Below are 72,089 nucleotides of genomic sequence, written 5' to 3' on the forward strand. Positions count from 1 at the left end.
TTACTTCACAAAAGATTCTTTGTTCCTGGTTAGTGTGTTTATATGCTAGACTGCAGAAAATATAAAACATGCATCATGTACAACCATTGTGAACGAAAAATCCTGGAGAACTTGGGATTCTAAATAAGCCATATAATCTGGCATTACAGTTATTAGTTATAAATAAATTTATTACCTGAATTTTCAATCTAATTGTGCATGTCAGGAAATACCAGTCTGTCAACTATTTGCTGATGGCTCAATTTGCAGAATATTTGACTCTTTTATATTAATATTTGTATTATATAAGTATTTATATTACATAAAGATTATAGAAGTTTTTAAAAATTTTTTCTCAGCTGTTATATTTTCCCTTATTGTATGGGATTTCTAAAAATAATATTCAAATTCAAAACATAATTATGAATTTGAATTTATCTCACTTGATGATATTATATAAATACAATTACTCAGAAAATTATTTCTAAAATGTGAGGTGTAAATGTATGCTTAGAGACCCTGAATATCAGGCCTACAGAATCAATTACATTTGGATTAAAACTGATAAAGAAAAAAATGATTAATTGGTTCTAAAATTTTAAATGATTTTCATAGATATTACTGTCTTTTCCTAAGGGTTTAGCCTTCTGGGACATTTTGAATTAAGAGCTGGGAGTATATAAACATAGCATCTACAATAACATGTCCTTTAGACTTATTTTCCTTTCTTCTCCAAGAGATGCATTGATTAGGGCTTAGGAAGGACTCACTGCTGAGTAGTTTACATTGTGTGGCTTTGAGCTTTCTGACTAATGTACTCCAGTCTTCTCATAAAATGTATATGTGTTTTATTTCCATAACAAGTTGCTTAAAGCTTCTGGGTTTGCTATACAACATGTGTATTATACCTTTCCTCCTGACTCAGGAGGTGCAGGCTCCTTGAAGTGAAAATTTTAATCATCCTCGGGTTTCTTCCTTGCCTCAGGAACTCTTTTTGAGTCTTTTTAGTTTTATCCATGTTGAGAGTCTTCTTTTTTTTTTTTTTCTTTCCTTTCCACAGTGAACAGTCTGACATCTGTATACAAATGTGATATTGTTGCAGCGTTAGGGCTAGAATATTTTAATTGTCACATTGTTGACCTATTATAATGACTATAATGATGATTTTCATTGTTATTTCAGTACTAATGTTATATACTTAACACTGCCTATGTTTGTTGTTGTTTTTGGTTTATATGATGTAATCCTAATTCCAAAATTCTGACCTAAGATGTCTAGTGAAGAGGTGTTTGAGCCATGCCCTGAAGCACTTCTCCTAGTGAGACAGCTGTGGCTGTCACACCTGCCTGTGACCTTGAGGTACCTGCCCCTGGGCGTAGGGGACACTGAGGACCCTTAAGACAGGGGATGCTGGTACACCCTCTCTTTTTGGCTACTTTGTGGTTCTGGATGCTAAGGTCTTGGACCAAGTCATTCAGTGTGGGACATAGTTCAATCTCCCATGGTTGTAACTTTACCCCCAAATAAATTCCTTTGATCATTAAATAGACTCAGTGGATTAATCTCAATAAAGTTGATCTTATTATTATGGATCTTCTCCATCTCTCTGATTCTATAGAAACCTGAGAATATTATAGCTTCGTAATTATAATCAATACTTCCTACCTCTGTAAAAATCAAAGTCTTATTCAATTGTTAGTGACTGTCATGGATGTTTTTCTGGCATATGGGATTTTGATTTGTATCTATATAAATTTTCTCTTTTCACAATATTCTCCTCTTCTTTTCATTCCTTGGCTTCTCCCATGAAGTTTTTTGCTGAGAAATATTTACAGAAGACACTTTTTTATTATAAAAACATCTTAGTATATAGGAAGAATGCATCTTCATCTTTATAAAACATAAAATTTCGGAAGCACAAACAGCAGACCCCCTAAACAGACACCTTTCTCAACAGATGCATTACCTACAAGGAAGGCATTTTAGTTATGATTTCTATTGTTGGGATAAAACACCATGACAAAAAAGCAGCTTAGGGACTAAAGGGTTTATTCCATACTACACTTCTACATCAATGTCTATTATAGAAGTAAGTCAGAGCAATAACTCAAACAAGGCAAGAACAGGAGCGGATACAGAGGCCATAGAGGAATGCTGCTTACTGATTTTCTTTTCCTTTCTTGTTTATTCTGCTTTCCTATACACCCCAGGACCACCTGCCCAGTAGCACCTCCCACAGCAAGCTGGGAATTCTCACATCAATCATTAATCAAGAAAATACCCTCGAGCTGGAGAGATGGCTCAGAAGTTAAGAGCACTGACTGTTCTTCCAGAGTTCAATTCCCAGCAACCACATGGTGGCTCACAACCACTTGTAATGAGATCTGGCGCCCTCTTCTGGCCTGCAGGGATACATGCAGACAGAACACTGTATATAATAAATGAATAAATCTTTAAGGAAAAAGAAAGAAAGAAAGAAAGAAAGAAAGAAAGAAAGAAAGAAAGAAAGAAAGAAAGAAAGAAAGAAAGAAAGAAAGAAAGAAAGAAAGAAAGAAAGAAAGAAAGAAAGAAAATACCCTCACAAACTTATCTACAGGCTAATATAATTGGGTCATTTTCACAGACAAGATTCCCTCTTCTGAGATATGTCCAGGTGGAAGTCAAGTTGACCAAGCAGCACAGCACAGGAAGAATCCATAAAATGGTTTCATCAGTTGTAGTTTCTAAGATGAGCTGAAATATGACTCAGATGAAGACAGCAATGTGTTGTTCAGAGGAAGGATTGTATTCCTGAAGGGACAGAAGCAAGTCAGAATATGTATCTGTGAAGGAAATTGAACAAATTTCAAGGGTAGAATATAAGGTGAAGTATAGCTATAGTTTTCCTGATTACAGAACACACACTATCCTGTCTGCAAAAGAACTTAAGACATGATTTCAAGTAATGCTTTAGAACTTCAGTGGTGTTCATTTAAGACTGAAATTGGCAGGGCATATTAAAAACTCAAGTCATCTGTGGCTGTGGGTCATCATAATCTGAAAAGTATTATACAAATCATAACAAGAAATTATTTATCTCCCACTCCCTAAAGAGAATATCTACTTGCTTTTGTACTTCCCAGCTAACACTGAAAATGAAAACATAACCCAATCACATAACACATCAGGTTTTTTTTGGCATTATATCAGCATATGTGTTGCTCAGCAGTTGTAGAATGACTGGAATAAGACATTTGCTGCTGTGCCTCACATCTGGTCAAACATTTGCTTAGATTAGGACTGTGCCTTTGTAGCTGGGATCATTGCAATATTATATATCAGATCCCCAGCTATTCCCCCTACCCCTTGTTGTGATTCCTGACTGATTTATTTAGCTATTTGCTATCATTTTGTTTCAGAGAAGAGGGAGCTTCTTAGAGTTCCTTTTCATTTTCTCATTAGATTAAAAGCTCTTGTCCTTGTTCCTTAACGGTAATGGCTTTCAGACTTAACATTGAGTATAGAAGATGGCCAAGAGGTTGGGGTATATTTCACATCACAATTCTGAGAGCTATAGCCCACCTTGTCTGAGAATGCTGTTTGCTGTTTCATAGTATTTTCTTCTACCTCTGCTTTGGACCTCGTAAAAGTCCAACACAAAGACATCCAAAATAAGATTCATCACAACAACATGTACAAAATAACTTCTTTCAAATAAGTGAATGGGGCTCAATGTCTTACCTTGTTCTCTGCCCTTGGTGGCTGTGGAATGAGGCCCTGGTTATACGTCTTTATGAATCTTTTCATTTATCATTGTCCCCAATTCTCAAGCTAATACTTTTTAAAGATGTTATTTAACACTGTGTTAATTTTCTAACATTTCAATTTATCATCCTTATATAACTGAACTGTGAAAAGCACAAAATGTTTATTTGCACATTTAATACATAAAGTATACATTCATTGTTTCTTTTTCTCTTCGCCAGAAGTAAGTCTCTTATTATTTTGATGCTCAGTTGCAGCGTCATAGCCTATAAATGAAAGATGGCATGTGATTAAATGGAAACCAGAAGAAAAAAGCAAGAGGTGAATCAGAGTGTGAATTCCTACTCTCTATAATTGATTATAATTTAAGAATTGTCTAATCAACATTTATATTTAAGAGGTACACTGAATGCTAGTGGCTCTTTCTCTCTCTAGCCATTTAGCATAATTTTCAGTATTTTGGTCCTCTGATAATCTCTGAAAATAGTTTCTGATTTTCAAGATTCTTGTTTTTAACAGGAAGTCAGATGTTGTCTAGATAGCTTAGAGAAACATGTGAGAAGAAGTTTCTGCTTATGATTCCTGGTAGCAGAGCAAAGGTCCAGAGAAGGTTAAATTTTATCAGAGAAAGACAGGCCACACAACATGAAAACAGACAATAAACAGCAACATCAAAGCCCCTGAAAATACTCCAGATAGAGGGAAAGGAAAACCGTAGTGACCAGCTCAGCAACCTGTATTTTCTGCCCTATTCTGCAAAGCTTGCCCACCCTACCTTTCTACAATGCTTGAGCTTCTCTATATAACTTCAATTACATTCAACCACCAAACCCATCCAATTATACTCATCCAAGAATTTCTTCCTAGGATCCCCCCTTTTTGGGTGGTGTGCATCACTTCCTTGTTTCCCTCAATGTAGTTGGGTAGAGAAAAACAAATACTTAGTTGTACTTAATTTTGTATAGGTGTGTGATCATATGTGTGTGTTTGCGGATGTACATGTGTATGTTAGTATGCTGTATGTACACATGTGAATACATATTTGTGAAAGTTAGAAGGTCAACCTCAGGTGTTTCACCTCAGGAACTAACTAGATTTCTTCCTTCCTTCCTCCCTCCCTCCCCCTGTCTCTTTCTGTCTTTCTTTCTTTTTGACAATTTCTCAATGGCCTGGAACTTGCCAAGAAAGACAAAACAGCTTAGAATCAAGCCCTAGGTACCTGTCTCTACCTTTCCAACACTGAGTTTACAAGCCCATGTTTCCATGTTGTTTATTTTACATGGCTTCTGGAGATTGAACTCAGGTCCCCCTGCTTGCAAGGTAAACACTTCAACAACTGAGCTGTGCTCTTTGCCATAGATTTTACTTATTAAGACATATTTGATACCATAACCCCCAACAAATCCATTATGTATATACTACTTTTTTCTTTGTCTATTCCTACATTGTTAGGCACCAAATTGTTCCATATACTCTTCTGCATAGTATTGCAATAAACATAGATGTTGAATATTTTTATAATGTGAAGCTTAAAGTCTGTTCAGTAAATGTCCAATAATGGTATAGTGGGGTCACATGAAAGACCTATCACTGGTGCTTTTGAAAATCTTCATCATGAATTCTAGCGTGAATAGTCTAGTATTCCCACCAGCACTTCCTGTTTTCCTAAGGACTGAGATAAGACAAAATCGTAGCACAGTTTTGTTTTGCCTTTCTCTGAAAGCTGGTAATCATGAGCATCCCTGACACTGTGTTTATTGACTGTTTGTATTTCATCTTTCGAGATTTGTTTTTCATTTCATTAGTCCATTTATTGATTGGAGCTGATGGTGGGTGAAGGGGCAAGAGAAGGAAAGGTACAGGGTGTGGGAGAGTATGGTAAACAGATAAACATATAATATGTGCCTAACTGAAAAAATAATTTCTAAATTTTAATGAATTTAATTAAAATATTTGGTTTTGGTTTTTCAATGCAGTTATCTAATAATTTAATAATTTTGCATATTGAGCATATGGCATGGTCGATGAATATTGTTCTATTTTCCTTAAGTTTATAACTGTGATCTGTGATTGATTGAGTTTTCCAGCGAAATATAGAACTTTTCTTTTCTTTTCCATTTTAAGGGAGTAATTGGCATTGAACGCTTATCCAAAAAGAATCTTTAAATAATTCTGAAACTTGGATAAATCTCAATACCTTTTTATCTATGAGTCTAATTTATAGAAACTTGAGGTTTCTACAGGAGGCAAAAATCAGGCAGCCAAATAGCCAAATTTCAATTGAAGATATCACATAATTAAGGGGTGTGGTTCCCTTCTGTATCACATTTGCCACAGCATAGATACTGTTCTTTGACAGATTCTGAAGGACTAAGCAGATGATTTTTAATTAGACATTAATAACAAGCACCATGTCAGTATGTTTCTATCTCTGTAAAAGGGGGGTGGCTCCTCTTTCCTTGAGAGCGTCTCTTAGGTTGGCTGAGTTTTGTTGCTCTTTTATCTGTTTTCTACCGTTACCTCACAATACTGTACTTTATTCCTGAACTCAGAGTTAGACTATAATGAATTTGGTTAACTAGTTGAGTAACACTTTTAGTAGAACTTGGTGGAATGTAAATATTTTCAATTTCATACTAGGCAAGGTACTAATTTGCTCTCATACCTGCCTAGTTACTATGGTATAGAAGAGATGGTGCATTGAGCACATTCAGGATTTATGAGATCATCAATGCTGATATTAAGAAATTTATGATCAATTAGAAGTAGTTTGTGGGTGCAAGTACACAGAAAGCTTGTGCTTACTATTAAACATCCCCAGCTGACTCTTCAGACTCACCTTGTCTAGTCTTTAGTTCCTCTGATGCTCTTTTTTTTATTTATATTGGTTCTTTCTCCATCTCTGTGGGGAAGTTCCAAAGAATAGACGTATTCAAACAAAGGTTTATTTTGTTCACTGGAGCAGGAGCATAAACCGTAGTTCAGTCTAACTGTTTACTTAGCTTAAGGACTCCAAGTTCTCTGTAAACATTACTTACCAAATTAGGTTAATTTAATATGCATTTAGATGTTGTTTGATTTCAAAATTAGATCTAATCATTTGTATTTAGTGTTCATGTACTTGGTTCTGTTTTTGTTATTTTGTTACATTAACTCAGACAATTTTGAGTCCATCCAAAGTATATCTATAATACCAAGTATTAACACTCATCTTAATACAGACAAGAAACATGGTAAGATTGTTAATAAAACATCTAGTATTTTAGTTAGTTAGTGATTTCCACACTGATCACATTAGAACTTTTATCTCCTGTCCTTCTGGCCTTAGCAATAATACCCATAAATATCATACCACTTGTTACTTGTTTCTATCAGTATACACCTGTGCCTAACTTTCAGGAATATTTTCTTTAGAAAGTTCTTTGCTCAAGAATTGGGCATATGCAAACAAACAAACAAACAAACAAACAAACAAAAGTCCTACACTGAGCCTAAACCTTCCTACTTATAATGAATCTATTTCCTTAATCCACAAAGTGCTGAATGTGTGTTTGTCTCTTCTCTTCAGACTGTTTTAGGACCTCCCTAACATGGAGATAGGTTCTTATCCATTTTAACAGTTTTTTAATTAAAGGGTGCTGAAAATCATAATTTCTTCCAACATCACTCGTCCTTCTACCATTTAGGAAAAACATGGTATCTAAAATGATCAAATGTTTCCTTGGATCTGCCCTGTACCTTGGAAGTCTCTCACTATTTTCAGACTCTCAGCAAGGAGAATATTCTCCAACAACACCATTTAATGAAAGGAACAACATGGACTGTGTGGGAGGGCTTGGTAACCCAGTTTTGTTTATTACAAATCTTTATACTCACTATGCTTTCATCTTCAGGATTGAGGGCTTTCATTTCAGGTGCAAACATGCAACAATTAACATTCAGTTTTGTGCAGAAACCAGCTTTCCTTTCAACACTTTTGCACACGTGTCTGCATTTGCCTCTCTTGAGGAAGCAAAAATAGGTATCTTTCATATCAGCTTTTACTGTGAAGAGAATAAGACATCAAAGGAATCACTACATCATTTTACATACCCTATAGACCTAAATTTGGGATAAATCAATTGTTGATGTGAAAATAAATATAACATCTTGTTGTTGTGGTAGGGTTTCAGAATATATTTTTTCCTATTTTACTGAGGATAATAGCTTTGTGTTTTTTGTTTGTTTCATTGTCAGATTTCTCTCCAATCATTGCTGATAGGTTGAACCCACTAGCTGCCCATACTTACATTAAAATGTTCAGTTACACATTGCAAGATCTAGAGTGGCTTTGAGATATACACCAACAATCGCTCTGTCATTCTTTCTACTTACTTGCTTTGTTAAATCAGCTTTATTGAAGTATATTGACACACAAAGATATGGCTATATCATATATACAATTAAAAGAATAATTAAGGCTCATGCAAACATTTATGGTACCAACATCTAAAACTGTATGTGTGTGTGTACATACAATGTCTTCAAATATTTCCTCCCAATTTCAAATAAAACAAAACATATAAATGCCTTTGTCTTCCAGATACAAAGTAGGAAAATTAGTTAATAGTGATTATCTTACTGTACAACCTGAATATCATTAGAATTACTTTTATGGAAAACAAAAATAACCAACAGGCTTTGGGATAAGATGGGTTCTTTGAATATGTACAAAGATCCAAATTCTGGCTGGGGACAACGGGTTGCAAGGAGTACAAGTATTGTCATGCAAGATTACCCTTAGGGACATCATGACAAAAAGAAGTTCAATTGCTCAGCATTTCTTTTGTCTCTACCTTCAGAGTCTTCTATAAAATACTCAAATCTGCAGGATCACAACTTAATAACAACTGATAAACTCATCTACCTTAAGAGAACGAGGGTTCTACTTCACCAGGTTGAGTTTTGTTTCTGTTTTTCAGACAGTCCCATAGTGCAGTAAACTCTCCAAGTAAAATCAAGACAAGTAATGGGAAATTATCAGACATCAACTGAGAAGGTATATAACAGTTTTCATTTCCTTTCTCTTGGGATAATTCATAGCATCTAAGCAAGGTGGAAATTATGGTGCTGATAACTCAATATATGTTTTCTCTTTTCAGTGAACTTAGGTTGCAATACTATCTCTGTTACTTTGGGAAGGAAGAAGTTTTGGAAATTAAATTAAACCCATAATATTCTCTCTCTCTCTCTCTCTCTCTCTCTCTCTCTCTCTCTCTCTCTCTGTGTGTGTGTGTGTGTGTGTGTGTGTGTGTGTGCGCGCGCGCGCACGTGTGTGTGTGTGTATACTGGGGATGGAAACTAGGGCCTTGTACATGTTAGAAAAAAGTTTACTACTGAGCTACATCACCAGTCCAATAAGAAATTTTTATCATATATCTTAAACCACATGATACCATTGCTCTACTGTATAAATTAATGATGGTTCCTTATTTATATTATCTTGAGAGATGATATTTATTGCCTTTGATGCCAGGGGGAAAAGACATTATTTTGCTAGTTTAAAAAAAAATACATCTGCAAATTACACTGTCCTACATGAGGGTGTGAAGCATGTATTTTGACTTATTTGGAATTTACAAATAACAGGATGACAGCTGTCAAGCATCAGTATGAGAAAAAGAATAGCATTATTTAAGTGGGAATTATAAATTAGCATTCTTCCACCAGTAACAAAAATAACAAATAGCTTCTCTCTAGATAACAGCTACTGTTACATATTAAAATTCATTTTCATGCAACAAGAAGGAATTGCAAATTCCTCAACTTCTAGATAAAACTATCCACACACATACACTATGTCTCTCAGGGTTTTAAAAGTACTAGAAATGTCAGGGAGAACTTTATATATTTTTTCCAAAGTACTGACATACAAGACACATGTAAATCAAGATAGTAAAACTGGATTTAATATTTTATTATAAAACCCAGCTATGCTAAATGCCAGCATGTTTTCTGCCTTCTGAAACAGCTTGGCCATGATTTCTGAAGGAAACAAGGAAGAGGACGTGGGAGGGACTGAAGTGAGAGAAAGGAAGGGAGAGAATAATGCCACTTAAAAATTTAAAATACGTTTAAAATATTTTGATGGTTTGCCTTAAATTTCAGGTAATGTAATATATTACTAATTTCTGTAATTATCATTTAATATTTTTAATTTGCATTATAAAATATTCAAATTATCTGAACTACTTTTGTTGTTGTTATTCGAGATTTTATTTATTTTTTGGCTATCATGCCAAATTTTTTGGATATTGACCTGTGCTCAAGTGATCTTTCTGTCTCAGACTGTTTAAGTAGCTAGAACTGTATGTGTATCCTACTTTTTCTGACTTCAGACCCCATTACTGTTTTTGTGAAAAATAATTATGTGAGGATTTTTAATCTGCTCAAACTGGAGTTATCGATAGAAATCTTGATAATTTTTGTGCTCCTATAGAATGGACTTGAATATCAAAATCAAACAGTCAAAGACTCCTTGTGTGTTTGCTAAGCTAACTTCCTTAATTTTTAAAACTGATTGGAAGTAATTGCAGTATTTTTGAATAAACAAGAAAAATATCTGTCCTGTCTTAAGTAGTTTGAAATGCATCACAACAATCTTTTCCCTGCCCTCCATCAAAATGCTTCCCTTGGGCTGCTAATCCAAAGTCAGAGTAACAAGTTCAATGGGATAGAAAGAAAGGTCACAGTCCAAGCAAGTGAAACCCACAATGGTAAATTTCACTTTTATTTCTCTGGCGATAAACATAAAAGAAGATGCCTTTTCTATGAGATGAGATATCTGCTTTCAAGAATTTTCAATGTAATTTAAATGTAATTACAATATGAGTTTTAAATTTCATACAATTTATCCTCACTTACTACTTGAGAAGTATTATATATTCATATACCACTAATCTTTATGAAAATAATATTATATAGATACAATTAATGCACTTAACTTATAAGTGAATTAAATAAACAAATGGGTTTAAATGATAACTATATAACCAATATAGGACAGAAATCAAATCTGAATTTAGATATTAGTAACTTCTAAGATTATGCTCATTTTGTTAATGTTAATTGATTTGTTCTTGATCACTTAACTAAAACCTAAAATTTTAGTTTCACACAGTGATGTGACTCACTGGGAGGAAAGCCACAAGTTCTGTATTCATGATACACTCTGGGACTTTACCTATCTACTACCTTAGCTACTGAATCACGTCTGTGTCCCTAGTTGATATTAACAAGATTTTCCTTCCCTGAAGCTTTTGTCTTTTCAATTGGCACTTTACCTGTACACAACAGGTCCAGAAAGCAAAACAACATCAAGAGAAGAACAGGCAGCTTCATGATGAAGAGTCAGTTTCAGCAGAAGGGCTGGTATCTTTAAGTAAGAGAAAAATGGACAATTTTGCCATCTGTGTCTCTCCCTGCAGTGAAATGGATGTGGTCATTCATGTTTATCAAGTTAGCCCTCTGTTTATTGGTGCCTGGGGCAAAAGGGCTAGACATTCCTTCTCTTTCATCTTGGGAACATAAAAGTACTGTTACTGTCAGCCAATGATTTTATTTTTAAGTAAGTATTTGTCCAAGAAAGGGCAATGTCATTGAGAATATCCCACAGGATGTCTGGGGGATATATACATAACTTAATCTTGGCTTTTTCTCTTCCTTTTAAACACCAGTACATGGTATTAATCAACTGCAAAGTTTACAGAGCCAAAGAACCTTTAAAATTTTGCATCCTAATTTACTAGTCACTAGACTGTACCCTGTCCTTGTAACATGTGATTATTACTGAAAATCTTCATGATGGTGGGTGAAATAAATCACTCTTTACTGTCTGTTTGTACCATACACAATGTAGAATTCAGAGACAGTGAAATTCACGAGAACTACACAATGAGAGAGAACTATTCTCTTCCCATTGAGTTAGTAAAAAATATATGTAATATATGTATAAGACGTTAAGTACTAATACTGACAATAAGTTGTGTGTCATGATAATAAGAAAGTTAATTCCACAAATGCTCATGCAATATGCTGTTATTAATTATTGTATGTGAAAGTCCAGCAACAGATCAAACTTCCTTTTTCCTTTACTTTGTTTTGGCTGCAAATTTTGTAAAGACTGGGAAATAATACAAATTTTAGGAATGAATCTCCTAGTCTTTTAAAAAGAAGTTAAAATTAATTTGATGACTAATTCATAGGCATCAGTGTCTGCACTCAGTTAGGATGATGAAAGCTCTAATAAAAATTTAAAATGCTATGAACCCAATTATGTTTAATTGCTAAACCTGCAATCTCAAATGTTGGAAGATTATTCAATGGTTGTTTGGTTGGCAACAAATTTCTAGAGCCAGTTTGTTAAATGGATTTGTAAGAACAGGGTGTGGTAAGGTGGGTCAGGGTATTCTGAACTAACTTATTCTGTGATGTTCCTTAAAGTGGGCTCAAAACCTCGATAATTACTCAAAGCCAAGGTGAGTAGATTCTGATTAAAAGTGACCACGAGTCCTAATCGTGTTGTCAAAGTTTGGTGCTTATTCAGGCACAATACTTGGAGGACATATTCTAATTCCCAGTGCAGCAATTCTTACCAAGGCCTCCCACACCTCTGCAGGCATTTCAGAATCAAATATAAGAGGAAATCAGCGTGGAGATTTTCAAAGCTCCTTCCCACTTGGCCACATGCTTCAGACTGTTTTCTCAGAACTAGTTTCAAGCACCTTGGGAAAGTACTCCAATTCTGTTCTGTCTGGTACTAACAGTAAAAATCATCCTGATTAATTAATTTATCTAGGCTTCACCATTATTACTAAAGAACGGGGTAACTTTTTAAAGTGTTAGCATTTAAATAATTTGTTGTCCATTAGACATTGCTGTATGTCTAATGCTTGTACGTTTTATTTCCTCCTTATAGCATCCTTGGAGAAGGTGCTGAAATCACTGCTTGTTTATGGATGTTGAAACACAGCTGTTTAGATACCAAGTAATGTGCTCTATCTGATATAGCCGTTAAGTGGTCATAAAAAGTCTGATACCAGAATCCCCTGTCCTACCTCCTGTTCACTGTGTAATAAGGAGTACAGTTAAAGGGCTGTAGCTATTTTAGTAATTTTTAAATCTTTGAGAATTTCATGTAATGCATCATGATAACATTTACCCTCCATTCCAGCTCCCCATCTCCTCCATGACCTGTTTCTTCTCCCATATTTCATGTTTTTTTTCTCCAAGTACAGACTGTCTCATAGAAGTCCTGCTCCTCTCTCGATCTTACAAGCTGTCTACTCCCTCTTTGTTGATATACTCTGAGCCTTAAGTGTAGAGATTATTGCAATAGTATTACCTGGAGACAGTCAGTTGGTCCCTGCACTTTGGCCAGTTTGGCTCTCTGTTATGATTTCTCGTCTTTTACAAAAGAAGTTTCTTTGATGAGAAGGGGGAGCTCCAGTTATTTGTTGTTATAAATATAAATATTTGGAACACAGTTGGAAGTCACACTAGCTTAGGAAAGTGGCAAGAGTGGGTTCTCCTCTAGGCTCCATGGCCTTCCAAGCCACGTGTTCCATTTCCATAGATCTTCCAGGACTTTGATCAGGAGCTGAAAGTCTCTTCTGTAGTTCTCGTTCAAATTCCTAAATTTTTCATTTCCAGGATTCCATCAGTTTCTGTTTTCTTTATTGCTCTATTTCCATTTTCAGGTTTTGAACAGTTTTATTCCTTTCTGTCAACTCTTCATGTTTTCTTGAAATGTGTAAATCCATTTCCTCCAATTGTTTATGTTTCCCTGGGTTTCTTGAACAGATTTATTCATTACTTCTTTAAGGATCTCTGTCATCTTCATATAATTGGCTTTAAGGTCTTTTTCTTGTGCTTCTGCTATGTTGAAATATTCAGGACCTGCTATGGTAGGATAGATAAACTCTAGTGGAGACATATTGCCCTGGCTTTTATTCATTGTGTTTTTATGTTGGCATGTGGACATCTAGGTTTGAGATGATTATAGGTCTAGGGGATGGTTTCTTCATTTGTCTTTGTTGGGTGGGTGTTTTGTTCCTTGGTTTCTGTTTCCTCTCTGGAGTTTTGGAGACTGCGATGGCTAAGTTACCTGTTTTTCTGGTCTGCTAAGCTGGTGTTTTCCCAGTGAATGCCAGCTGATGTTGGAGCTGGGATACTGGGATGAGTTGGGGGGAAGGCAGGTTTAGGGAGCAGATCTTTATGATCAATTGGCAATGGAGTCAGAAGAAAAAAGGGAGACCACAGCAGGCTTCCTGCTACAGAGCTGGGGATGAGACTGGAGGGGATTGGATCTCAGGAGCAGTAGAAGAGGTATGGGTCAGCCTTCAGCCTACTTGTTGCCCTGGAAGGAGTAGCCCTTGAGCTAGCGGGGCCTTTTTAATTTTTAAGTTATACTTTTGTGTTATATTTTTAAAGCTATTTATTTCCTTTCTTTAACCTGCATGGTCATCTTCAGGGCAGTTTTTCCTACAGTGACCTCTATATTGTGAACAACAATCAGAACTCAGCAGTGTGTATATGGCTACAGTAGAAGAAATAGCTGGATTACTGATATCTTATTTAAACATACAGTGAAAATTAACTACTATCCAGTGGCTTTCCAAAAGGCATGTTCATGCACTTTTAATTGTGGTGAAGTCATCTATTACCCCCTCTCACCATTCTGTATCCTGACCTATATTAACCCTTTAACTTCCAGCATTTTCCCTTCTTCTTGGTCCTCGTCCCCAACTTCTGAACCTGTATGATGACACACTTTGGCTAGCCTTCCTGTTTTTAACTTGTGTGTTCTAATGAACCAAACTTGCATCTGGAGGAGGTACATATAACTCAAATTTTTCCAACACGTTTGATCCCTGACTGTCCAAATTCCCAGTCCTGACCAGCAGCTTTAGTCATGATGCTGTATTTGTGCATACTTTTATGTTAAGAAGTCAGAGCAAAACAAAATAATTCTGAAGCAGTAATTAGATTTGAAGTAAACAGGTTTGAGTACCTGGTACAATGTTCATTCAGAGTTAATGTAGCCTTTGTATTATCCAGAAAACTCTTTCTAGTGTCTGTATTTTTTTTAACCCTACTATTAAAATAATATTGGAGAATATACTTGTGTTGTCTAATTTGTACAGTGAACTTGAAATCCAGTATTAATAACAAAATGTTAGTGAACTTGACTATGGGCCTAGGTTATTTAGCTTAAATTCAGATTTCATTTAGACCTACTTCTTTTTATTCAAAATAGACTTTTTTCCTTGCATAATATGTCCTGCTTATGGTTTCTCTTCCTTCCTCTCCTTCCAGTCTCCCCACCCCCATCTCTCCCAACTGGATCTAGTCTTTCTGCTTCTAATTAGAAAACAAACATTAAGCCAGTTTTTTGTTTTATTTTATTTTTGGTTTTTTGAGACAGGGTTTCTCTGTGTTACTTTGGAGCCTGTCCTAGAACTCACTCTGTAAACCAGGCTATCCTTGAACTTACTGATATCTACCTGCTTCTGCCTCCTAAATGCTGGGATTAAAGGCACCCAGTTCTTACAGGATTAAATAATGTAAGGATTGTGTCTGTTGTGAACAATCAAACTTTGAGAGAGAAAAAAAATAGGATGGACCAATAATAATACCTAGCTTGCACTGTAAATCTGTATTTCTCCCTTTTTGTTTGTTTTTTTTAATTCAAATAAGCTTATTATGTCATTTAGACAATCAGTAAGCATCCAAATATTGACTTATAAGAATTGAAATTCTCATGTGAGCCTGGTGAAGTTGGGAAAAGCTTAACCTATATTATATAAGTTTAGGTGCTCCAAAAATCCAAAATGAAGGAAACCTGGTAAGCATGTGTTAGGACATTAGCTACAGACACACTTCTGTGTAGATCTTCAGCTTATTCTATCATATACATAACTAAGATCTGTAAAGGACAGTCATTTAGTCCTCTTTGAGGAGTTATTTCAGAGGCAGTAATCATATTCCACTAGTCCACATACACTCTTTTTCAGAAGCTTCTTAAAACAATCTCAACACACCGTCTCAATGCAGAAAATCATACTCGCTGAGAGGTAGATATCAACCTGCTGTCCAGCATCAAGGCAATGTCTCCTCTGTTGACCTTTACATCCCAGCCTATTGGAACTCAGTAAAGTTTATGTGGCTATGGTAAAGAAGTGTGTCTAAAATTACTGATCACTAGGTCAAGCATGTATCATTTTTTATTGCAGAAAATGCTATAAGTTGATGTTATCAAGTTATGAAAATATAAAAGATATGAATACATTAAATGTTTCATGATAGATACATAAAATTAAGATTCATTTTTGTCAACATATCATTAAAATTCATGCTGTATATTTCCCAGCTTGATTTAGCTTTTCCAGAGCTCCCTAATATTCCCTTGTAATTGTCTTCTGTAACTTGAAAATTACTTGATAATTTAGTTACCTTTTAGCAACCAGATTATATAAAATGTTTTAATATTTTAAAACTATGAAAAATGTTCATCATCTTTCATCATATATGTAAAACCATAGCATAATTTTGTGGGTTTTTTATGTGTATGAGTGTGTGGTGTGTGTGTATATATATATGGTTGTATGTGTGTGCACATGCCTGTGTAGCCTAAGGTTAGCACTGAATATACTCGAAGGATCCCCACCTCATATACTGAGACAGTCTCTTGATGAACCAGAACTCTCTATTTTGGCTCCTCTACCTAGACAGCTGTTTCCTGTGATTCCTGTCTCTACTTGCCATGTGTTGGATTTGTAGGTGAGCTACATCCCCATCACACATTCTGTGTTCTGTGTACTGAACATTGACTTCACTCTTGCATAGGGCAAGTGTTTTTCATGTGAAGCCATGTCCTCAGATCCACATAGCTTTCATAGAGAGGAGACTGGGTTATAAGTTGACCAGTGATATACAAAATTTATATAACAAAATGTTCTTCATTGCAGTTATAATTTTTGTATTCAATTTATATCTTGAGTATATGTTTTTAATTAAATTGTTTGTATAATTGGTCAATTATGTTATTGAAATAATTAAAAACAATGAATCTGTATTTCTTTTACATTTGGTGGATAATGGTTTTGTTTTTCATTTTTGTCACAATCTTTTTTTATTTGTAGGGGTAGATTTTAAATATGATCACTTTCTTACAAGAATATAATTTCACTTGCAAAATATAAAATTAATTTAGAAATTCATATACCCATACAAATATTATTTTGCAGGTAATATTTTACCTCTAGTGTAAGTCAATCTTACGTAAAATATTACCACTATATTCCATTTATTATATTTTCATATACATTAACTGCAGTTTCCAGACATGTTCCTAATATCATTATTCCTTATTTATTTAATAATTGTTTCTTACTACTAACTGAAAACTCAATGTCTTGAAATGGCTTTCACTATATCTTCCATACTTCTTTTTGTTCTAAAGTCCAGAGGCTCTAGCCTTCCTTTTCACTTTTATATGGTTGATGTACCTGTAGGTGATAACCACCTTTTCTGCCTCCTCCATTCCCTTTGTTTTTGTTTACACTGTTGGGGATTTATCCCAGGGCCTCCCATATATTAATGAGCCTCTATCTTTGAGTTACATGCCATAACACCACTCTCCTGATCCATTTCTATTGTCAGAGTAATACTCTTGATTTATAGATGAAAAGACTTCCAGAATGTCTGTCTACATACATTCTAGAGAGCTTTGTTGGTTTAAAACCCACTCTTCCCACTGAAGTATCATTGGTTCTTTTATTTTGTTTGTGCCTATGTACCAATTCTGCTGTTTTATATGTTCTTCACATCCTTGATGCTGGGATGAAGAATAGAGTGTATTAGTACTGGAATTCTTTGTTTTCCCTCATAAGTCAGTCTTTCATGGAAATCTCCAGTTTGGTCTGTAAATTAGGTAGAATGGTTTTCTTTTCAGTGACCAGAATCCTTAGGACGCTATATATTTATTAATTACTCTTAACAATATAGTTGTCATATAGTAATGTCTGTTTTAATGAGGATATAAATTAGTAAATGTAGTTATTTTATCATTTTGATTTATTTCATAAATAATGTTTTAATACTCATTTCTTATTTATTTACTACTGGTTTAATAGAAATATAATTGAATTTTATATAATATGAATCTTTTATTACAATTTTCATAATTCACCCTTACGTAAAATATCTTACTTCTTAAATTCTGTAGAATGTACTACCATGAGTGGACATAATACTTTTAATAGTTTAAACTTATTTGCTCTGTAGTAGTTTCTTTTGACCATCATCAGTGTGGTGAGCAGGAAATATCCTTGCCATGTTCCTAATCTTAAAAATAATGTACTCAACTCGTTCATTGAGTGTAAGAATGAGGGGAGCTGTGGTGGTTTTGTTTTGTTTGTTTGTTTGTTTGTTTTCACAAATCTGCTTTCTTGGGTTGAGAAAGATCCATTTTATTTCTAGGTACCCAAGTGGTTTTCACTTGAATGGATGTTACATTTGTTGCAAAATTTGCTTGTACTTATTGGGCTAATCATACATTTTACTTGCTTTTATTTAAACAAATATAGGAAATTTCAAATATGATTTCTCAGCATCAAGTTAAAATTTTACTTTATTATAATATGTTAAAAATTACTCATTTCTTCCTTCCTTCTTTCTTTCCTTCCTTCCTCTTTTTTTTTTTTTTTTTTTTTTTTGTTATTGTTACTGTTGTGGTTTTCAAGTCAGTATTTCTCTGTGTAGACCTGGCTGTCCTGGAACTCAAATTTGCCTGCCTTTGTTTTCCAAACGCAGGGATAAAAGTTGAGTCCTGCCACCACCCAAGTTTTCTTACATTTCTTATATTCAAAGAGAACATTAAATTGTAGATTTTCCTTTTTTCAGTTCTCTTTTGAATATTCATACAAAGTGTATAATGACCTCCTAAACTGGTTGAGATTACTTCTGTCCTTTTTGGATTTTGCAATTATGTGAGCTAATTATGAATCATTACAAATTATTTAGTAGAAGTTAACAGTGACACCATCTGTACATGACATTTTTGATAGGGAAGATTTCAAACTATAAATTATTGTTTGTATAGACCTATTCAGGTTAAGTTCCATATAAATCAAAGTTGGGTAGTTTGTGTCAACAGAAAGCTATTTTCCTTTTCCTTCATTGTTCAAATAGCAACATGGTTTTTGTCAAACTCCATTACTAACTGCTCTCTCTCTCTCTCTCTCGCTCTCTCTCTCTCTCTCTCTCTCGCTCGCTCTCTCTCTCGCTCTCGCTCTCTCGCTTTCACATTCTTCTTCCTCTTTAGTCTATGCAGAAAGATGTGACTGTCAACAATTTTTAACTTTCTTTTTTCCTCTAATTAAACTCAGTAGGACACAAGCAGAAAGTAAGTATGGCAACAAGAGAAGGCTTGCTGAGAAGCTGGTTGTCAGTGGGACACAGAGGGATGTGAAAGGGGGAAATAAGATATAACATTAATTATAATTAATTATATAAATGTGTGAGACTGTCCACAAAAAAAAGGCAAAACAAATTTTTAATTGCCTTACTAATGTTTGTTTTTATTTAATTTATCATTAATCATTACTGTTTTCTTTCTTTAGAAAAGGATGTAAAAAACATTATTAAAATGCATATTTTTTGCCAAATGGGGTTCAGTTTACATTTCTAAATTCTTTGTTTTTTGTTGTTATTATTGTGGGTTTTTTGTTTGTTTGATTGTTTTTTTGTTTTGTTTTGTTTTGTTTTTGTTTTTTTGGTTTTTTTTTGGTTTGTTTTTTTCAAGATAGGTTTCCTTCTGTGTAGCCCTGGCTGTCCTGAAACTCACTATATAAATACCAGGCTGACTTCAAATTTAAACAGATCTGCCTGCCTCTGTCTCCCAAGTGCTGGGATTAAAGGTGTGTACCACCATTGCCTGTCCCCTTCTAGATTCTTAAAATAGAAGCTTAAATTATTGATTATATAAATATGTTGTCTTGTAATTTTTTTATTGAAAGTAGATATGTAGCATGAATCTTAAAGGTACTTATTAATAAAATCAAACCTGAGGCCAGTTATTGGGGTGAATGCTGGAAGATCAGAGAAGCAGAACAAGCCACAGCTTCCTCACCTTGTCAATTCCTCAGCTGATCCTGTTTCCTCAGACTGGAAGCTTCTGTGTCCTCATCCCAATGACTCTCAGCTGAACTGCTGCTGGGAAGCCTGAAGATTAACCAGCTAGAAGCTTCTAGTTTCTGATCTTCACGCCTTATATATCTTTCTGCTTTCTGACTTACTCCCTGATATTAAAGGCCCACTTCTTGGGAAAAAGAGGTGTGTGTCACTATTCCTGGCTGTTTCCAGTGTGGCCTTGAACTCACAGAGATCCAAAGGGATTTCTGGCTCTGGAATGCTAGGATTAAAGGTGTATGCTACCACTGCCTATTCTCTATGTTTAATATTGTGGTTGTTCTTTCTCTCACCCCAGATAAGTTTATTAGAGTGCACTATATTTCGGGAACACAATACCACTACATAGATGTTTTTCCTACAAAATATTCTGATTATGGTTTCCCCTCCTCCAACTTCTCTCAGACCCTCCATACCTCTCCAACCATCCAACCCACCCAGCTCTCATCTTTGTGCTCTCTTTCACTAGAAAACAGATGTATAATGTTAATAATAATAATAGTATAAAAGATAAAATAAAAACAAATAAATCTGAATAAAACAAAAGAAAGGAACAAAAATAGAGAAAAAGAACAAAAAATTTATAGACACAGAGACAGACACATTCTTAAGGTACACACAAAAGCCCCATAAAGACACAAAACTAGAAACCATAATATGAACAAGACTTGTAGGGTAAAAATATAAAATAAAAATTCCCAGATAAAGCATTATGAGACAATAAAAACTTCCCGAAATACTACTGAGCTCGTTTTGTGTTGATCATCTACTGCTGGGCACAGGGCCTGCTTTTATAAGTGATTTGTATACTTCGTTGGAGAAAACTCATTTTCCTTTGCAAGAGATTTTCAATTAGAGACAGCTTCTGTATCAGAGATGGCAGCATGTGCCCACGTTCCCTTTCAGTAGGTGCTGGGGCTCATCTGGTTTACACCTGTACAGTTCCTGTCCATGCTGCCACAGTCTCTGTGAGTTTTCAAATGTGTCAGTCCTGCTGTGTCTAGATGGCCTTGTCTCCTTGGTGTCCTCCATCTCCTCCAGCTTCCACTATCTTTCTGTCTCCTCTTCTACAGAGGCCCTTGCTCCCAGAGGGGAGAAAATTGGTGGAAACATCCCATTTATGACTGAGGGTTTCAAGGTCTCTCACTCTCTGTTCTTTGGTTGTGGGTCTCTGTATTTGTTTCCATCTACTGCAGGAGGAAGATTCTCTGAATACTGTAATTTTTTTCAAAAATTGTGTCTTACAATTTTGAAGTCTGTCTGTCTGTCTCTCTCTCACTCTCTCTACACACACACACACACACACACACACACACACACACACACACATTTTTAGGAAGGAGGGAAAGTTATATATTGTGATATCCTATAGAGATATTTAAAACATATTTTAAAATTCTTCCAATTTTCATAAAAAGAAAAAAACTGTCAAAATCACAATTTTATCAGTTTGATTTTATTCAGTTTATGAAGATAAAATTTCAAACATTTCCTTTTGAGACAATATCTCTCAAAACACCTCTCTAAGGATTTTTTCCTGTGCCATTTTCTTACATTCTGGCACAGGTATGACCTTGGCATTTTCCACTGTATCTCCTATTCTGTATTGTTTGGTTTCTTCTTCTTACAGTTACCTTATTATTTGATTGACTATGTGTAGTCTGATGCCTAAGAGTCATGAAATTATTAAATGGCAGCATAAGCCCTGGTGGAGTGATTAGTGATGCCTCCAACTGTTTGTGGGAGGCTTCTGAATAAAACAAGTAAGAAAGCACGGTACAGTGGGAAATCTTCCAACTTCTGGATGAACCACTCTCATTTGTATGTTTCTTTCATATTTCCTTTACCCAGCATTGAAATCACTGGTCATCATAGTGCAATCTAAAAAGTCAGAAGCATGTCACATGACATAAAGTAAAAATCCATTTTTATTAGTAATTAGTACAATGTCCATTATGTATTAGATTTACAATTCACAATTTAAGTTGTAGCCTTGGGACTAGTCAAGAATCCCACTATTGGCTTTTGGAATTCACACACCACATAGCGGTGCTCAATGTCACAGTAATTGTAGACATACTCCCAAGAATTACATTCAGACTTGCATGAACAATGGACCAAATAACACTTATGTGTTCTTTCTGCAGTTTGTCTTGTTTTCATCCAAGGAGCTGAAAGAAAACATAAAAAAACTATTAATCCACACTTATTCCAGACAGGCAGACAAACTGATGGATGGGTACACTTGTTTGTTTCATAGAATTCCATGTGTGTGTGTGTGTGTGTGTGTGTGTGTGTGTGTGTGTGTGTGTGATCATACCTAAACAACATTAATGAACCTTTTCTCTTTCAAGTTATTTGTCCAACAATATTTTCCTTTGCTTTTAGCAGTCCCCTTTTCAAGATATATTACAAATATTTACTTTCAGTATAACCTCTCGAAAGAGAAAAGATGATGAGAAAAAATAATTTACTGGTCTTCGGTAGAAATAACCATCCCCTCTCTTCCCCCCTCTTATTTCTGAGCTAATGGCAAAAACTTAATTTGTCAGCTAATGAAATTACATTTAAAAGAAACAGGATTCCTTCTAATAACAAATAGTCTCATCACGCAATTTAACACAATCACCAGGTCTAATGCTGCATCTTTAGACAAATATTCTCATTATTTCTTAACTATTTGTTCTCGTTTTGTTTTTTTTTTTTCAAACAATAAAATGAGTATCCACTGAACAGCTGAAGAGGAGTCTCAAAACAATATTTCCAACAAAATAAATAAATAAATAAAGTAATAAATAAATAAATAAATAGTGCAATAAATAAATAAAGCAATGAATGAATGAATAAACAAATAAATAAAGCAATATTTCCCTTCACATTCTTCCCATATTCCAAACATTACTGAAAGGACCACAAGACAGTGAAGATAACAATAAGGAATATGCAAAATATCTTCATTGCTGATTTCATTCCTCAAGTGTATTTAGGATAAAGCTCAAAGACCTTTTCTTTTGAAAAAGGAAGACGTTCTCAGCCATTACAATTCTGATTAATTATGCCTTTCTGAATTAAGCAAAATTTGCAAAAGTCTTGTGGAATAGTAAATACCTATAATATAGGACTTTTTGCTCTGATGCCTCAACGAGCCAGACATAAATTCATTTTCTGTGGGACAAGAGAAAAAAATGGATTGAAAGTACCCTTGGCAAATAGTTGAACCTAAATGCTAAACTAAATAAACTAGGCTCAGAAAAAGAAAAGATGATAGTTCCTTCATATGTGGAAGACAGATTACACATACATACGTACATACATAATACAGGCATACATATATATGGCATGAGAGCAGAAACATTTAAGGACAAACATGAAAAGAGTGAAAGGGGTAGGGTTGAACAAGAGTATATTATTCATTGTAAACAAAGTACAAGGAGACACATATTTGATAAAGTCATAATGAGATTCATTATTTTGTGCACTAAAAGCTTAGAAAAATGAAGGAAATAAAAAACAGAGAGTCTATCATTACATTTTTAGTCATATGCTTTCTCAAACATGCTTTACTGTCTGGACACTGACCTAAGCATGTATAACATATGTTTGTACTGTTTTGTAGTGCAGGGATTGGACCAAAGACTCACACAAGCTGGGCTAGTGCTTGATCCATTTTACTTATGAGTGATATCCCAGCCCTTGTTCTATATATTTGTACATATTAAGCAGATTAATCCTCGTGGTAATCCTTCAATAGAAACCTCTTTCTAACTGAGGAAGCTGTGGCATATCATTGCCTCCTAATGACTTGTGTCATTGTTGGCAGAGTTAAGATGAACTCTCAGCTACTGTGCTAACTGGGCATGTTTTCTCAACCTCCCCACCTATGGCTTCCTCATATCTGAGGAGAACATTTCTGCATCTGTACACATGACCTGGTTCAGATATTGTTCCTGGAATTTAATTTTATATAAACAGAAAATATACCTTTATAAATACCTTAAATTGTTACATTAAAGTTGTCTTACTTGTTAAATAGACAATGTTGTGCTTTTCACAACATATAACTATTCCATCTTGAAACAATGTAATTTATAGTAGAACACAGCGTGTCAAGAGTCTGAAGAACACTATATTTAGGGAAAGAATATCTTGCAATCTGACACTTTCATGTATGAACACATGAACTGTACATTTAAAAGAAGTGTTCATCAGGCTATTAGGATCTATTGAAAAATGGATTGGTAAGGCTAGTATTTTATACTTAGAGTATAGTGGAAAGTACCAAACAAATACCACTTGTGAAATCTTACCTAATTGACACATGAACATTAAAAGTTTTGGTCATGCTTAGATTAATAATGAACTCCAAAATGATACATCCCTCAAATGACCAACTTATGTTCTAGCTCCTTCTGTTGTAGAGAAATAAAAAAAGTACAAATGAAACACAATTAAAATGGTAAATATCAGCATTAATTTAGTATTTAATTAAATAAAATATGACCTACCACCAATGTCTGCTGCAGTGGAGCCCAAACCCATTTTATTGTCTACATTAAGCCACAAAGATCAATGTAGTGCATCAGCTGGGCCCTGTAAATAAGACTTTACCATATTTGATTGACAGTAGTTTAGCATCACATAAAAAAGACAAGGTTTTTATAATAAAGAAGATGCACATAAAGCCCAAATAAGAAAAAATAATGTCTTACTGCCTCTGCTCAGAATCCTTCAGAGAAGGGTGGGAGAAATTCACATTTTATTCTTCTGTCAACAAAAGCCTCATTTTGTGGCCTGTTTTAAAGAAAAATGGAAAAAGTGGATTGAGAGTGGGAAAGGGCAATGATTTATAAAGAAGAACCAAAGATGTAGAGATTTTTAAATAAAATAGACTACTCTCCTTAAGTACATGAACCCAAAGGTAAGATGGATGAAGCATCATGCTTTTATACAATTCAATGAAAATTCTGACAGTTGAGCTGGGCTTCTGAGCATGTGGCTATAATCACAGCAGTGGAGAGACTTCAGAAGAGTCTTGAGATCAAGATCAGCCTGGGTTACATAGAAAGACCTGTGGAGTTTGAGGTTAAAAAAAAAAAATGGATGTTTCCATTTTCTTCTTATTCAGAAAAAAAGCATAGGAGAGGAAAGTTTTTAGGAGAAGAGAGTGTGATTGAGTTTCACGAGACTGCTATGGAAAAACAACCACATAGGAAATTTTCTAGAACAAAGCACAGGTGTTGAAAACACAAGCAAAGAACACCATGCTGAGAAGTAAGATGGCCAGAACCGAAAGCAATTGAAATGCTGTTCTGTTTAACTTCGATATGCCTACATTTCTAGTAAACCTTTTGTTTGATGGACAGCCTTTGAATCTTAGTTTCTCATCCAGGAATAACAACCAAAGATAAGTATTAGGTTCCTTGGTATTTCAAAGCCATGTTGTTCTTCCTATTTTTTTTTTTTTTAAGTATAAAGGAACATTCATGCTTTCAACAACCAATACCCAAGAGAAAACATATTATTTCAATTAGTATAATTCATTTAAAGGTAAATTAATCACTAAAAATACCAGAGAGATTACCTAAATTAGTGTACTCTGAACCTGATAGCATTTAGAATCAATTAGGATTTTTTTTTAAAGAAAATGTACAGCCTACACATCATCCCTGCTTAATCTAACTTCCTAACAGTTGGTCCAAACTTCCATCATAGAACAACTTCCACACTTCTAATCCCTATCATATTTAATCAATTACCAGATGCATAGCCAACGATCTGTTTTTGTCAGGCATGAGCTCAGTTGCATAATATCTTTCACTGAACTCTCCTCAGTTCTTTTAACTAGGGTTAGATGATGCCTAGAATTGAGAGAGATATTTCTCTTCTCCCCACCCAACACAAATAACCATCTAAACATTGCAGAAGTGAAACTCACCCCATTGTTGGGGTAGCTTGCCATGTGCAGAAATCTTGTGTTATGGGTTTGCAGCTCTGCAGGATTTCTGCAAGGTACATTTCCTGTCTGAGCATTGGTTCACTTGAATGTAAGAATAAAACTAACTGCCATCTTCATGTAGTCTAAACTTCATAAGAAAGTAAGTAATTCTCTTAAACTGTTTCCCTGGAAATTCCTCATTTATATTTGACTGCACCGGCAATGCCAGAAATCCTTATCTATCCAGTGTTCTGTCAGAAACTCTACTCTTTGAGATTTCCTTATTCTTCAGGAATCAGGAGAACTACAGATGAAGAAAAACTATGCTTATATGCGTATGCATGTATATTCAACATATTGTACTTACAGACTGAAAGCAAAAGGAATATTAAAGAATTAAAATGACTGAAAAGACCAAAAAAATAATATCTCAAAATAATTCTTACCATCTGTGACATCACCTATGGAAATGTCCTTGAATAACATCATGGAAAAACCTAAACTTTCTTTAGTCTCCCAACAATCAACAAGTATATATTACAGCCAAAGACCTCAGTTTGGTAAACAAATAAGGACCCTACTACAACTCATCAAACATCTGATAAGATAAACGACAGTTTTTAAAAATATTGAAATTGACACATATCTGTGCATATTTGTGAAGTCTAATCTGAATTTTAATGCATGTACACATTAGGTAATGATTAATGCAGAGTAGTTAGTTGGTTGTAAGGGCCAAAATCAAAGTATAGGATATCAAGAACTATCCACTGTGTGTTCCCAGCACCTTGGTAGTAGTCTATAGAAGTATAGAAATAGATTCATAGAGTATTTCTAAAGTGTATTTAATATAATTCCCTACTTATGTGCACCATTATGTTGCAATGCCTTTGTTAGACTGTGAAGAATATATAACTTCCCCTTTTTGTTGTTGTTGTTGTTACTATAAAATGTTGTTTTTGTATTTAAGGCTTGCTTCCATTGGCTATGTAATCTTTTTGATACTGAGTTTTCTTCTCTAAAAATTAATAATTTTAATATTATTTATTAGTTTGAATGCTCAATGAAATTATGCATAAATCTCAGAGTAGTTGCTTAAAATTTAAAGAATTGCTGATAATCTGACTGTATGTTGACGCAATTCTATGATAGGCTCCAATGGTAGAACAGTAAGATAGAGAAAGCCTATAATAATCATTCAAATAAATTGTCTTGGAGATTACATGTTCTGCACAAAATACAACCAGTTATTAGGGAAGATAGTGATGTTTTCAGTGATAAAGGATAATCTCTATCATCCCTAAAGTGGGACAATAATCAAACCATGTCCCATGGAGAGGGAACATGTTAAACATTCTCCAAAGCACTGTATGCCTGTAGTAAGCCAGTGAGATAATGCATATTGAGATATACAGATAGGAAACCGGGACAGATACTTAGAAGAAAATATTGGATGTTATAATAAGTGTTGTCCTAATTATGGTGATGTCTATAGGGAAGTGTTTTCATACTCATTGATAAAGGAGACCTCAGCCCACTATTGGCAGCCCCACTCCCTAGCCAGGTGAAGGATCATTTCTGCATAAGAAAACCAGCTAATTGCTCATTATGATGACACACTCCTTTAATACCAGCACTTGAGGGACAGAGGCAGGAGATCTCTTTAAATTTGAGGCCTGGTCTGCATAGGATAACCCCTTCTTTTAAAAAGGTCATGAAAGAAGAAAAGAAAAGATGGAAAATTGGTTAAGAGTGAGACTGAGGAAGCCGAACAACAGTGTTCCACCCTGGTTCTGCTTCAAGTTCCTGCCTCAGCTCCTGCACTGATTCCCTCAATGATGGGCTTGATTGGGAAGTTTGAGGCATGAAGCCCTTTCTTCCCCTGAGTTACTTTTGGTCACGGTGTTTGTCATAGCAACAACATGAAAGGAGGACAAACGTGGCACGGGACAGCAGATAATTTGGAGACCCCTGTAGCTTGCAGACAGAAGACTCTAGGGTGGCATAGGAATAGGAAGGGTGATGACTATGTAGGTTCTTTCAGAACTCTGTGATTGAAAAGATGGTAGCTCATGGGGAAGTGACTCTGAACTAACTCAGTGTATTCTTCCTGGCACTTTCCTTTTCCTGTGATTTCTGCTCGTTTTTCATATTTCAAAGTTTCCCTTATGGCAGGAATCTGATCACGGTGGAGGAGAGCTGGTCTCTGATATGCTGATTCTTTGCCAGATGACTGATATCGATAAGGATCTGATATGATATTGTCCACTTTCCAACAAGGCTTAGGTTAGATTCTTTCTGGTGGAGGAACAATGCCACGTGGGAGTTTAAAGCAGTATGAATTTCTTGTGCCTTCTGATACCCGTTTAATTTAGAGAACACTTACATTCTCCAACCATGGCGCCTTTAAAACAGAAAAATAAAACTCCCAGGGTAGGTATTTTAGGTTAACTAAGAGGTAAACTCAAAATGGAAAGCTAGTAACAAAAATGTGAGAGGAAAGATAGAGAATGGGAAGAAAAGGCACAGGGGAGAAAGAGGAAGAAGAAAGCAATAGAATGTAAGGGTAGAAAGAGAAGAGGGAGAATTGTAGGTGGATTGATGCATCCCTGAGTTACTGAAGCAGTGTTCTGTGGATGCTGGTGTGTATAAGAATAACCTAAGTTATTAAAACGCAGATTCCAGTTCAGTAGTTTGAGGTCCAAACTGAGGTTTTCTACTTTTGTGCAAATTATAGTTTAAATGCTGCAGGTACACAAAGCACATTTTGTGTACCTCTGGGCACATCACCTAAACAGATCCTTATTCTATCATACCCCTATTTCTGGTCCTTATCAATATTGACTTATAGAGATGAGATACTCAAGATGTGATGAGAAATACATATGAGTATATTACTAAAAAGTGGTTCTTTTAGCAAACTTCAGTCTTCAATAAATAATTTTCACTATGTTTAAATTTGAAATAAATATCAGACATCAGATGTGAAAGTATGCACCTTTGTTAGACAATTATCCAGAGACTGGAATTCTGCAGTCAATCTCTTTTCCTATTCAGTGGAATGATTGTTATTCAGAGAGCAAAAATCAATACAGGAAGACAGGTTTTGTGTTTTTTTTCCAATGTATGAAATAAAAGAAATTGGTGAGCAAGGGCGTGTATTTGGAATCTTTTGATTTTGATATAAAGGCTCATTGGCCTGCAGCTGGTGACATTGTTGGGAGGTGAGTGAATCATTAGTGTGCTGAATTCTCTGGTGGATTAATTCATTCATAAGCTCATGGTCAAATAGACTTTAGAGATGTGTCTCCATTGGAGTAAGTGGGCCACTAGTGGGAATGTGCCTTTGATGATTATACACTGAAGAATTTCAAGATTGCAATAACTATTGCATACTTATTTAAAGTATTATTAGAAAAAATACCTATTTATACCTTTGATGAGGATTTGTAAAAAAGAAATGTGTACAGGAACATTGCTTCACTTTGGAGGAGGAGACATATTTACATTTCATCTGTGAGGCATATTGCTTAGCTACTTGCATTTTCTTTTCTCATGCTGGGGACTGCACCCCAAGTCTCATGCATGCTAATCAAGGGACTTACAACCCAGCTATTCTCTAATGTTAATGAATCTTAGAGGGTCATGGAATCTGTGACTTACTGAGAGAATTGGTTAGTAGAAAGACTTTTACTACTTTTAATTGTCTTTAAAGAATTAATGCAAGCTTATAGGCTATTACTTAAGTCTCTGTAGCTTAAATGATGTACAGTTAATATTTTTTAATGAAAAGTTACATTGTGAATTTCCTAGAAGTCTGTTCTAAATCTCCAATGTTCCCTGAAATGCTTCATTAATTTTGTTTTTAAGGCATTGCTCCTGTTTCCATGTAAACTGTGGGGCTAAAATAAAATGTTGTGGGTGAAAGGTTTTGAGCAATCTATGTCCTAGTCACGGACAGTGCATTTGGAGCACCCAGCCCACAGATCTTCCTGTTCCCATTAGAGTCTCTTTATGTCTTCTTTGTTCTCTGTGATGCCCAGTGTGTGCTCCTTTGAAGTGGCAAGGCGGTCTTCACTGTTTTAGAACTCTGCTGTGAACCTGGTTGCTGTGGTACTGAGTTGGCGCCACTGTGCCTTTCCAGTTCTTACTGTAACCTGGGTCACTGTTGACATCCTTGAGGGACAGCTCCACTAACATCTCCTGCTGGACTGATTTAAGGTCTCATTTCTCTCACTTGCAAAGTGTATAACCACGCACTCTTATTTTTCTGGCATCTATGTATTATAGTTTTAATTTTACTTGTCAGAATCTTGAGCAAAGTTTTTGTTCTTTGTTCCTCTTTTTTGTTGTATTTTTGTTTTTCTTTGTTTGTTTTTTGTGTATGCCAAGCATTAAACCTAGAGCTTGATACATGATAGGCAAGCACTCTACCACCTACTTACATCTAGACTGTAAAAAATGAGTTTTCCAGTGGTCTTTCTTGCGAAGAGCTGTGTTCAGAGGAAATTAGAATAAATCTAGTTGATTAAAGACTAATATTTTGGGGACCATTGAAATATTCTAAGCAGTTCAACATCTTTTAAAATACCAAAGGATTTTGTTTTCTGGATCTGAGGTTCCACTGTTCTAGGATGAGGGTTGTAACTAACTGCACTTTGTGTCAAATGTCCTTGGTGTTCACTGTGTCTGTCTCTGTATCTAATTTTGTTAGGTGAAGGTTGCGTCCAGGAAAGAAGCTGCATCTTTTACCAAAACTTCTGCAGGTCTGGAAACTGAATAGGTCTTCAAAAATAGGGGAGAGGTTAGGATGTTGCAGGTTCAGAGCCTAGTAAAAAACTATCTCAAGCTATCACTAGGCCACCATTAGCCAGCCATTGCTTTCCCACTGAAGTGTCTGATCTTGTTAAGTACCTGGTGAAACATTTTGAAATACATTTAAGTATTTAAGGAAAGTCAAAAGTAGTGATACAAATGCAGGGATATTTTAAAGCCCAGACACTGAGATGTCACTATAAAGAAAAAGTAGTCCTTTTCTTTAAATAAAATTTCAAAAATATGAGTTGCCAAAATATGACTTGGTTGTAAGCAATTGTGAGAGTTGTGTGTTCATTTTCAGCTCATGGTAGGAAGGATGCTTCCAGGTCAGATTTAATGTAAAAGGTCCTTCTTAAGAAGAGCACTGCTGAGTGGTGGTGAGGCACGCCTTTATTCCCAGCACTCGGGAGGCAGAGCCAGGACTACCAAGTGAGTTCCAGGAAAGGTACAAAGCTACACAGAGAAACCCTGTCTTGAAAAACAAAAAAAAAAAAGAAGAAGAAGAAGAAGAGCACCAATCTATGTGTTTTAATTGATGCAGCAAGATGACCTTTAGATCACAATAGACAGATAGTAAAAATGCTTACTATCATTGTTTCCACAAAGATGTAAGGTGATAGAATGTAGGCTCCACTTTCACTTTATACACACACACACACACACACACACACACACACACGCGCGCGCGCGCGCGCGCACACACTTAAGTGTTAACACCTAGTTTGCTCAGATGTTAAATAGCATTTGAGGCCTGTCACGTCTGATGTCTCTGCATTGCCTCCTGAAATGTTTCTACTGATATACTTGAGAATTGCCTTATAACTTTGTTCTGTTGCATAAAAACCTCTTCAAATTGTAAGCCCACGGAACATGGAATTTGGGATGATCTAAATCTGCACTCCTGGGCTATGGTCACTCTTCCTTGCCTCTAGAATAAACTATCCCATTTCCTTTGCGATGAGAACTGTATTTTATTTATAGAGATGAAATAACACCTACATGGCAGTTGAATTTATTTAAATGAAAATTTGTGTAATTTTAAAACAATGTCTTCTCCCCCTTTTTTTTTTTTCTTCTGTTTTTGGCCACTTATAGAAGTAGTGTCATTAAGAGCACATCTTCCATAAAAAAGGAAAAAAGAAAGGAAAAGAAAAAACAAACACTGTCATGTGTGTGAATGATACTGTGCTCTGCTAGCATATTTGAGGTCTTGGATAAAATCTCAAAGACAGAGGAATAAAAATTAAATAAAGAGGAAAATAACTATGTATGATTAAGATCAATAACAGTACAACTGTCACGAAGAAATGGAAAATAAAAATAAGACAAAGATGACATCATAAAACACCAGAACATTCTCAAAAGTAATACAATATGCTGTATTTCATAAGTCAATCAAAGAAACAAAATAAATTTAGCTAAAGTATACAATTAATTAAAACATAGTCATAAAAAGAACTAAGATGATATATACATGTAAGCAAAATTATATAGAGTACCTATTAAATGTGCTTAATTTAATTAATGATATGAACACTCAACTGGATGTGAATAACATGTCACCACTACTAAACAAGGATAAATCCTTAGTAAGTGAATGAAAACTGATATCATATGCCAGCATTAGTTCAAAGAAACTTGGAGGGCCCATTTTAAGGTATGACAAATAATATTTCAAGCAGAGAACACCATTAACAATTTTAAGCCATTTTATAATATTAAAATATTTACTAAGAGAAAGTGAAGGCAGAGTAGTCAGCCTTGAAAGCTTATACACACAAATGACAAAATGCACCAAGCAATTTGTGTTTAATATATTCATGCACACATATACATGCACCTGTATATGTGTGTAATGAATGTAATTAAAGAAAAGAGGCTGTGAACTTCAATGTGGGGGATGGGAAGGTTCAGGTGAAGGAAGCTGGGAGGAGCTGGAAGGGAGACAAGGAGTGACAAAATGATGTCATTCTATTTGAATTAAAAACAGGAAGAGCTGAAAAATCTGGACATTCATCTATCTACTTACAGGGATTCAAATTATAGGAACAAAAAGCTACTACAACTATACAGAGAAAATAATCTCAAATTAAAATTAGTGATATTAGTTGTCAACAATTAATGAATTATGTAGGCATTTTATGTGAAACACGATTGTAGATAAACAGTCTTAATAAACAAGAAACATAGCCACAGAGTTAAAAGCCCAAGAGTTCAGGGCGGTAGCTAAGAGCTGATACTAAAAAACCTTTCTTACCCTTCACTGCCACTATTGTCCTTCCCCTCAGAAAGAGACCTACTTCCTGTGTATCTGTCTTTTTATTGACTTTCTGTTCTTCCTTCTCATTGGTTGTAAACCCAACCACATGACCTCCTCGTCACTGCCTGTCTATACAGACCTCCAGGTCTTCTAAGGTTGGTATTGAGATTAAAGGTATGTGTCTCCATGCTGGCTGTATCCTTGAACACACAGAGATCTACCTGTCCTGTGATCTGGGTTAAAAGTGTGCACCACCACTGCCTGGCTTCTGCTATGGCTTGCTATTAGCTCTGACCTGCAGGCAACTTTATTTATTAACATACAAATAAAAGCACATTTTAGTACAAATGAAATATCACCATACACGATGAAACCATTTTTTGAAAATTCTTAAATCATGAAGCCCCCACCCCAGGAGACTTTCAGAATGTGCATTTTCAAGGGAATAGAGCAACTGAAGCAGTCAGCTGAAGGTCAGAGTTCCTGCTGTATGTTGTGCATCTTGTAATAATGCAAAGATTTCAAAATGGAATTTAAAACCAACACTAAATTTAGAATATATAAAGATTTAGTAGATACTTTCTAAAACAAATATGTGTTATTGAGGGAGCACTTTAGAATGCTCAATGTAATTATTAATTTGCTTTCAAGTTAAATGTCAGCATCATACCTACTAGAATGTGTAAAAGTAAGGAATGACTGAACTTACTTCAAAAGACAATGTAGGAAACATAACCCTATACATACTGAGGGAGTGTAAAAATCTTAAACATTGAAAACAGAACTGGCAAGAAGGCTCAGCATGTAAAGCTACTTGCCACCAAGCATGATCTTTGGGACCTCCACTTGTATGCCATGCTATGTGAACACAGGTACAATACACACAGAGAGAGAGAGAGAGAGAGAGAGAGAGAGAGAGAGAGAGAGAGAGAGAGAGACAGAGACAAAGACAGACACAGACACAGAGATGAAATAAATGTAGAAAACAGTTGGTAGTTTATTTTAAAAGTTACATGAATATTACCATACACCACAACTATTTTCTAAGAAGTTACTTAAGAACAATAAAAGCAAACGCATGCTCACATGAAGTCCTTATAGAAATGTTCATAGTACTTCTACTGCAATACCAAACACTCAGAAACAATCTACCTATTCTTCAAGAGACACACAGAAGTATATATTCCAGTGTGGCTATACAATGGTTTACTTGTCAGTTCTCAAACTAAGTGGTGTACAGATACAAGAGGCAGCATGGATGGACATTCAAGTTAGGCTTAGGTGCACCTCTTTTCCAGACCAGACACTGAATCGCACTTCTGTGTGGCAGTTTATATGCAGCACTGGTTCCTCCAGCTGATGAAGCATCCGTAATCATACTCATCCCCATTACAGTAGATTCCACATTGCTCTCACTTTTTCACATCTCTCTAGTCTATGGTTTAGTAACATGTGACTTCTGGCTGAAATCAAGAAAAAGAAAGACATGAAAATGGAAGGAAACTCCCTGGAAAGAGAAAGGAAGTGAATGCATGTATAAAAATGTGCCTGACCATGCATGAAAACGTCACCATGAAACCCATGCATAAGTCACATTTCTTTGATTTCTATGTCTAAACAAATACACATAAAAACACGAAGTTACAGATATGTTATTTTATTCGAGTTGACACAAATGTTCTGATGAGGAAATAATGGGTTCTGAGAAAAGGAGCAACTGTTGATTTATTTTTCACAATTAAGCAGTCATCTGGGGGATGGATGAAGCTACACGTATCTTGCTTGCCCCTCGCAATCCTGGGGTACCTGGATGTACCTTTTATATTCTCCATTTACTCAACTGACTTATTTGCCCACTCACTTACTAAAACAATATTTATACTTTTACAAGTTTGTAACATTACATTTTATCATTTTAAAAGCAAATGCCATTGTTTTCCATAGCTTTGCAAAAGGCTTTGCTGTTCATTCCAGAGACTTCCTTGTTTTTAATTATTAACGTTTTTAAGACTGATTTTTTTAATTTAAAATAGATTTTCTCTCATACAATACATCCCAACCACAGCTTCCCCTCCCTTCACTCCTCCTAGCTCCTCCCACCTCCCCTCTCCCCACAACCACACCTTCTCCATTTTCTCTTTAGAAAAAAGCAGGCCTCCAAGAGATGATGGCCAAACAGAACAAAACAAACAAGATAGACTAGATATTGTAACTGGAATTCTTGTTTGATAACTATTTTGTTACATATAATTTTACTATATTTATTTTGTTAAACATAATTTTTTAATTAGACAAAAAGGGAAAGTGCTGTGGGATGTCTTTTATATGCTGTGAATATATGTGTTGCTCACATTGTTTTATAAATAAGCGGCTTTGGCCTATGGCAAGGCAGCTTAAGAGGCAGCCTGGAAATCTGAGTACAGATACAGAGAGAAGAAGGGCAAGGTTGAGGGAGATGCCAACCTGCCCATCTAAAGAGTAACATGTAATGAGGCACAGGTAAAGCCACAGAACACAGGGTGATACATAGATTAATAGAAATGGGTTGAGTTCAGTTATAAGAACTAACTAGCAAAAGTCTTGAGCTATAGGCCATTAATTTGTAATTAATATTAAGCCTCTGAGTGATTATTTTATAAGGGCTGTGGGACTGTGGGTGGGAGAGATTTGTCTGGACTGTAGGGCTGGATGGGACTGGAAGCCATATCAGAATAGAAAGGAGGGTTGCTATGACTTAAGTTTGTCCCCTAGAGTTCACATGTAGGAGACAGTACTCAGCGAGACAGTGTTGGAAAGTGAAACTTGTATAAATTGCGGAGGTCAGCAGGGATCCAAATGGATTAGCGCCTTTTTACCTGGAGTGTTTTCATGATTTTGAGCAGTTTCTAACACAGACTGGTTTGGTATCACTCCTCTTTCTGCCTGCAACACATGCCATTCCACCTTCCACATCAATGAATAAATAAAATGTCCTTGGCCAATGGTAGTCTATTTAACTTTGTACTTTACTACTTGTTTTGTATAAATGACTCAGTATCTAGATAGCTCAGGGATCTAGGATAAAACCAAATAATACTGGCATAAAAAATAGTAGTGATAAAATGACCCCTAGTGACATTCTGCTATAATCATAGAACAATGTCTTTTTCATCCATCATCAGAGAAGCTTCCTCCTGCATCAGATTGGAAAAAATACAGAAACCTCAAGCCAGAAATTATTCAGAGAGAGAGAGAGAGAGAGAGAGAGAGAGAGAGTCAAAGAGAGAGAATCAGAGAGAGAGAGACAATCCTTAGTATTCTTATGAATATTCATTAGTTAAGATGCATGCAAAAAAAGGTACGATGCTATATAAACATGATACATAAGGATGTTCCTGTGAAGTGGCTGAAATTAACGTACATATATCACATTAAAATCAAAAGAGGTGTCTGGCAGAAGGACACAGTATTCCTTCACTCATTCATTCTTCAGTACCTCTTGTAAACTACTAGAGAAACAGGGCTGATGATAACCAATTTTGATGAAAAGAGAAAAACTTCAAATTCTGATTTGGTATCTCTATAAAGAAGATACATTTCAGGAAGCACTCTAGAAGTCTTTGCCATAAATGTGCTTGAAGGGTACAGTAACCATTATTTGTCAGAGTCCTGACTGAACCTTCACAGGAACACCTTGCAGGCAATTAAGAGTTAAAAACCCAGTACACCTGATTAAATGCTAGTGTCTCATGTTCTTCATGGATTGGGTTCGTCATCATCTCAGGAGAAATACCATCTCTCTTATATATGCATATATAGTGTGTGTGTGTGTGTGTGTGTGTGTGTGTGTGAATATGTCTTTCTGCTTGATACCACATGACTTTTCTGTTAAGGACTTTTGTCTTAGTCTCATGATTCTCTCGGAAAACAGAGGCAGAATTGAAAATGTGTAGAGATAGGTTTAGGAAGCCATGTGCTCCTGCAAGGTGTGTGCTGACACTAAGACAGAAGACTAAGTTCATTGAGAAGATAGACCTTGGACAATATGCTCTTCCAGAATAAAATAGCCATGGGGGATATCTTTAGATAGTCTATTGTAATAAATTAGACAAATTTTGTGAAAATTTAAAAGGTATTATCTAATAAAGTATGTAAGCAATGTTTGTAGTATAAAAATTGCTAAGAAATCAAAGCTAGAATACTCAAATGTGTTTGTCTTTATTTCACTTTTGGATTGACAGTAAAATTTGACTTTAAATGAAGCATTGGTAGTCAGTGTCTCAGCTTTATGTAACAAACTTCTAATTATAATGCCTTAGTGACCACATTGACTCCTAGATTTATTTTACCAAGAAGTAAATTGCTTAAACATGTATACTCAATATAAGTATCATCTGAAAAAATGAGTAAGTGTAAATGCAATCGACACAGAAACTTGTTTTTTAATATTTAATGAAAACTAGCCATACCCCATAACTAGCTCTCCATTTGTTATATCCTGTGTAAAGTTAACAAAGTATGCCCTATATTTTTTAGGGACTATAAAGTGTAGTTTATAATAATTTTCCACTTCAGAGCACTGTGTGCAATCACATGAAATGATAATATCCATATATATTGTAGTTTATGGTTTACAAATTAGTTTTTTCTTTTTCCTTAGGATAGACGATTTATAGGTTTGTGGCTGGTTAAACTAATCTTTTAACTTAATGATTTTTCACTTTTAGTTTTATAGAAACCATCCTTTAAAAAAGAAAACCTCACATGCTTTAATTTGTAACTAGGTTGTTCTAGGTCTTGTGCTTAATGGGAACAGAAAATAAATATTGGTGAATGCAGGTGAGCAACTGTCTGTAAGAGTTGGAAAGAAGAAACTAAGTCTAGGTTAGTTGTCAAGGAGTTTGGTAGAGGATAGAATTTACACAGGCTAGAGAATACCATTAAAAAATAATAAGATGAGAGAGTTCTTAGATAAGGTAGTTGAGAACAATTGGACTAATCAAGAAGTAAAACACATAAAGTGACAGAATTTTCAAATTTATTTTGCGTCATGCCCAATACAAAGCTATATGCATCACTATGAGAATATGTGACAAAGGGCCTTTGTAAATCAGGTCATGTCTAGTTGACTTTCTGTTTTTTAAAGATTCCACCACAGCATTTAATCTAGTTAATAATTCCAGATCTTTGCCATCTCCACTCCTAGCTATTCTCATTTTTCCCCTTTCAGTAACCCATTTTGAAGAGACATCCTAAGGCTTTTGCACTGTGTGAGCTTAGCGGCCAGAATCAATGTCTGTGCATTATACTACTCCCAATGAACAAAGACACAGTCCCCATGCTATGAGAAATCACCAACACATTGACTGAAACTAGCTGCTCTCCTCTCCTACCAATTCAAAATATCACCATATTTCAACACAACCAGTGCTTTTCTATCTTCTCCACATAATCACTTCTAAAATCTATTCTGTCTTTAGAGGTTCATATACACAGAACTAAGTGAACAATCCAACTCAGGTTTGTTCCAGTGACTATTTGCTTTCAATAAATGACAATACTTAATTGATGAGTGGCCAGACAAGAAATCTTAGAATAATTTTTGTCTCCCTCGTTGTCAACCTCTAATGAACTCCAGTTTCTTCTACCTAACATGTCAAGCATATAACTCAGCCTTTGTACTTTCACGAGTGTGTGTGTGTGTGTGTGTGTGTGTGTGTGTGTGTGTGTATGATGTGCACCTGCATAAGTAAATGGGTTTGTGCATATGGTTACACACATGCACACCTAAGGAAGAACATTAGATGTCTTCCTCTGTAATTTCCTTATTCCCTGAGGAAAAGTCTTTATTTAGCTGAATCTGCAACTCACCTTTCAGTAAACTGGCAGACTGGAAATCTCCCAGACTGCTTGACTCTGCACACAATGCTGGGGTTACAACCACAGATATCTATGCTTAGTATTCAATTCTGATATAAATAGAAAATACACAAAAGATTTCCTAAATATCCTCTTCAAGTTTCTAGCCCTTTTGTCTTGAGTGAAGACTTACGGTAGTGGCTTCCATGTACAATTGTGAGGGATTTGATTTCTCTCAATGGAGTACTAAAGGGTGAGTAGACTCCCAGATTTGCTAGGACAGCCTGAGTTAAATGTGAAGATGGCTCCATTTTTGTCTGGAGAACTTTTAACCATCTTCAACTTCTTGATAGTTCCTAACAAGCTGAATTCTGATGTTCCCTATACAGATGGCATATTACATCTCTCTATTCTAGTATAAAGCTTGTGGTAGTAATAACTCAGTAATGGGTTAGGTAAAATTGCAAATATTCATTTTAAAATAATAATTTAATGTCTTCCTTAATGTAATGTATATACTCATTGCAGAAAATGAAGTTTATTTGTCGCGCCCGCCTCGACCAGCAAGGAAGACGCGACACCGGGATCCTTCTCATCACAGTTTATTCAGACCTTTGATTAGTTGCATTGTGTCTCTCTCCCCGGGGCAAGCCTCTCCCAGCACCTAAGTAGGGATGGGCTGCCAACCCCAGGCAGCCACGTGGGCACTGTCCACAGGTTCACGCATATGCCAGCAGCACACGAATCCAGCCATAGCCAAATAAGGAACTGTTTACCATAAAGAGTGTTTGCCATCGGGAAGGCAGAGGGTAGAAGCCAGAGCCATCTTTAGGGTGCGGCTACACGCGGCTCTCTACATTATTTTTTCTGGAATTATCAATATATTTTCAGCTAATATACACCAATATAATTAAGTTTTGAATAGATAATTATTCTTATAAGACACAGAAATGTTATTACTGACCACATTGCCAATGTTTGTAATATTTTTGTTTCCATTTAAAGTTTTAATTTCTGTGAGAATGGGTGCTTTGTGTCAACATGTTTCATTCCTCAAAGGAGATGTTTGTCGCCATATGTAGGCATTTTGATTTTTATCTTTAAAGAAATGAGTGCTGTTGGCATCTAATGGGTAAAAGCCCAGTATGCTATGACATGTGCTGCCTGTTGACATGCAATGTAACATGTAGCTCTTCTAAAGAGAATTATCCAGACCACAATACCAAAAGTGCCAAGGCAGAAGGAGCTTGCTGCAAATGACTACCATAAGATAAAATACTTTTCAGTGTATGTGTTATAGGAGAGCACATGAGTTCATCTGACTCTTTAAAGATATTAAAATCTGGAAAAGGAAAAGACTCAAAAAGCTCCAATGTGTGCTTAGAAAATAATCACTTCAGGATGGAACTCAAGTATTAATTGAATTAAAATACTGAAAATTGATCTCTCTCAATCTCTCTCTCTCTCTCTCTCTCTCTCTCTCTCTCTCTCTCTCTCTCACACACACACACACACACACACACACACACACACACACACATTGCAGTATAACCTCTGAAGTGGCAGCTTATTTCTACCACGTGTGGCACTGGTGTAAATAATGTCTAATATATACTTGCTCACACTTGTTATCTATTTTTGGATACAGGAATGAACTCACAGATAGGCAACAATAAAATAAATTATTTACTTCCTATCTCTTTATGACTCAAATTCTAGTCCATGTGTATGTTGCTAATAATTTCCCTTTCCATTAATTAATTTGCCAAAGCCTATTCTATTTTATTGAGTGAGTGAATGTTTCACAAGAATTTTGATTTGATACAAATTGTTAAATTGTAATGCTATGCCAATAATAAAAAATGGAAATTTTGGGTAGATATTGTATGGGTTTATTTTGTAGCATTACAGGACAGAATATTGTTACACTCAGAGGCAGGAAAGAAAGTGAGGCTGAAAAAGTGAAAAGTGAAGATGAGTGTTCCTTCCTTCATTATGTCTATCTCCTCTTGCAATCTCTGCTCTTCGGAATAAAGAAGAGATTAAAGTAGTGAGCATAGTATATATTTTGATACAAATAATTATGTCTACATTCTCCTTTCTGAAATGCCCCTCATCCTTTTTGATTCAAACCTCTCTCCACTAAATAAACATGAGTAGACACTAGTTGTGATGTGAATTTTCTCTGCTATGTTGTTCCTATGCCTTAGTTAGTCTCTCTCTTAAGCCCTTTGTATCTCATGAGAATGATCTGTGTTCTCAACATCTAGTCTCCAAGCTTAGGAGTTCATACATTTTCTTGTGGGTAATAAATTAACCATGCATATCTACTGGAAGTCTGCATCTCAGAGATACATGTCCTTTCTATGTCTTGGGATTTCCCATCATCTTACTATGTTGACTACCATAAGACACAAAACTCTGAGTACTGTTCAAGTATTATATTGCATTATATGGATTCAGTTTTTTTCTGAATGTACCAATTAATATGTGAACTAGAACCACTTCTGAATGATTCAGGATTAAATTTTATTTAATTCTTTTTGCTTTACAAAGACACACATATCTTGAAAGTTTTGCTGGGAAGACTTAATTAGATTTGTTCTTCCTCTTGGGTTATGTGGATCTTTTCATCCACCATCTTCAATTCTAGATGCAGCAATGAGTTCCAGGTCTTATGCAGAAAGCAATCCTAAATTCATTTTCAGAGCACTGGGTTTTACAGTGACCTTTACTCGTTATGCATTCCCTCCTCAAATCCAAGCTACCATATTCAGGATACCTCTTTTTGGCTGCAAGAAGGAAAGAACGGCTGGCATTAGGAAACTATATATAACATACAGAGAAAGTTCTAGAGACAAAAGATTATAGTGTGACCATTCTCCAGTGCTGGAGAAAATTTGAGTGAATTCATTGTTGCGTTATAGGAAAGATATTCTAGACTTCAGAAAGTGTCTTGGGGCTAAGGAGGTGTTCATAAATGACTGGGTGATGACCCAGGAAAAGTTCTTGAAGACAATTGTAGCTGAAGTTATCCTGTTCCTGCCCAGCTTCCACAGCCCTCAGACCCAAGTAAACACAAAGACTTATACTATTTATACTGTTTGGCCTAATGGCTCAGGCTTCTTGCTATCAGTTCTTATACCTTAAATTAACCCATTTCTATTAATCTATATGTTGCCACGTAGCTCAGGGCTTACTGGTATGTTTACATGTTGCTTCTCATCACAGAGGCTGGCAGCATCTCCCTGCCTCAACCTTCCACTTCCCAGCATTCTCCTCCCTCTCTGTCCTGCCTTCACTTCCTGCCTGGCTACTGGCCAATTAGCATCTTATTTATCAATCAATCAATCATCCACAGCAGACAATCATAAAAGTGGGTCATGATTTATGTTCTGTTTGGCTTTCTTTCTGCAGCTATCCATAGAATTAAGGATGCCCTATTCTGCTTTCATAATCAACCTAAGCCTTATGCCTTATGAGTCATTACTGAAAATTATTACTAAAATTCATTGTGACTTAATTTTATTGTTCAAAAGTATTTAAAATTAGGCAATGATAAACAATTTGTTCAAATGCTCTCAAATTTCCTGGACGCTTTGTGATTTTCTTTCCCAAATATATGAACTAAATTATATCTATATGTTAAAAAAGCATTGATCAAAGAGAAAAGGGAAGGAGAGTGAGAGGGAGGGAGGCTGATAAGAGAGGGAAACACACACACACACACACAGAGAGAGAGAGAGAGAGAGAGAGAGAGAGAGAGAGAGAGAATATGCATCCATTTTTCACCCTTATGGGATTACCACAACACTTCTGAAATATAGTTGTTTGAAAAGGCATTCTTCAGATTTTTGTTTGTTGTGTTAATCTTGGTAAGAATGAAGTATGCGGGGTTGGGGATTTAGCTCAGTGGTAGAGTGCTTGCCTAGCAAGCGCAAGGACCTGGGTTCGGTCCTCAGCTCTGGGAAAAAAAAAAAAAAAAAAAGAATGAAGTATGCATAGGACCCAAATCTACCATGCCACCTTTTTATGGTGTACGATTCCATTGACACACACTTACTTACACATTGTATATAAAAGCTTTCATATTTCAATGACAGTTGAGCTTATAGGCTGCATAAAACCTGGAATATTTACTTACTTTATTTGTAGGTAAAAAGCAGTTTACTAATTCCTGCTTTCCTTCAATTCCTTTTGAATCAAGGGAAAAAAAAGGATGAAAAATTTGTAGCTGGAGTCATGAGCAGATTCTACCAATACTGGTATTCTGCCATGGTGAACTTTGTCATGTCTTTGTCTAGAATTGCAAAATTAAAGTCTCTTTTTGGAAGAAAGGATTTTATGAAACTCAGGCTGACTTCAGAATTGCTTTGTATCTAAGGATGGACTTGAATTCCTGATTTCCCTGAATCTGCCTCCCCAGTGTTGGGATTACAGAGGCTTTCTACTATATCAGGCTGTTATTTTCTATGTCATAGGAATAACTTTTGGGAGTTATGGCAGGCTCTAGGATAGGCTTCTCTTCCTAAACAAATTTGTGGTTGAGGAAAAATTTGTCTTGAGGAGCTCGTTATGTGCATTTCAGGGTTTTTTTTTTTTAAGCACCTATTCTGAAAACAGTTGCTAGTAGTATAGGCTATGACAAATGTTCTCCAAGTATTTCTTTTCTTTTCTTTCTTTCTTTCTTTCTTTCTTTTTTTTTTTTTTTGGTTTTTCAAGACAGGGTTTCTCTGTGTAGCTTTGTGCCTTTCCTGGAACTTACTTGGTAGGCCAGGCTGGCCTCAAACTCACAGAGAGCCGCCTGCCTCTGCCTCCCTAGTGCTGGGATTAAAAGTGTGTGCCACCACCGCCCAGCTCCAAGTATTTCTTAATGTCTTCTCAGGTGCAATGTCACCCCTAATAATAGTGTTCTAATAATACTGTGAAAAGACAAATAACCCCTTGTCTTCAAATGTGTGAACCACATATTATCCTTTCTCTGAAGCATCTTATGACTCTCAGAAGATTCCCTCTCCTTTACTTTCTCATGAAAGAACCATTTATACTATTATAATAGCTTCAAATGATAGAAAATTTCTTTAAATAGTATGTGAATCTCAATTAATATAAAAATAAACATGTACAGAATTATCCCCCAAATAATTCTTTCACCTACAACTTCTTTTTGTTTTTATTTATTTGTGTGTTTGTTTTATTCTTTGGATTACCTTGAATTTTTGCAGGTATCAGGGAAAGAAAGACAATGTGATCTCTTTGATACAAAAAATATGCTGTTCTGCATTCATAACATATGTAAGATTTAAATAAAAATACCCATTCATAATAAAAATTTTTCCAATTTGTCAGAAAAAAATTAAAAGAGTGGAGCAATAAGAAGTATCCCATTTCTAGACTTCACATGTATTTATAGTGTCTAGAAAATGCAGAAGAAAACTAAGTCACACAAATGGAAATTCCTGGCATAGTAATCTTAAGAACAATAATTTCTGGTAGTATAAAGATACTTTATATTTCTGTGTCATGTAAATAATATTTAAGTTTAGACATTCAGAGATTGGAGAGGGTCAAACACTGTATTTAACACATATAGGACTACTATACTCTGGACAGCTGTGGTTATCTGCCCAGACCTAGGAAAGTTCGAGCCACTCAATAGCCCTGAATGAAGCCCAACTATTAGCTGAGGAGCTGCTGACAGTTCATGGTTTCTGAGGGGAATGTTTTTTAAGGGTGTAGTCTCTGGTTGGTTGGTTATACTCTGGTGGAAGTCTCCACACCCAAGAGTACATGGAGATCACTAATTTCACCGAATGGGTTATAGTTTACTTTTACGTTTGTATGCGTGCCTCTGTAATAGTAGTTTGTGTGTACCGCATATATGAATGTTACTATAGAGGCCAGAACAGAACATTAGATCTCCTAGAGTTGGGGTTGTAGGTGGTCTTGGGCTGCCTATTCTGGGTGCTCAGAACTGAGGAGCTGAACTCAGGTTCCCTTTAAGAACAGTAAACATTTGTAAGCACTCTGCCATCTCCTCAGCACCAGTGCTCTATGTTTGTAGTGAATTTCATTCTCTTATCATAGATAGGATGTGGGATATAAAGTGATAGTAAGCCTGTTAATTTTCTTTCTTAAATTTTTTTATAATATATCTCTCCTGATATTGAAAAAATAGCATCCAGACAGAGTGACAGTTATTGTGTTTCATATTATTTTTGTCTATATAATAAGAGTTCTCTGTAGGTTTAGATTGTGTATAATTTCAAAAAGAGTATACCCTTTAGAAATAAAAGAAAAATACATAAAACTATTGACACACAATATAATTAATGCTATTCTGTCATCTAAGTGATTTATAATTTCCAAGCCTGTATTCAATATAAATTTTACATTTTGTTGAAGGAATGGATAAGTAACTCTGGTTATTAGTAAGGGCACCTGAAGACATATATTGTAAAAAGATATAGGCTTGAAATATACTTACATAGTTATTTACTGGTGTTAATTAGTGTTAATTGCAAAAAATATAGTAATATGACCTATTATGTACTGGAGGCCATATGAAACCTGGGGATTGTAAAGGTTATTAGGCTAGACTGTCTAAAATGAATGAAGAATTGGGTTAATTTATTAATATAAAAATAAATAATTACAGTGAAGCCAGCATTCTTATTTTGCTTTTTTTTTTCAGTTAATTCATGTGTATCATCACTTCATAAGAAGACCAATATCATACTGTTTACCTGCTGGGATAAAATAGACTACAGGGAAAATTTTTAACAAAATACAGTAGATGGTAATGACAAGAAATACTTAAAAGAAAACCAAGAAAGAATGTAATTGGCTTGTAATTCTAAGAAGAGAATACTAGAAAGCATTTCACTAATTCTCTATTATTATAGAGTACAAAAATATAAGTTATATATTCTAACACTGAGTTATTAACACCTAACAGTTGATAATGCTCAACAATAGTTTTCCAAAAAAGGTATAAATCTATTAGGAATGAATACTAAATATATATTTCTGTGTAAACATAATGGGATGAATATTTTATTTTTAAACTTTCTAATCATTTTAGATTTCAACATATTGGATTCTGAACACAGTGGAGCCCAATCTTACTGTGTCATATCCTGAGAATGCATATTATCCATAAGTGGAAAGAAATTAATATTAATACCATATCATTGACTAAATGACATTTCTTCATGTCTCACCAGGTTTCCCACTAGTAACTATTTTCTGTTGCAATTCAAAAATTTAACAGTCAAACTAGTAGAACAATATTTTCATTCTTACTTTAAAAAATATTTTTAAGAAACAGCAACTGATGCCTTCGAAAATCCATTTCTACAAACACCCTTGACCAATGCTTACATATTACCTGGTAAAACTGTGACCCAAAAGAGCAGAATAAAGAGAAAGAGATGAATCTTCATAGTGTAGTTTCTTAGGCAAGAAGTGACAGCAGACCTTCTTTTGAAAGTCAGTTTATTTTGCAATCAGGATGCAATGACCACTTTTATTTATAGATCTTCCTGGAAAGGACTTTTAACTACTGAAGCTTATAAAAACCATAACTATTTGTATGTGTGGGTGAATTGTGCCATTTTCAAAGAACATAGTCCTAAAACTATTACTAGTAAATTTCCTCAGGAAATCAAAACCCACTTGGATTAATTTGGATGGAAATTCCTATTAAATAACTTTTTCTGAACTATTTCAATAAGTAATGTTTGTTTAAAATGATTGTAAAAAGAAAAATGTGGAAAATTATAGCTACATGGCATTCAGTATTATGATTTTTTGTTTGTTTTTGTTTTTTTATTTTCATTTTTTCTTACAGATTTTCTTTTTTTCTCCTTTTTATTTATTATATTTGTGTTTTAATTTTATACATCAGCCATAGGTTCCCCTGTCCTCCTGCCTCCCGCCCCCCCCCCCACCTTCCCCCCCAGCCCCTCCCTTCCATTCCCATCTCCTCCAGTGCCAAGACTCCCCAGGGGATTCAATTCAACCTTGTAGATTCAATACAGACAGGTCCAGTCCCCTCCCTCCAGGCTGAGCAAAGTGTCCCTGTGTAAGCCCAAGGTTCCAAACAGCCAGCTCATGCACTAAAGACAGGTCCTGGTCCCACAGCTTGGGTGCCTCCCAAACAGATCAAGCTATTCAATTGTCTCACTTATCCAGAGGGCCTGATCCACTTAGGGGCTCCACAGCTTTTGGTTCATAATTCATGTGTTTCCATTTGTTTGAATATTTGTTCCTGTGCTTTTCCAATCTTGGTCTCAACAATTCACATTCTTACAGTCCCTCCTCTTTCTCAACAATTGGACTCCTGGAGCTCCACCTGGGGCCTGGCTGAGGATCTCTGCATCCACTTCCATCAGTTATTGGATGAGAGTTCCAGCATGGCTATCTGATCACCAGACTAGGTCAGACCAGGCTATCTCTCCACCATTGCCAGTAGTCTACAGAGGATGTATCATTGTGGATTTCTGGGGACCTCTCTAGCACTTTGCTTCTTTCTGTTCTCATGTGGTCATTATTTCTCATGTTCTGTTATTCCTTGTTCTCCCTTTCTGTACTGAATCCACCAGGTTGAATTGAATCCCCAGGGGAGTCTTGGCCCTGGAGGAGATGGGAATGGAGGGGAAGGGCTGGGGGGAAGGTGGGAGCAGGGGCAGGGGCAGGATGGGGGAGGACAGGGAAACCCATGGCTGATGTATAAAATTAAAACACAAATATAATAAATAAAAAAGGAGGAAAAAAAATAGAAAACGGGACCCTAGGAAAGACACAGGGATCGCCCAATGACAGAGAAATGGATGAGATCTACATGAACAACCTGGATGAGAGTAGGGGGAAATGAAGGGCAAGGTTCAGGGTAAGAAAGGTTAGGGGAGCAGGAGATCCCAGTTTTATGATATTTGGTGCTAACTGTTCAAATATACCTATTATTAAATTATTCAGTGATATCTTGAAATTTTAGAGCTGGAGATTATGATCAAATTCTTGGGCTTTACTATTTAAAATAACTAGCGGCTTAGAGACCAAGTGATTGTTTCAGTTACAAGATGCAATCATTTATATATAATATGACCAGAAATTCTGTATTCACTGATGATTGTGGAGAAGACTTCCACACATTTTAATGGTAACTTATTAATTTTTAACAATTACCCATTCAATTTTAACCTCAAAATCTAATCTACTTACCATCATTCTTTTTATGGACCTGAAAATGATGTCAGATTCAATCTGCATGCTTTTAATATCTTTATTTTACATATGGTAAAATTAAATTGCTGTCAGTTGACCCAGCTTACAGAAGCTGATATTGTAAAACTAAAAGCAATAGATTCCCCTATCACAGGGTCAACTCAAGTAAAATACTGGCCTGTTGTTTTTAAACTTTACCTACTTAATAATTCCCAAGAGAGCTAGTTCAATCGAGATTTCAGAGCCCCCTCCCCAAATCTGATTTGGTAGATTGGAAATGGAGGTTCAGCATTTGCAGTTCGGTTAAGACTAAGAAATGTTATTACTATTGAAAGGGTATATATTACACTGGTCGACCCAATCCATACAGATAATAAATACATGATAGAAAGAATAGAACAGATTCATAAAGACTATGGAGCTGTTTGGAAATTTCCATCCAGCCTTTTCACCACAGATGAGAGAGGGGAAACAAAGATAGTTGAACTTACAAAAATTTGATGATAACACATGCAACAAATGTTTCAGGCTATAAAGTAACAATGGAAACTGTGGAATGAGGTCAAATGTCAAAAGGATTCAGATTCTGTGGAAGAATATTTTCTTCCTGAGAAAGAATAAAGTATGGAGAATTCACCATTGCTGAACTGGAGAAAAAGTTCATTGCTATTCTACTATGTAATATTTAATACATGGATATCATAGAGCATTGACATTTAGAATTCAATAGTAGACTTCTAGTTCCCTTCATTACTGGACACATGGGATATCATGAAAACATTTCTACTTTGGAAAGTAGTGTACTGGTATAGCCTGGGTAGAAAATATAGATGAATAAAGCCTGAATACCAGGACATTTGCCCCTTACCATTGGTTATATTTAATGGATTTACAAAGAAATCACATTCAGCCATCAACCAAATAGAACTGGGGTGAGGTTAAGATGTTAAAATAAATTTCATTCTAAGAGAAAAATTACTACAAGAATTAAAACATCATGTAATCATAAAGTATCAATCCATCAACAACACATCTATATGCATGCATATGCTAACATAGAATCCTCAAAATACACTGAGTATAGAACTGAATGTGACAAACTTGAATGAAGATTTGAAGAGGTCATGAATATAATGACACTTAGGGCACTAATACCTCACTTTTAATAATAAATTCTGTAAGTAGAATTGGTAAATAAAACATACTGACACATCTGTAGAATATTCAAACCATCAAAAGGCAAAACACCACACACACACACACACACACACACACACACACACATACACACAAGACAAAACACAACATATTCCTCTCCAGTGATCATGAAACATCTCTGAAGCTACCAATATACTAGGATACAAATGGTTACAAACAAGTTTTGAAATTAAAATTATGTATTTCTAATCAATTATGCATGTTTGAAATCAACATGTTGAGCTCCCATCCACTCCAGAACTCCCATCTGGACCAGAGGTGAGTGGCTGGGGTTATAGTCAGAGAGGCAACCGCCCCTGGGTCCCACACCTGGGCACCATCCTGGGAGGACTTGCCCAACTTGGCCCCAGTTTCCCAATCGGCAGGTCCTGTGGGAAGGCTCCACTTTTCCAAGACTGCAGGCAGACTCTGCAGTCTCCACACCCTGCCCCCACACCCATTTGCCCGAGAACCCAGACACTTCCTGAGACTCAGAGACCAGCCCCCAGCTCCCATCTGGCCCAGAACTCCCATCTGGACCAGAGACCTCAACGCCTTGCCCCCACACCCATCTGCTGGAAACCCAGCCACTTACGGAGACTTAGAGACCAGTGTCCAGCATTCCATCCTGCCCCAAGATCTCCCATCCGGATCAGAGAGCCCCCAGCTCCCATCTGCCCCAGAACTCCCATCTGGACCAGAGATTCCATTCTGTCCTAGAATTCCCATCTGGACAAGAGGAGCTCCCATCTGTACAAGATAAAGTGACTCCAGGGACTTCCTGAGACTCAGAGTCCAGCTCCCCAGCTCCTATCTGGCCAGCACTCTCATCTGGACCAGAGTTCCCATTTGGCCCAGAGCTTCCATCTGGACCAGAGAGAGGCTCCCTAAATCTGTCAGCTCTGTCTGGATCAAGGACAGTAATAAGAACAAGAACGAACACATGAGGAGATGGGCAGATGTCAAGGCAGAAGTACATACAACAAAATAAAGAGCAATACAGCATCACCAGAACCTAGCCCTTCTCCAACAGCTAGACCTAAACATCATGGAATGGAAGAAGAAGAAGAAAACAACCTTATAAGTAACATCATGAAGAGGCTAGAGCCTTATATAGAAAAAATCAAAAATAAAGTGGAGGAACAGACAAACAAAAAATGGGAAGAACACTATAAAAAACTAGAGGAAAGGACAATTAAAGCAGAAGAAAACAATAAGTCCCTGAAAGAAAATCATGAAAAAACAAGGGAAAAAGTCCAAGACCTGAAGAGGGAAATAGAAAAAACGAAGAAGACACTAGCAGAAGGAATCCTGGAAATAGAAAATCTGAGTAAACAAACAGGAACTTCAGATGCAAGTATAACCAAAAGAATGTAAGAGATGGAAGAGAGGATCTCTAGAGTTGAAGATACAGTAGAATAAATAGATTCATCAGTCAAAGAAAACACTAAAACCAACAAAGTCATACAAATAATAGGGATAGAGGAAGGAGAAGAATACCAACTCAAATGCACAGAAAATATATTTAACAAGATCATAGAAGAAAACTTTCCCAACTTAAAGAAGGAAATGCCTATGAAGATACAAGAAGCCTATAGAACACCAAACAGACTAGACCTCCAAAAAAAGTCCCCTTGCCACATAATAATTAAACAACTAAACATACAGAATAAAGAAAGAATATTAAGAGCAGCAAAGGAAAAAGGCCAAGTGACTTAAAAACCAAACCCATCAGAATAACACCCGATTTCTCAATGGAGACTTTGAAAGCCAGAAGGATCTGGACATATATAATGCAGACACTAAGAGACCATGGATGCCAGCCTAGACTAATTTACCCAGCAAAACTTTCAATCATCATAGATGGAGTGAACAAGATCTTCCAAGACAAAACCAGATTTAAACAATACTTATCCACAAACCCAGCCCTACAGAAAGCACTAGAAGGAAAATTCCAACCTAAGGAAGGCAGATACACCCATGAAAACACAGGCAATAGATAACACCACAGCAGTAACCCCAAAGAAGAGAAGTATACACACACTACCACCAAAAATTAAAAATAATAACAGAAAGGAACAATCACTGGTCATTAATATCCTTTAATATCAATGGACTTAATTCACCTATAACATTCAGACTAACAGAATGGATATGAAAACAGGACCCAACTTTCTGCTGCATACAAGAAACACACCTCAAATTCAAAGACAAACAGCTCCTAAGAATAAAAGGCTGGGAAAAGACTTTCCAATCAAATGCTCTTAAGAAGCAAGCTGGTGTAGCCATCTTAATATCGAGCAAAATAGACTTCAAACTAAAATCAATCAAAAGAGATGATGAAGGACATTACATACTCATTGCAGTAAAGACAAACCAAGATGAAGTCTCAATTCTGAACACTTATGCCCCAAACACAAGGGCACCCACATATGTAAAAGAAACATTGCTAAAGCTTAAATCACATATAAAACCCCACACATTAATAGTGGGAGACTTCAACACCCCACTTTCACTTCTGGAGAGATCGGCCAAATTGAAACTTAAAAGAGACATAAGGGTCTTAACTGCTGTTATGGCTCAAATGGACTTAATCGATATCTACAGAACATTCCACCCGAACAAAAAAGAATATACCTTCTTCTCAGCACCCCATGGAACCTTCTCTAAAATCGACCACATACTTGGCCACAAAGCAAATCTCAACAGATACAAAACAATTGGAATAACCTCCTGTGTCCTATCAGACCATCATGGTTTAAAGTTAGATTTCAACAACAGAAAAAAACTACAGAAATCCTATAATCTCATGAAAACTGAATAATGCTCAACTTAATCACCAATGGGTTAAGGAAGAAATAAAGAAAGAAATTAAAGACTTCCTAGAGAGCAATGAAAATGAATACACCACATACCCAAACTTATGGGACACTATGAAAGCAGTGTTAAGAGGGAAATACATAGCACTAAATGCCCACAGAAAGAAGCTGGAGAAATCTCATGCTAGTGACTTGACAGCACACCCGAAAGCCCTTGAACAGGAAGAAGCTAAGTCTCCCAGGAGGAAGAGACACCAGGAAATTATCAAATTGAGAGCTGAAATCAATAAAATAGAAATGAAGAGAACAATACAAAGGATTAATGAAACAAAGAGTTGGTTCTTTGAGAAGATCAACAAGATAGACAAGCCCTTATCCAAACTAACCAAAAGAAAAAGAGAGAGCATCCAAATTCACAAAATCAGAAATGAAAAGGGTGGCATAACAACAGACAATGAGGAAATCCAGAGAATCATCAGGTCATACTTCAAAAACCTCTACTCCACAAAACTGGAAAATCTAAAAGAAATGGATAATTTTCTGGATAGGTACCACATACCTAAGTAAAATCAAGACCTGATCAACCATTTAAATAGTCCAATAACCCCTAAGGAAATAGAATCAGTCATTAAAAGTCTCCCAACCCAAAAAAGCCTGGGACCAGATGGTTTCACTGCAGAATTCTACCAGATCTTCAAAGAAGACTTAGTACCAATACTCTTTAAATTGTTCCACACAATCGAAGCAGAAGGAATATTACCAAACTCCTTCTATGAGGCTATAATTTCCCTGATTCCTAAACCAAACAAAGATGCAACAAAGAAAGAGAACTACAGACCAATCTCCCTCATGAACATTGATGCAAAAATACTCAATAAAATACTGGCAAACAGACTCCAAGAACATATCAAAACAATTATCCACCATGATCAAGTAGGCTTCATCCCAGGAATGCAAGGGTGGTTCAACATACAAAAGTCCGTCAATGTAATACACCATATAAACAAACTCAAAGAAAAAAACCACATGATCAGCTCACTAGATGCAGAAAAGGCATTTGACAAAATCCAACAACCCTTCATGATAAAGGTCTTGGAGCGATGAGGAATACAGGGAACATACCTAAACATAATAAAGGCAATCTATAACAAGCCAACAACCAACATCAAATTAAATGGAGAGAAACTCAATCAATACCACTAAAATCAGGAACAAGGCAAGGCTATCCCCTCTCCCCATACTTATTCAATATAGTACTTGAAGTTCTAGCCAGAGCTATAAGACAACATAAAGAGATTAAGGGGATACAAATTGGAAAGGAAAAAGTCAAGCTTACCCTATTTGCAGATGACATGATAGTATACATGAGTGACCCCAAAAATTCAACCAAGGAACTGAGACAGCTAATAAAAACCTTCAGCAACATAGCAGAATACAAGATCAACTCAAAAAAATCAGTAGCCCTCCTATATACAATAGACAAAGAGGCTGAGAAGGAAATCAGAGATACATCACCCTTTACAATAGCCACAAATGATATAAAATACCTTGGGGTTGCTCTAACTAAGAATTTGAAGGACCTATATGACAAGAACTTTAAGTCCCTGAAAAAAGAAATTGAAGAAGATGTCAGAAAATGGAAAGACCTCCCAAGCTCATGGATAGGCAGGATTAACATAGTAAAAATGGTGATCTTAGCAAAAGCAATCTACAGATTCAATGCAATCCCCATCAAATTACCAACACAATTCTTCACAGACCTGGAAAGACTAATACTCAACTTCATATGGAAAAACAAAAAACCCAGGATAGCCAAAAGAATCCTGTACAATAAAACAACCTCTGGAGGCATCACAATCCTGACCTCAAGCTCTACTATAGAGCTACTGTAATAAAAACAGCTTGGTATTGGCATAAAAACTGACATGTGGACCAATGGAATCGAATTGAAGACCCTGACATTAACCAGCACACCTATGAACATATAATTTTTGACAAAGAAGTCGAAAATGTACAATGGAAAATTTAAAAGGTCATAGACATCTGATAATTAAACAATAAATTTCTAAATAAATATTTTCTTAAAAATAGACTAAATGAAATAGGTATATTGTAATAGGCAAATTCATGATGCATAATAAAATACAATTTTAGGGTTCTGGGGTGATGAATTAACAGTTAAGAGCACTTACAGCTCTTACACTTGGCCAATTGAACTATGTGCCTAACTGATAGAATACCTTAACTATCATTTTTGTTTTTAATGCAGATGTACCCATAAAGTAAAACGAGTAGTTTATAAACTGTATAAAATTTAGTCTTGTCTTTATTTATTTTTCTCTCAAATAAATAGTTTCCCCTCCTTCCCTCCTTCCAGTCTCTCCCCCAACCTCCTCTCTCCCCCAGATCCACTCCTCCTCCAGTTTCCTTCAGAGAAGAGCAGGCCTTCCAGGGATATCAAGCAAACACAGCATAACAAGATGCAATAAGACCAGGCACAAACCCTCATATGAAGGCTGGATGAGGCAACCCAGTAGTAGGAAAAGGGTTCCAAGAGCAGACAAAAGAGTCTGAGACACCCCACTCCCACTGGTAGGAGTCCCACAAGAATAACCAGCCTCACAAACAACATGTGTGCACCAGCTCAGACACATACTGGATCCTGGATTGCTGTTTTTATATCTTTGATCCCCTATGACCCCCGCTTAATTGATTCTGTGGGCCATGTTCTTGTGACGTCCATGACCCTCTGACTCCTACAATCCTTCTTCTGCCTCTTCATTAGGGTTCCCATGGCTCTGCATAATGTTTGACTGTGGGTTTCTGCATTGTTCCCATCAGTTACTGGATGAAGCCTCTCTGATGGCAAATGGGCTAAGCACAGATTTATGAACCTAGCAGAATATAATTCGGAATTATTTCATTGATTTCTTTCCATTAGTGTTCAATTATATCTTAGGTCTCTGGGTGATCCAGACTCTGGTTCCTGGCACTGTCAGGCATAGGCTTTCTCCCCTGGTGTGGGTCTCAAGTTTGACCAGTCATTCGTTTGCCACTCCCACAAATTCTGTGCCATTATTATTTCAGCACACGTTGCAGGCAGACATTATTGTAGGGTGAAGGTTTTGTGGCTATGTTATTGCCCCAATCTCATCACTGTAAGCCTTGCCTGGTTACAGAAGTTGGGCAATTCAGGCTCCACATCCTCCATTACTAAGAGTCTTTGCTAATTCCTAGTAAGTCTATTTTTACTTAAGTATTGTTTTGAGTTGTGAGTTAATACAGGAGGAAATACAACAAAAGCTGGCTTTTAAAATAATCATTATAAGAAAAAAAAAGCACTAGTAAATATTTGTATACATAACAAAGAAGAGATTTCAGAATAAAGACAAGTTCAATGAGCATATTCTAGTGAACTTTCACAAAAATGAAAGAAACATATCCTCATCTTTAACTTCATCTGCTTGAGCTACTTTGTCAAAATTTAACCACTTTTTCCCCGCATGTGAAAAACTGTCTAAAAAAGGTGACCTATGCTTGAGTGTTACACAAGACAGTGAAAGTGGAGAATGCAACTGATTTAATTTATGATGAGCATATGTCTCAATAATAACATATGTCTTGGTAAACTAGAGAAAGCAGAAAGGTAAAAGAAAGTTGGATGGGAAATGACTGGATGTGAATTTGAGCTTCATTGTAAGACAAGAAAATTTCAAACATACCAAGGCTTTCTACCTGACTTAGTCTCTATTTTAAATTCTACAATACTGGGGATAAATGATTTCTGAACTTAATCTTATACTATGCCATTTTTCTAATCTATTATGCTAAATTCAGTCAAATTCTAAATATGTTCTGTGCATCAATTAAATCAATACAACATTGCTTTTGTCTAACAGTGTACATGTATTTGATTAGTGAAATTAAATTACAGATGTTACCAGTATACCATGCTTGAAAAATTATTCCAATACTTTCTCTCTCCAGACACTGTAAATAAATATAAAGTGCCATGGTGTGATCATATTAATGCAATGATTCTCTGTCAGTTACATTAATTTAAGAAGTCCTAATTCCTTGATGTTTAATATTGATACATATTACAATAAGGTTAACATTTCCTCCTGTTGCAAAAACATCAAACATGAACAATAAAAGGAAGAACCTTATGACTGATGTTTTATAAGGAAGCAGGTACTAGTCTTCTGTCTTAACTTCTGTTCTCATTTAATTGGATGAAGGAAACTCTTATTTCATAAGGGCAATAGTGATATGCCCAGTTGAATAATGGCTATGTTAACAGAGTCTTGAGAAATGGGATGATTGCCAGACAAATAAGCCATCTGTAAAATTTTTTTGCAATTTCTTTCAATAAGAAATTATGCAGGTTACATAAATGTAGGTATAAATTGAGAGTTCATAACTTTATACAAATTCATTTAATATTCTAGAAGTTGATGTTTTCTATTTATTCACAGTTATTATTTAAAGCCTTTTGTGCTGTGATGGATCTCAATGAAACAGATAAACCAAGTAATATTTCTGAAGGAAGGCTTTGAGGATCTAATGAGACCAACATTGACTGTAGAATTAAGGCAATAGGGGATATGTTGAAGAAAACATTTTTCATTTCATTTTCTTTCCACTGTCTTCCAGTGTGTAGATCTGGCATTCAGTACCATCAATATGTTCAGTTATTCACTATTTTTAATATTTAGACTTATTAGAAACCTCATCACCTTGGCTGATAAAACTATACAAAATGTGTTTGCTAGATGGCAGTCAGTGAACAAGGATAGTCAGACCTTTTGGATCACTTACAATATAACTTTTTGAATAAAAAATTGCAAATAAATAAATTATATCATCTTCTCTACAAATTAATTTTCAACTTTCACCACTTAAATGAGATTTTCTTTCCACTTTCCAAGCACAGTTTAGTTGGAAAAGGGAGGAAATAGAAAAAGTGAATGAAGTCAAAATTATCCTTAGTTATTTATATACACCAAACACAAGGCCATATACTTCCTTGATATTTTCACTGAATATTTAAAAAAATTATAACCTTACATAAAGAAAATATGTAGAAGGGGCTAGAGAGATGCTTCAGAGGTTATGATCACTGGCTACTATGCCAGAGGATTGGAGTTTAATCCAGAGCACTCAAATAATGATTCATAATCATCTTGTTTGTCCTATATTTGTAATCTTAATATAAAAATCTAGCTATAGAAAGGAAATGAATAAACCTCCAAACCCCAATTTCTACTTTCATTTGTGGTAGTTTTATAAACATGTCCCTGTAATCTTAGATGCTATGAAAGATACAACTTCTTTTTCTTTATTAAGAATTTTTTTTATTCATTTTAAAAACCAACCACAGATTCCCCTCTCTTCATTCCTCCCCCACCCACCCCAGCTATCCTCCCCCAACTCTCCTCTCAATTCCTTTGAAAAGGTAAGACCTTCTCCCATGAGGAGTCAGCAAAACCTGGTACAAGTTGAGGCAGGTCCAACTCCTCCTAGCTGCATCAAGGCTGTGCAAGGTGTCCCACCATAGGTAATGGGCTCCAAAAAGCCAGCTTATGCATGAGAGATAGATCTTGATCCTACTGCCAGGGGGCATCTTAAGCAGAACAAGCTACACACTGTCTCATCTATGCAGAGGACCTAGTCCAGTCCCATGGAGGCTCCATGGGACTAAAGCTCATGAGTTCCCACTAGGTTGATTAGGTTGTCTCTGTATGTTTCCCCATCATGCTCTTGATGTCCCTTGCTCATAGAATCCTCCTTTCCTCTCTTCTACTCCTGGAGCTCAGTCTGGTGCTTGGCTGTGGATCTCTGCATCTGCTTCCATCAGTTGCTGAATGGAGGCTCTATGATGACAGTTAGGGTATTTGCCAATCTGATTACCGGGCAAGCCAGCTCAGGTACCCTCTCCACTATTGCTAGTAGTCTAAGCTAGGGGTCATCCTTATGGATTCCTGGGACCTTCCCTAGTACCAGGTTTCTCCCTATCCCCATGATGTCTCCTGCTATCAAAATATCCCCCACTCCATTCCTGTTCTAGCTCGGCCATCTCATTCCGTTATGTTCTCATCCCCCATAGCCTACCCTCCATTGTCCCATCACCCCCAGTTTACTCAGAAGATCTCATCCATTTCCTCTTCCCAGGACAATCCATACATTCCTCTTAGGGTCTTCCTTGTAACCTAGCTTCTCTGGAGCTGTGGTTTGTAGTCTGATTATCCTTTGCTTTATATCTAATATCCACTTATAAGTGAATACATACCATGTTTGTTTTTCTGAGTCTGGGTTACCTCAATCAGGATGATATTTTCTAGTACCATCCATTTGTTTGCAAATTTCATGATGTCATTTTTTTAACTGCTAAGTAATACTCCATTGTGTATATGTACCACATTATCTTTATCTATTCTTTCGTTGAGGGTTATCAATATTGTTTCCAAGTTCTGGCTATTATGAATATTGCTGCTATAAACAGAGCATGAACAAGCATACTTGTGGTATGATTGAGCATTCCTGGGTATATGCCCAAGAATGGTATCATTAAATCTTGAGGTAGTTGATTCTCAATTTTCTGAGAAACCACATACTGATTTCCAAAGTGGCTGTACAGGACTGCACTCCCACCATCAGTGGAGGAGTATTCCTCTTGCTCCATATCCTCTCTAATAAAAGCTGTCATTAGTGTTTTTGATCTTAGCCATTCTGAGATGTATAAGATGGTATCTCAGAGTAATTTTGATTTGCATTTCCCTGATGACTAAGGATGTTGAACAATTCCTTAAATGTGTTTTGCCGTCTGAGATTCTTCTGTTGAGAATTCTCTTGTTTAGTTCTGTAGCTCATTTTTCAATTGGATTGCTTGGTATTTTGATGTCTAGTTTCTTGAGTTCTTTATTTTGGAGATCAGCCATCTGTAAAGTGCAGGGTTGGTGAAGATTTTCCCTTTATGTAGGTTGTCATTTTGTCTTATTTACCATGTCCTTTGCCTTGCAGAAGCTTCTCGGTTTCATGATGTTCTATTTATTAATTGTTGTTCTCAGTGTTTGTGCTACTGGTGTTTTATTTAAGAAGTGATCTCCTGTGCCAATGCATTCAAGGCTACTTTCTATTTTCTTTTCTATCAGGTTCAGTGTAACTAGATACATGTTGAGGTCTTTGATCCACTTGGACTTGAATTTTGTGCATGGCTTGTGGATAAGTACAATCAACATAATTAAAATGGCAATCTTACCAAAAGCATTCTACAGATTCAATGCAATCCTCAAGAAAATCCCATCACAATTTTTCACAGACCTCAACTTCATATGAAAACAACAACAACAACAAAAAAAAAAACAAGATAACTAAAACAACATTGTAAAATAAAGCAAATTCTGGAGGTATTACCATCCCTGACCTCAAACTCTACTATAGAGTTATAGTAATAAAAAAAAGCTTGATACTGGCATAAGGATTGACATGTGGACCAATGGAATCAAATTGAACATCCCAACATTAATCTGCACACCTATGAACACAAGATTTTTGACAGAGAAGCCAAAACTGTACAATGGAAAAAAGAAAGAATCTTCCACAAATTGTGATGGCATACCTGGATGTCAACGTGTAGAAGACCGCAAATAGATCCATATCTGTCACCATGCACAAAACTCAAGTTCAAGTGGATGAAAGATACAGCTTTTAAGGTACTTTATAAGATGTGAATTGTAGGCCTTCCACAATTCCCATCATCATTGTCCTTGAAAATCTATTTCCACTAAATATAAACATGAATCTTTTGAGAGTTTTTAAATAAACACCAATGAGCCTCTAAGGAGAAACCAGTGCTAAGTATAAACTATAACACAGCATTTCATAAGACAATCCACAGACCACATATACTCCATTGTACATGCCTGAGCTTACTTACCAGGCCAACGTCAACTAGGGCCATGAGTAATTGAACCAGTCATCTCAAGACTGGGGCCATCTCAAGACTGGGGCTGTGACAACTTTTATTGAGAGTGAACAGACTTTTTATACCTTTATCAGAAACAGAATATAATGGCAATTTCCAGGATAAATACTGTTGCAGTTGCCAGGATACAATGAAATTTGCAAACTATACAGCATATGCAACATCTATGTTTAAGGTCAGTTGTCCTGTCCAGCTTCCATGCTTCCTTGACTACTAAGAGGACATAAAAGAAACACAAAACAGGCTGAACTATTCACTGCCTGAAGGAGTGCCTCAGATTCTTAGAATCTGGAAGGCATACAGTGTCCCAGGAACCATGGACTCTAATCTAAAAAAGAAAAATCAATGACACATGCCTCTCTAGGCAGCTAGGCCAGACCAACTCCATGGTTCCCAGCACTCCATATTTAAAGACATTATTTAGACTGTCACTATGGAGAAGGTTAGTATTATCTTATTTTGAGCTTTAGCCTAGAAGACAAAGAACCCATGCTCTTTTTGCCTGAAGATTTTATCAAGATGAGCTCATCACTCTCTTCAACCTTGAAGAAAATTGTGTTTATTTTTTGTTCCAGGTCTCTGACTTTCTTTTTCTTTGATCATTCATTTTATAAACTTGATCCTTTAAGATATAAATCCTAACCACTAGACCACCAGGGAGCTCGAGAGGTCCCCAGAAATCCACAATGATATATCCTCTATAGACTGCTGGCAATGGTCAAGAGAAAGCCTGATCTGACCTAGTCTGGTGATCAGATGACTAAACACCCTAACAGTTGTCTTGGAACTCTCATCCAATAACTTATGGAAGTGGATGCAGAGATCCTCAGCCAGGCCCCAGGTGGAGCTCCAGGTGTCCAACTGTCAAGAAAGAGTAGGGACTGTAAGAACATGAATTGTTGAATCCAAGATTGGAAAAGCACAGGGACAAATAGCCAATTGAATGGAAGCACATGAATTATGAACCAACAGCTGTGGAGCCCCCAGCTGGATCAGGCCCTCTGGATAAATGAGACAATTGAATAGCTTGAACTGTTTGAGAGGCACCCAGGCTGTGGGACCAGGACCTGTCCTTAGTGCATGAGCTGGCTGTTTGGAACCTTGGGCTTACACAGGGACACATGCTCAGCCTGGAAGGAGGGGACCGGACCTGCCTGTACTGAATTCACCAGGTTTGAATGAATCCCCAGGGGTGTCTTGGTCCTGGAGGACATGGGAATGGAGGGAAGGGGCTGGGGGGAAGGAGGGGGTGAGGACAGGAGGGGAGAGGACAGGGGAACCCATGGCTGATGTATAAAATTAAAACACATAATAATAATAATAATTTAAAAAATAAAACAAAAAGATATATATCAATCTCTTGCTGATTCTGCAACTTAAAACTATCTCTAATTCAATATTCAGCCCTGCTTGATTAACCTCCTATGACAATAGTATGTGAGGTGTAATAATAAGTATGACTAGCATGTTCAGATTTGGGTGGAGATGTGAATGTTTTCAGTGAAATAAACACGAAGAACAAGGCATGTGCAGTGCATGGAGTCAAGAACAAACATTAAATGATAAGATACCTATAACATTCATCTAAGCTCACAGAACTTCTGAATGAGGAAACAAAGAACAAACTTTGAATAGAAGCTTCAACAGGTGTGCTACCATTTGAGAAAAGAATGAGATTTTGCGATAACAAAATAATCAAGGGAAGAACTAACCAAGTTAGAATCAGTTCAAAGTGAAGGTAACTGGGCAGAAGCATTTGCGCAGAAGAGACTGTGAGTCAACCAGTCTTGAAGCAATGCTACTTTTCAGTGACCTTCAAATTAGAAACTACTCTCACAGAGTATAATGAGAAATCTCTGAGGTTGAAAACCCCAGAACAGTCTGTGATACTAGGACTGATCATCCAGAACAGCATGTAACATTTTAACCCAACCACATGGCTACTTAGAATAGGTTGTTCATTAAAATGCCATAGGCCCTTTGATCCAAGTCTATGCTTCACTGATATTTTAAATACTGAGAGTGATTACATTAGTGATAAAATTTTATTATGTTGTGGGGACTAATGAAAGCTATGCCATTATATGAAACAAACAAAAATCAAGCAATCAGTTTGTAAAGGCACAAGGGATGTTAGAAAATATAAAAATTGACTGGAAATGCTCCTCTATTAGACATTTAAATGTATAAATCCTATTTGTTAAAAGACAAAATAATTTAGCTCTACCAGAAGGTAGAAAATAGTTCTGGTTTTTCAAGAACAACAAATTCTTAGCTCACATCTCCTTCCCTGAACCATATCACTGAAATGGAAATAGCACCTCTATTCTTGCAAATGTCATTTTCCTTTTATTCATTCCACGAGTTAATCTTCATAGTCCTAAGGACAAATTGTTACCCACAGTACAAATACGTATAAAAAGCCTATAATAATCATCATGTGTTCTCATTGAAGAAGGGTATTTTGTATAGAAAGAGTTTCTGTCTTCCTATAGGGATGGGAGGAAGACCTGAATGAGTAAAGTCCTGAGTGAATGTGTATTTTGACATGAACAAGGCCTATTCAGGACTCTGAGACCAATTGGACCTTGGTAAATAGGTAGAGCTATTACCCATTTGGACTAGGCTCAAGAGAGAAGACAAAACTTTCCTCGATAGTTCAAATATACATGTTTATGAATAGCAAAGACTAGCAATTTCACTTTCTCCATTTTGATATTTACCACCTGAGGCTGCTTGCCTATGAAGACCTTTTAACAGACTAGCTACCCCTTTCCTTGTGTTATATCTAATAAGCACATGGAGGTTCTAGGTTGTGGTGGTATGGGTTAATGAACTCTACCAGATGCCAACATTACTGAATGTGTGTCTTTGTTTGTGTACTTTCCTCATTCCCTCACCACCCCTAGCCAGGATTCTGGGACACAAAGTGGCCAGTTGTTGGCATCCAGATTCTGAATATCTCACGTTGAAACCATGCTAAAATAGATGATGGGATTTTACTTTAAAAGTGGCCACTTTCACCTGCTCTTTTCAATCTCATAACCTTGATAAAAGGTCATTTCTCTTTCTAGTTTAAAGATAGTGATTTAAATTCTTAGGAAGCCTATTAATTAGGTCATAATAACATCTATAACAAGTCATTGAAAACCTGTACATGAGTCAAGCATAGTAAACATTTATTTGTTGTTCATGAAATTTGAACAGGAGCTCTATTCTAAAGAAGTTTCTCCTTCAGCATGGATCCTGGCAGCCAGGATATCTTACATCTTAGGAATCTACTGTTTTCAATGTGTAGTATGCAAGGTCCCTGTGTAAAGCCAAAATGAAACAGAACTTCTTCAACAGTAATTTATATAAAAATGCTGCATACCATGCTTACAAACCTTTTTGTTTGTGCTAGAACACAGCCATGTGGCTACATTTTACCTATATGATTGGTTATAAAATAAAGTCTGTGGACAGGTCCTGGTCCCACTGTCTGGATGCCAGGGGAGTCCTTGCCCTGGAGGAGATGGTAATGGGAGGTGGGCTGGGGGGAAGGTGTGGGGGGGTAGTAGGGAGGACAGGGGAATCCGTGGCTGATATGTAAAATTAAATTATAAAATAAAATTTAAAAAATAGTAATATAAAATAAAATAAAGTCTATATATATTTTCTTAAGGAGAAGCAGGTGGAATTTCTAAGGCTAGCCAGAATTAAGCACATCTGACTTTACTGGTGACCAAATGTTCGTTTAACTCTCACTTGGAGAAAAACCTATTTTTCTCCTCAAAGAAAAGAGCTCAAAATTGCTGTGGATGATTGATTGATAAATAAAATACTGATTGGCCAGTAGCCAGCCAGGAAATATAGGTGGGACAAAGAGAGGAGATGTCTGGGAAGTGGAAGGCTGAGGGGAGGAGACGAGAGAGCCTACCTTCCAGGGAGGGGCATGTAAGGGCAGCAGGTGAAGCCACAGAACATATGACAACATATAGATTAACAGAAATGGGCTGAGTTCAGTGTAAGAGCTAGTCAGTGGTAGGCCTGAGCTAAAGGCCAAACAGTTTAATGAATATGAGATTCTGAGTGATTATTTTATAAGTGGTTGTGGTGTCCATGGGGCTGGGCAGGACTGGAGAACACTCCAGCTACACAAAATCTTATACAAAAACATTCAATTAAGTATTCAGGACTGTCTGGTACATGTAGTTCTTCATATCTGGATAGTTCTAGATAACATATTTTAAAAACTATTACCTTTTAAGTTAAGTTTGGTGGTACATGCCTGTAATCCCAGCACAGATTCAGGAAATTCCCTGGAAATCTATAGGTCACTAAAGCCAGGTAAGCAACTAGGATAACTGCAGATCTTTATCTGTCTCAGCTCTCCTCCAAATCCAATCTCCCAGCTCTGTAGCAGACAACTTGCTGTGGCCTCCTCTTCTGCTCTGAAACTATCTCCAACAGGATAACTTAGATTTCTCCTCCAACCTTTCTCCCCATCTCCCTGTTTTCCTGTCCCAGCATGCAAATCTAGCAGGTACTCTCCAGGAACAGGCCAGTCAAGCCTGCCAGAGAAGGAAGCAGGCCAGTGAAATAGGTATCCTTGCGTCAGAACTTTATTCTACATTCACTTCTCCAAATGCAACCCCAGTCTCATCCTTAGCTCTATAGCAAATTATCTGTTATGGCCTATGTTCACTCTCTGCCCCCAGCCCCAGGAACTTAGCAGATCCTCATTGAATGCCCTCCTTTCCCCCTACTGTGTGTAGATGCCTCAGACACCTGAAACCCATCCCCATTCCTAAATGTCAGCTCACATTACCTAGAAACACATTCTGCCCATAACTCCCAGTAGCCTTACACAGCATGATCCCAAGTGCATTCCCTCCCAGATAACACACAGCCACTACTTGGTGCCAGGAACCAGAGGAAACAAACAAACAGATATTAGTGTCTAGAATTACAATCACCCCATATCAGGTGGCTAGATGCTAGAATAAAAACTCAACTAATAACATCAAGACAATATGTGTCTGCTAGAATCAAGCAAACCTACTACATTAGGCCCTGAGAAATACAACATATCTGAAGCACAAGACAAGAATCTTAATGTAGCCTCTATCAATATGTTAGAGGTCCTAAGGGAACATGAATGAATTCCTTAAAGAAATCTATGAAGACACAAAGAAGCAATGGAAGAAAATGAATAAAATAGTTCAATACTTGAAAGTGGTAATAAAAATCAATGAAAATCCAAATTGAGTGAAATCCAGAAAAGAAAATTTTAGGAACTCAAACAGAAAACTCAAAGGAAAGCTTTACCAATAATACAGGAGAGAGAAGAGAGAATCTCAGGCAATGAAGAAAAGATAGAAGAAATGGATACTGTAGCGAAAGAACATTAAACCTAAAATAATTCAAGCACAAAACATTCTGGAAATCTGGGACACTAGGCAATGACCAAGTCTAAGAATAATAGGAATAGAAGAAGAAAAGGAAACCCAGGTTAAAGGCACAGAAAATATTTTCTTTTCTTTCTTTCTTTTTTTTTTTAAAGATTTATTTATTTACTACATATACAGTGTTCTGCTGCACATATCCTGTAAGCCAGAAGAGGGCACCAGATCTCATTACAGATGGTTGTGAGCCACCATGTGGTTGCTGGGAATTGAACTCAGGACCTCTAGAAGAGCAGTCAGTGGTCTTAACCTCTGAGCCACCTCTCCAGCCCCCATAAAATATTTTCAACAAAATCATAGAAGAATATTTAACTAACCTAAAGAAGGAGATACCTATCAAGTTACCAGAAGCATATAGAATACCAAATAGACAGAACTAGAAAAGAAATTCCCCTTGGCACCTAATAGTCAAAACACTAAAATTACAGAATAAGGAAAAAATATTAAGAGTTACAAGGGAAAAAGACAAAGTAACATAAAATGGCAGTCCTATTAGAATAGCATCTGACTTTTTAATGGAGACTCTCAGATGCTGGAAGGGTCTTGACAGATGTGCTATAGACTCTAAGAGGCTATGAAACCAGATCAGATTATTTATTATATGTAGCAAAACTTTGAATCATAGTAGATGAAGAAGAAAAGATATTCTATGATAACAGCAAGTTTAAGCAGTATCCACCAACAAATACAGATGGTGCTTAAAGGGCAACTTCAATCTGAAGAAGTTAACAACAAACAAGAAAACACAGGGAATAAACAATCCCAGACTAGAAAATCAAAAAAGCAGGAAAAAAAAAACACAAAATAATAGAGCAATACCAATTATCATTGATAACCCTCAACATCAATTTTCTCAATGTCCTGTTAAAAAGAAATACTGTTGGGAACCAAAAATTGCATGGCTGCGCCTTGACCTTTCTTGCTTAGATGATCTGGCATAACTGTACCCATTGATTTGCAAAACAATCATTCCCAGAAAAAACACAAAATGTACTTTTAGATTAACTTCCTGGAGTATGTTTGATTGATCAGTTGCTCAAGCACTGGACCAAAGAGACCTCATCCTGATCCCTTTTCTAACAATTTTTTCATCTCCCTCCCTTCCCCTCATATCCATCAGTATATAAGCTTGCTTCACTTTGCAATAAATGAGACCTTGGAGTGACTGAGACTGACTCTGTCTTTCTTTATGCGCCTGGTCTCCTTCCTCTCTCGCCCCCATTGGTCTTTCAGGAGGTGCCTCCTCGGGTCCGACCTAATAACCTGGCCTGCAGGACCGGTCAAGTGGTGCCCTAACCATGGGGCCCGAGGCATGGTGACCCACCGGACGATGGATAACGACGGAGCTCCGGACCACGCAGGGTAGAGACGCCCGGACCGCATCACTCATGCAACGTGGGAAGTCTTGAGGTAAGCATAGTCATCCCATAACCATGGGCAAAGGGCTATCAAAAGAGGTTCTTTTTATTAAAGAAATGAAAGGCAATCTTAGGGAGAGAGGAATAAGAGTTAAAGAAAAAGGATCTGATAAAATTCTTCTGTTTTGTGGATGAGAAGTGCCCTTGGCTGGTAGTTAATGGCCCAGGGATTCACCCACTAACTTGGAATAAGGTTGGAAAAGATATCGACAAATTACTTAAACAGGGGGAAAATGTTCCTGATGCTTTCTTTAGTTTTTATGGTGTAATCGGAGATATTTTAAAAGAGGCAGAGGGAGACAGGCGTGTTTCACATTTATTAGCCCTCGCGGAGGATTTTCTCTCACACTCCTACCTGACGCCCAATAATGAGTCCGGAGCCCTGGCAGCCACTCTGCCTAAAAGTGAAAGTAAACTGGCAGCGGCCGCTTTGCCTCTGACTGAGACTGACAGGGACGTTGAGATCACAGGCAGCCCTGCGGCTGTCCCGACCTTGCATGCCCCCTCCCTTATTGATGAGCCTATCCCTGCCACTGAATTAATCCCTCCTTTGTTAAAGCCTCCCGCCCCGGTCAAATCCTATAAAAAGATTTATCCTGTCATTCATAAGAATGCAGCAGGCAATGAATGGCTTGACCCTTCTTCAGAAATCAGCCTGGAAGAAGTGGCAGCACATTACGAAAGGGAGAAATATGATCCTCCTCCCTTTTCTCAGTCCCAAGCCTTTTTGGCTAGGTGCCAAATAGGTGAAAGGAGCCTTCACTGGCACTCTCCGCCTCCCTATGTCACTCCGGCTCCCCGCCCTGCCGCCCCTCCACTCTCCTACCCTGGAGCGGAATGCTCGCCAGCGCCACCTACTGCCCTGGCACCCAGGGTGAGAGATTCTCCCCCATTAATGATAATCTGAGAAACCCACCCCCAGGGCTCTGCCCTAGATGCAAAAGGGGACAGCATTGGGCCAGAGACTGTCATTCAAAGACTGATGTTAACGGCCAGCCGTTATCTGCGGTCTCGGGAAACGGGCTGTGGGCCCTGTTTTGGGGCCCCACCCATCCATCACAGCCCCGTACAACCGCCAACAACCCCTTCAACAACAATCAAGAACAGGGAACCCCACTGCCCCAGACAGCCTTGGCCCAACTTGCTTGAGCCTATCCCGAGCCACACTAGGAAGCGCAGGACTGGACCTCTGTTCCTCCACCACCCGGATTGTAACCCCAGAAGAGGGCACAGTGATTACAGAGACCGGGAACCTTGCCCCCCCCCCACCGCCAGGAATGTTCTTTCTTATTATAGGCCGAGCTTCCAGCTCGCTGCAAGGACTCTCCATAGTTGATTACGATTATCAGGAAGAGATAAAAATCCTGGCCCTAGCCTCTTGGGGTCCTATCACCATCCCTGTCAGCCAACGTATCGCTCAGGCTCTCCCTCTCCTGGTGATTGGACAATTTCCCCATAAGGGTCCAACTCGTGGCCTTTCAGAACCAGGATCATCAGACATATTCTGGATCCAACAATTAACAGAGAGCCGACCTACAATTAAACTTTCTCTGGAGGGAAAACAATTTCTGGGCGTTTTGGACACAGGCGCTGATGCCACTATCATAGCCAAAAAATATTGGCCCGACTCATGGCCACTGGAGCCCACTGCCACACATTTAAAGGGGATAGGACAAATCCAAAATATACTACAAAGCTCTGGATTCCTAAAATGGGAGGACCCCAGGGGAAATACTGGAACAGTAAGGCCCTTTGTGGTTGAAGGGTTGCCAATAAACCTGTGGGGAAGAGATATAATGACACAGATGGGGATCATCATGATGAGTCCCAATGATAAAGCGACCCAAATGATGCTAAAGACAGGCTTTCTGCCTGGCAAAGGGTTAGGAAAGTTTGAACAGGGGCAAACTCAGCCCATCATGCCCATCCCCAAGCTGGACAAAAGGGGATTAGGGAAGGACCTTTTTTCCTAAGGACCACTGCTCCTCCTGCACACCAAGCCGATAAAATAACTTGGAAGTCTGACGACCTGGTTTGGATAGACCAGTGGTCCATGCCTCAGGAAAAGGTTCAAGCTGCCCTCCAGTTGGTGCAGGAACAATTAGAGCAAGGGCATCTTGAGCCTTTCACATCTCCATGGAATACTCCCATCTTTGTAATAAAGAAAAAAACTGGAAAATGGAGGTTATTACAGGATCTTAGGGAAGTAAATAAGACTATGGTCCCCATGGGGGCTTTACAGCCCGGATTGCCATCTCCTGTGGCAATCCCTAAAAAATATTTTAAGATAGTTATAGATATTAAAGATTGCTTTTTCTCTATCCCCCTGCATCCTCTGGATTGCAAACGATTTGCCTTCCCTATACCTGTTGTGAATCATGTTGGACCCAACCCCCGATTTCAATGGAAAGTATTGCCCCAAGGTATGGCCAATTCACCCACATTGTGTCAAAAATATGTAGCTCAATCCATTGACCCAGTGAGGGTCCAGTACCCCGATGCCTATATTATACACTATATGGATGATCTATTAATAGTGGGGGAGTCTGAAAAAAGGACACAATACGTGGCCCAAAGGGTAATCTTTACACTTCAAAGCCGAGGATTTTGTATAGCCCCAGAGAAGATACAAACCCAATACCCCTTCTTGTTTTTAGGATTTGAGTTACATCCAGACCTTCTTTATACCCAGAAAATTCAGATCAAGAGAGGCAAGCTCCGTTGTCTTAATGACTTCCAGAAACTTCTGGGGGATATCAATTGTCTACAACCTTATTTAAAAATGACCAAGGGAGAGGTACATCTCCTCGAAGACATTCTCAAAGAGGATTCCAATCCTCAGTCCCCCAGATATCTTACTGTAGATGCAGAAAAGGCACTACAAAAAATTGAGTCAGCCATCGCCCAACAATACACAGGATATTTTGAGCCGGCCTCACCTTTATATCTGATCGTTTTTTCTACAGATTTTGCCCCCACGAGCCTGGTCTGGCAAGAACCAGTACCCTTACTCTGGGTACACCTTCCTGTTGCAAAAAGAAAAATTCTTCCCACCTACCCCTCTTTGGTTTGCCAATTGACCATGCTGGGGATAAAAACTTCCACACAATACTTTGGGCGGGACCCTGATGTCATTGTTATGCCATATGATAAGGAACAGCTTGAATGGCTGTGCACCTGTAGTCCTGATTGGGCCATCCTTGTTTGTACCTATATAGGGAAATTTGATACACAGATGCCCAGTAATATACTCCTACAATTTTTTTCCCTCACTTCTTTTGTTTTTCTCAAAAATACCAGAATGGAGCCCATCCCAGATTCCCCTGTGCTTTTTATAGATGGGTCAAAAAATGGTAGGGCTGCCTATGTCTTCAATGGCCAAAAGAATGTTATGACGACTCCTTTCAAGTCAGCTCAGTTGGTGGAGTTATATGCTGCACTTGTTGTCTTTAAAGATTTTAAAAATTGCTCCTTTAATTTATATTCAGACAGTCGATATGTGGTAGGGGCTTTACAGGCTCTGGAAATGGTCCCAGTAATTCAACCTATTACTTCTACCTTCCAAATGTTTTCTGGACTGCAAAAGTTAATCCGACAGAGGTCATTACCCTTTTATGTTGACCATATTTGTGCCCACACAGGCCTGCCTGGACCCTTGGCCCAGGGAAATGAGCTTTCTAATTCTACTACATGTTCTATCTTAATTTCTCATCTGGAACATGACCAGATAGCAGCCGCTCGTGAGGCTCACCGCCTTCATCATCTCAATGCTCAAACTTTGAGACAAAGGTTCTCAATTACCAGGGAGCAGTCTAGGGAAATTATAAAAAGCTGTAAAAATTGCCTGATGCTCCTACCTGAACCCCATTATGGAGTAAACCCCGGAGGGCTTATACCTGGACAAATATGGCAGATGGATGTCACCCATGTTCCCTCTTTTGGTAAGTTAAAGTTCATACATGTTACTGTAGATACCTTCTCTGGATTTATTTGTGCCTCCGCTCACAGTGGAGAAGCCACCAGAGATGTTATTAATCATATGTTACATGTCTTCACAGTGTTGAGCCAGGCAAAATGTGTAATAACTGATAATGGCCCAGGATATACTAGTAATAAATTTAAACAGTTTTGTTTACAATTAGGAATTAAACACATCACTGGAATACCCTATAACCCTCAAGGCCAGGGTATTGTGGAGAGAACTCACCAAACTTTAAAAAATACTCTTAGCAAACTCAGCTCACAAGAGACACTGTTTCCCTTTAAGGGGAACCCAAAAGGCTCTGCTTTCCCATGCCCTTTTTGTGTTAAATTTTTTGACATTGGATATTTTTGGAAAATCTGCGGCTGAACGGCACTGGCACTCAGAGACTAAACAAGGGTATGCTCAGGCCCTTTGGAAGGACCCAATCACCAGAAAGTGGGGCAGCCCTGATCCAGTTATCATTTGGGGAAAAGGGTCTGCATGTATCTATGATTCCAAGGAAAATGGGGCTCGCTGACTACCTGAGAGACTTGTCAAGCCATATACTGCACCAAACACCCAATCTAAAATCGATGGCCAAGACTAATGATCATCACTGTTTATGATGTCCAGGCCTTAACCCTGAGACAAAGATTTCTCTCTCTCTCTCTTCAGGTGTGGTTGAAGCCTCCTACAGAATGAGGAATTCTGCCCTTACCTGCCTTATCATGTGGCTCGCGCTGATGCCTGCTGTTGACACCAACTCCAGCCCTCACCTCTCAGTTCAACAGACCTGGCTTGTTGTGAACCCCAATACTGGAACCATTGCCAATTCCACCTCCTCCAGCACATTCCCAAAAGGGGCATGGTTCCCAGACCTATATGTAGATCTTTGTGATATAGTGGTGGGAGATTGGGACCCCTCTGATCAGGCATTCTTCCCGGGGTATGGCTGTTCCTCTCCGAGGCAATGTCATAGTACCAGAAATCAGAGATTTTATGTCTGCCCTGGACACGGTCAGTCCCAAGCCCAGTTAAAAAAAAAATGTGGAGGCCCCGGGGGATGGCTTCTGTGCTTCTGTGCTACCTGGGGGTGTGAAAACTCCGGTCACATCTGGTGGTCTCCCCCCGTAAAAAATGACCTCATCAAGGTCAAGGCTTGGGATCGAGACATGTCAGGTACAGGCAAGCGTGATGGACAGCCCTGCGGCCCCTGTTATGATTC

At 37.0% G+C, this 72,089-nt stretch overlaps 1 protein-coding gene and 1 pseudogene across 1 annotated transcript; both read right to left on the reverse strand.

Moving 5' to 3' along the window:
- Positions 1 to 21,933: 21,933 nt before the first annotated feature.
- On the reverse strand, positions 21,934 to 22,923 carry Defb113 (defensin beta 113). Its single transcript, XM_036168107.1, is given in 3 exon segments — positions 21,934 to 22,124; positions 22,856 to 22,872; positions 22,874 to 22,923. Coding segments are annotated over 3 exon segments (258 nt in total).
- An 18,530-nt stretch (positions 22,924 to 41,453) lies between these two features.
- Positions 41,454 to 49,903, reverse strand: LOC118569852 (annotated as a pseudogene).
- Between the last annotated feature and the right edge of the window lie 22,186 nt (positions 49,904 to 72,089).

Source organism: Onychomys torridus, chromosome 18, assembly GCF_903995425.1.
Source record: "Onychomys torridus chromosome 18, mOncTor1.1, whole genome shotgun sequence".
NCBI classification, from domain to species: domain Eukaryota; kingdom Metazoa; phylum Chordata; class Mammalia; order Rodentia; family Cricetidae; genus Onychomys; species Onychomys torridus.